The sequence below is a fragment of the Triticum aestivum genome, chromosome 5D (assembly GCF_018294505.1).
Source record: "Triticum aestivum cultivar Chinese Spring chromosome 5D, IWGSC CS RefSeq v2.1, whole genome shotgun sequence".
NCBI classification, from domain to species: Eukaryota; Viridiplantae; Streptophyta; class Magnoliopsida; order Poales; family Poaceae; genus Triticum; species Triticum aestivum.
Genome location: NC_057808.1, coordinates 564,515,759 through 564,587,847, shown reverse-complemented (window position 1 = coordinate 564,587,847; position 72,089 = coordinate 564,515,759). Strand labels below are relative to the sequence as shown.

Here is a 72,089-nt window from a genome sequence, read left to right as displayed (position 1 = left end):
CCCTCGATACTCCCACGCTCTTTACTTGGACTCGTCGAAGAACATTAACAAAAAGGATTACACCCACATCAAGTCTGTTCTCGACAGTGCTATGTTTTACTACGACGCACGGGGTGGAGAGGTCAAGGACAAGAAGAGAAGGGACGGCAGGCCCGCCTTCAGCCATAAGACCGACTTCTGCTGCATCCAGCAACCGAGTGATTCTCTTAATGATGGATTTTATGTCCTACACCACATGCTGGAGTACAGACGGGATCACCAGAACCTTCGCATTTCACCTACATCCGGCGATGCCCATATTCTGCAATGGGCAAAGAACGTAGGAGATATCGAGGATCATCGACTTTGAGTTGAGTTCTATCACATCCAGCGCGAACTTGCCCAAATCATCATGAAGGAGGTCGTTCGAAAAACAGGGATGTTCTACGAAGAAGGACAAATCTCGCGGGAAGATGTCCAAACACGAGTAGCCGCTCAGCGTCTCGACCTGAAGCCTTTCACTAGGCTCGGGGACTCCCTGACTTGGATGGATGGCACTACATGTTGGAGTGATTGTCGATATATGACAATGTGTCCGTTTAGTTCATACTTTCTGTATGATGAAACTTTGAGTTATGCACAACGAAAGTTTATTTGTGATGTAATTAAACCGTCCTCCTCGACTAGCGATGATCACTCTAGTTAGGGCATTTTGGGTACGATCAACTTTATTATTTATGCTTATGATATGTTGCTTCTATTTTGGCCAAGTCTGTCTCTTTCTGTGGCGCAACTATATATGTTGCATATCATCGACTCATGTGACGATGCAAGTGCATAGATCATCGATGGCGAAGAAGTGCTACGCCAGGAGTATATATACGACGAGTGACCGGAGTGTCAGGCCCAGGTGTACCGGTTTCCGGTTTCCGAGCGACAGGCAGTAGTTAGTTTAGGTTCACGCTAATGCAAGAGAGGGATACGAACTCATGTACTGCATAGTTCCGCTCTCACTCAAAGTGATAGCTCTTCTCGCGTATATCATTGTTTAGATGGATGACGATGTAGTTGCAAGTAATCGAGACTTGTATCGCTATTTTCGAGATGATGATGAGAGACCACTTTGTGTTGGATGATGATTATGATGATGACATGATTTGATGAGACTATTTGTATGTATATGCTATGATTACATTTATATGTGTATGATATGCTAAAGATTATTGTATAAAGCCTATTCAAATACAAAACATATATGCAGAAAAAAAACAGAAACTAATAAAACTAGCAGTAGCGAGGGAAACAAAGTTAGCAGTAGCGCTCCGTTACCAGTAGCGCTTCCTGCTAAAAAGCGCTGCAGATATTAGCAGCAGCGCTCTGCACTAAAGCGCGCTACTGCTAGCCATGTATAGCAGTAGCGTGGGTCGACAGGCGCTACTGCTACACGTTAGCTGTAGCGCCTTATCAGTAGCACGTCGTCCCGCGCTACTAATAGGCAAAATACCCGTGCTACTGCTAGGGTTTTCCCTAGTAGTGCCAATCCCCCTTTCCTCGGCCGTGTGCCTTCTGGCGAGGCTCTGGCGCTGTTCGAGGCAGGCGGTTGCTGGCTGCTCCGTCGGTTGGGGGCTGCCGGTCAGGCCAAAGCCAAGGCCTTTGGGTGTTCACAGAGGTGCTTGGATGCAGGGCGGTGGCCCTGGCGGCGAGAGACACGATGTTCGTGGGCGGAGCGTGCGTCTTGGGTGTGGTCGGGCAGCCATGGTCACGCGGGTGGCATGGTTGGTGACGTTCGGGGTAGCATGGTGGTTTGGCAGAGGGAGGGTTAACACCGGAGTGAATTACATGCCCGGTTCTTTCCGGCCAACGGTGGTGGCGGCCGCGGTCGTCGTTTCCTTCATGAAGGCTCTGTCATGGTGTTCCCTTCTTCTTGTCACTGCTCCGGGTGAAAACTTGATCTTCGGGATCGGGCGGTGACGGCAATTCAGTTGTGCCCTTCTTGAAGGCACCGCCTTAGAGTCCATGCTCCGTCATTGTCCCTCTTTACTTCTTCTCGGTGGCTAGTTCTCGAGAGGTCGTCATCGGCTCCAAGTGGTTCGTTTTGCCTCATCTGCAGTTTGCTTTGGTGGTCGATTGGGTAGTGTTGCGGTGCATCGGCACCCTTGTATCATGGCTTGGGTGTGTGTTGTGTTTGTCGGTGGTGTGTTGTATCCAGATTTGTATCTCTGGTCGTTGCTTTATATCTAAAGTGAGGCGAAAGCCTTTCTTGGTAAATTAAACATCGTGTACTCTTTTTGCTCCCTGGCCATAAACAATCAGATCAGATCAGACCACTCATGCAGGTCAAAGTTGCGACAACCGAAAATACACATATAGGCAACTCTCATGGTCTCTTTCCATAGAAGAGACGTTGACTCCATGCCAAGAGAGGAGGTTCCCACCAAACCTAGAAGAAGCCTTGGGCCCAGCAGCTGCGAAAAGATTAATCCAAATTCAGTAATACAACAACACAAGTGCCAAACACCACCATTTTTCTGGATTCCATAGAAGGCAGCGACCCTGGATAGCGCGAGGAGCTAGTCTTTTACATGTGGGGGTTGAAGTCAACGTTAGTAGCAACTAGACAAGCACAGCAGAAACACAACACACAGCCGTTAGTTTTCACGCCTGCCAAAAACCTTACGTACAAAATTATCAGAATCCAGCACAACGGTCGTTTGCATGCATTTCACAGTTCAGTATGATTGTGTAACGATAAACTATAGGGGTTTTATTACCAGGGACTCGAGCACCTTGAGCGAGAGGATCGCTGTGAGTACCTCACCCTCCATGGTTGGATGACAGCAGGCCCATTTATTCCGCTAGATTGGCCACGTTCTCAGTCCTGATCTTATAGGAACTAAGTTTACAGAGATAGAAATGCCCGGGGGCGAAGCAATCAACCAGACTCTCCTTCATTCCTCTTCAAAGAGCACGCTCATGGCGAAGCTATGAGCATCTTTGTTCAAAAAAAGATATTCATGGACACTAGCACCTAGGACATATTTTTATAGAAGGAGGCCATCCGGGTGAGGCCTCACAAATTCGCTCCCGACGGGAGTCAAATCATGGGCGCAGGGCAGTGACCCTTGCCACTAGGCTCCTGCCTAGTCCTCATGAGCATCTTTGTTCATCACTCGCACTTCATGGCAGGACTCGAACTCTCTTCTGCGAGCCTTGATCTCTTTGATAAAATGTGCATACTCTCCCTAGCTGCCATCATGAATGCTCTTCAGATCTGACATGGAATCACCGATTTTGAGGGATCTACTAGGACCGGAAAAATCGCCCACGTCCTGTAAACCGGCGGTTATTATTCCGAATGACCCGGTTTACGGGATCTGCTAGAGATGCTCTTAACCAGATCGCAAGGGTACCTTTGCAAAAGAAAAAAAAGAAAGAAATCGGGTCAGGTACGTTTTATAGGTCGAGTGTCCTCGATGGTTTCTTGTCAAAGTTGTTTAAGATTCTGTGTTTAGGAAAGTCGGTCATGTACGCAAGAGAAAACCTGAAAAGCTACAATTTGCATGCAACGCAAAATCTCCTCCGATCTAGAGTATTTTTCGTTCGCGAGTCTTATACGTGCGTGCGTGCACAGCTCCTCCTGTGCGTGCGTGAGTTGAAGACCCAACAAAATCCATGGAGCAAACCGCTGTTGTAGTCGCCGGAGAAGCTCCAGCCTCGAGCGCGGACTACGACTGGACCCAGCTTCCTGCAGACCTGCTCATTCGTATCTTCGGCACCCTGCAGATCCCGGATCTCTTCAGCTCCGGCGGCGTCTGCTCTTCATGGCGCCGCAGCCACCTGGAAGCCCGCCGGTTCCGGCTGTGCTCGCCACACGAGAGCCCCTGCCTGGTCTACCCCGCGGCAGACCGTGACGACGTCACGGCCACGCTGCAGTGCTGACAAGCTCTACCACGTCACAGTCCCGGGCCCATGCACAACGTCCACCTCCGTTATGGCGATGAAGACCGCAAACTGGACGGCTATGATCTTATTTACTACGACACGGTGCCGCGTAAATTCCACAAGGAAATAAAGCCATATGGAATTTTACTGGAACAAGCTCGCTTTTTCTTCTACATGATTGTAGCCATGTCGTGCTACCCGTTCAGTAAAAATTGCGTCGTGGTACGTGTACACATGCCTAATCAAATGCTCTCTTATGCTAGGGTTGGGGACGCCAAGTGGACTTGGATTGATACACACAGAGAATGCAAGCACTATGTTGATGTTTGTTACGATAGCCGCAATGGTTTGTTCTAGGCTCTTCAAGGTTGTGGTGATGTGCATACCATTGATCTCCATGGACCATCTGCACTGGTGAATATTGTCTACAAGCACAAGGGGGATTACAATACGGACAGTAAGTATATTGTACATGCACCATGGGGAGATATTTTTCAGATATGGAGGTGGGATCGATATCTTGAGGATGACGAGGAAGTGGTGGAGGACGACGACGATAATGACGTCGATGAGGGTGTGGAAGAGTTACAGATGGTGGAGGCAGAGATAGAGATGGAGGAGGATGAGGAGAAAATAGAATCGGATGTAGAGGAGCATGAAGAGATAGAAGTGGTAAGCGAGGATTTGAAGACGGAGACTGAAACAGAAGAGGACGAGGAGGAAATAGAATCAGATGTGGAGGAGCATGAAGAGGTAGAAGTGGTGAGCGAGGAATTGGAGACGGAGACTGAAACAGAAGAGGACGAGGAGGAGGTGGAGAATGAACATGTGTCGGTGGAAGGGGAGGAGGAGGAGGTGGTGGAGAACGCAGACGTGTTAGTGGAGGAGGAGGTGGACAATGCAGATGTGCTGGTGGAAGAGGAGGTGGATGAGGAGCAGACCATGGAGGAGGAGGAGGAAGAAGAAGAGAAAGAGCGTGTGACTGCTCGCTTTGTTGTCTACAAAATTGATTTTGTTAAACAAAACCTCACCAAAGTACACAATCTCAAAGATCACACGTTGTTCACGGGTTTCAACACTTCATTTTTAGTTCCGGCGAAGGACTTCCCCACATTAATACCCAATAGCATCTACCATACGGATGACTTGAATCATAATACATTCTACAAAAGAATTAAATATGGGCGGGCTTTGATTGACCAAGGCCTTCGGCAGGTTTTGATCTTCAATATGGAAGATAGTAGTATCATGAATATACTGGCCCCTAATTCTTCAAGATTGAATTGGCCCCCACCAGTTTGGATCCAGCCGTAACTTTCTTGAGTTTGGAGAAATTTATGTAACTAAGACAAGGAAGTTGTAAAGTTTGGTGTTTCATCAATTAGGAATATTATAAAGTTATTTAGTCTGACCTTGTTGAAATGAAGATTTCCCCTCCCTGTACATACTTACTTGCATTGGCGGACCTAGAGGGTGTGCCGGATGTGCCGTGGCACACCCAGCATTTTGCTGATTTATTCCACTATATGCCATCTTTTCCTGATTCTGTTGGTTTTACAATACTAGAACTAATTCACTGGAGCTGTACACGTACATGCAAACCTAGCAAACTGATTTTTCTACTTGCAGCACTACGTGTGTGTCCAGCCAAATACTCCTGTACATACATGAGCCTGCTAGAAGCTAAGCTAGATCAATTCCATCGATCAACTCAGACGGAAACTCTAGCGGCGACTCGTGTAGATTGCAAACAGAAAAAACGAAAATTAGGACTCTTCGATCTAACACGTTATTTTTTTAGACAACTTCGATCTATCACGTGATATTTTCAATGTTTGTTTTGCGAAAAGGATCAAATCAATTATAAACACCGGAAGTACAAAACACCTCGAACATAATAAAAATTACATCGAGGTCCATGGACCACCGAGCGACCATTGCTGCCGCCAGAATGAGCCGTTGTCGCCGCTCCCCTACCGGAGCCGGCCTGGCCTTGTCGATGACATCCGAAAAGTCTTCGTGCACGTGCCCCTAAGGACCAGAGCCCCGGAGCCGTAGTGAACGAGCCGTCTTCGTGCACGTGCACGTGCCGCGAGAGGGGAAAAAAATCTAGGTATAACAATATTTGATATTTGCAATGTTGATCCACAAATTTTCTCCTGTATCCACCCACGGACAAATAGGGACCAGTCCACGGACACGAATGCGGGAGCTAGCCATCCAAACCTAATCCCTCGTCTCGACTGCTCGTCTGCATTTCGGACATCGCCGCTCCCTGTGCTTCACTCCCCTTGGTTGCTCACCTTGTCGCCCGGTCCCTTCCCCTCCTTTCGCCACTGGCCGTCCGGCCCGAAACGCTTGCCATTTTTTTGCGAGAAACTTCCAATCTATTCATTTTCAATTATGACAGTACAAAAGAACAACAAAGGTAATAAAAAATTAAAATCATGCCCGTGGACCATCTAGCGACGACTACAAGCACTAGAGCGAGCCGAAGGCGCGCCGCGGTCATCGCCCCTCCCTCATCGGAACCAGGCAAACCTTGTTGTAGTAGACAGTCGCGAAGTCGTCATGCTAAGGCTCTATAGGACCAGCGCACCAGAGTAGCAACCATCGCCGTTGAAGAATGTCGTAGATGAGAAGGATCAAACATGTAAACACCTAAACGAATACCGGATCCAAATAGATCCACCGAAGACCACCACCGACCGAATCCCACAAGATCCGTCCGCCCTGAAACGCTTGCCATTGACCAGCTGGATGAATGGATCACCCGCATCAGCCGCCCGCAAGCCCGTGGACGGATGCAATGTAATTTTCACCGTTTTGTTGCAATTGTAGGACTCTTACTTCTAGTTTTGTTGTACTTGCATAACTCAAGACAAACAGGATTGGTAGTGTTATGTCCATTTTGTTGAGAACATGAGGTCACAATAAAGAAGGTTACAGCTGAAGGGCAAACCAAAGTTATTCTTGTGTATCTTTCATGTAAGACTATTTGTATTGTAATTTCTCAAATTTGAAATTATTTTCTGAAACATAATACTGTGAGACTTGATTGAGCTATTTGTGTTATTCTTTTGCCGTATATGATATGACACTTGGATTAGGCAGATTTTTTAAAAAAATTATGCACATCCTCCATTTTTTCCTGGGTACGCCACTGCTTACTTGTACTTCTTATTACATCCAATATTTGATTCTATGCAGTGTGCAGAATCCCGGATCCCGGATCTGTTAGGTTGGTGTGCAGAATCTATGCAGTGGTGTTGGTGTGCATCAAGCAATGATTTGGTTCTCTGGACTTTCCTTCTGTTCCGAGACTTGTGACAAATTGCTCTACTGATTTAGAACTTCGGTAGTTGTACTGGTGTGCCCTATATTTGGAGAGTGTGTTCTCTCCCTGTGTCATATGCAGGGTTAGTTTGGTGCCAACTAATCTGCGAAGAAGAGCAGCTAAAACGTTATAGGTGTACTACTCTTGCTTTTGTCTGGAATGGAGAATTGCAGACATTGTGCAGCTCCTCGGATTTGACCTTTTTCTTTCCTTTTCTTCTTTTTTTTCCAAGTGCTGGGAGTTGATGTGGGTGGTGTGTTCTCGTAGCGCGATTGATTGTTTTCTGTTGTGCTGGATGTGGGTGAGGAAAGCGGACATGCGAGGAACAGACCAACACCTCCCCTCTCGTGACCGCGTTGCCCCCGCGGGCGACCGGCCGCGCGGCGACCTCCTCCTCCTCCAGCCCCCCCCCCCCTCTCCCCTTCCTTCCCGCCGCCGTCGCTGGCGCCCGCGGCCGGCCTGGCCCCGGGGACGCTGGTGGCGGCGGCCCCCTGACTTTCCCCTCTCGGTGGCTCTTCGGCGCAGGGCGGAGCTGCACCGGGGGGTGCTCCTAGGCGGCGGCGGTCTGGCTGGCGGCGGGGTTCCTCGCCGCGGCGTGGGCGGGCGGTTGGGCGGCGGGGAGGCGCAGCGGCGCGGCCTGGCGGCGGTGCTCGGCCCAGATCTGGGCCCTTAGGGCCCCATCTGGGCCTAGGCGGGCCTGTGGCGGGACGGGTCTGCGGCGTGACTCCCGAGAGGTGGGGGAGCGGCGATGAACGACAGGGTGCTGGCGGCGCCGACGCCAGCCTGCTGTAGCGTGGCCGGCGGGGCTTAGCGGACCCGTTTCGGGCCTGGCTGGGCCAGGGGTGGCCTGGTATGCCTCGCTGCCGTGTCCGGACGGCTTCCGTGACGGTGCCGGAGGCGCGGGCCTCTCGCACGACGGCGATGGAGGTGGTTCCCTCCCGCTCGGCCTTGGTCTGCTGCTTCCGTCGCTTGGATCTTCTCTTCGGTCTTCTTGACCTCGTGGTGTGCTCGCAGCGAGATGGCGTAGGTGGCGGCGCAACCGTGATGGCGCATGGTGTTGGGCGGTGGTTTGGCTGGTCGGCTCCGGTTGGCCGGTGGGGTTTGGAGTGCGGTAGAAATCCTTGCCGGTTCGTCCGGCTCCGATGCGGTGACACCGGCGGGTGCCACTATCCCTTCTTGGAGGGTGTCGGTAGTAGCTATCCCCCACCTCCCTCTGCGTACCGGGGGAAACCCTAGGACTTGTCCGGGCAGCAGCGTCGTCGGCGTCGCATCCCTTCTTGGAGGTGCTACTTAGTTCGCGGTGGATCGGAGCCTCGGCTGTGGTGGTTTGTTTCCAGAGGGCGCAGCGGTCGCGGGTCTTATGTGCTTTGTCGAGCTGCCACTGTTGGCATGTATTTCTTTTTTTTTCTTTGGGCTCGATGTGTTGTTCGCCCCAGCATTGTGATGTGTACAATGGTGGTTTGCTTTGGAATACAAAAGGGGAAACCCTTTTTCGGTAAGCGGACATGCTGGATGACGGTGAAGTATGAGCTTGTTCACTCTGTGTGGTGCATATACATATGCTTGCATGCTGTCAATGCTTAGTGAGCTCTGTTTCATCGGCAGTGTCATGTTTCCCTCTTATGTCTTTCGGTGTTAATGTGTTACACACTGAATTTTCTGAGGCTGAATTTGGTACCGGCTGAAACTGAATCACTTTGTCTGTACTCTCTCTCGTGTCTCTGAACTGAAGTACAAGTCGCAACATCGGTATAGCACATTGTCCGTCAGCTAAGCCTAGGGCTTCTTTTCGATTCTTGAAATATATGCGGTAGAGGGAGAAAGGAAGGCGCGGCATTTTATCTCTGTATCCGAATTTATCCCGTCCTATTTCGTCCATTGTCTTGTCACTGCCTCTGGCTTCTAATGATTTGAACTCACTAGAAAAATTGCCCGTGCGTTGCAACGGGAGAACAAACACCTCGTACTGTATTCTTAGATGGAATGATCAGCTTGACAAAACCACTGCACATGACGTGCATCACCGATGGCGTCCAGGCCCATGCACCATTGCTAGCGGCAGGTTTACATGAGCTCGCCCTATCCACCGGTCCCATGCAATTCAGCGCGTACCGTATGCGGTTTTCCTATGCTTCATCGTCATATGTCTGCAAGGCCACGGGATCACGCGCACCCCTGCTGTTCGTCCACCCCAATCCCCTGCTCCGCGTCACTTATAGGCAGGTCCACTGGATTTGTCTTTTGACGGTGTCTTCCACAACCCTCCTGTCTATCCATCACACCATTCGTCCACGGCGATCCTCCCATTGACCGATGCAGACACCATGGCTCATGGGGATCGAACTCAAGCATGCACTTGACGGACTTGACAGTGTACCTCATGTCCTCATCATACACCCCTTTTGTGCGAGCATTGCTTCATACGACATCTCGATGGGAAGTGGAACACGTTTATCTTGTTGGCTGCCATGGCGGTCGATGGTCCGGAGGATGTCGACTCCGAGAAGCGTGTGGCGGGGCTGCTCACCACCGAGGTGGAGTATGCGCAGGTGAGCCGCTCGACTTCGGCCCCAATATGAGAGTAGCAGACTGTATTTTCGGCGGCTAACGGCAGCTGCTTGAGGTGCACAGGCAGGTGAGCATGCCAGCGCGATCACCAGGCAGCCGACGGTGTGGCACTAGCTTTGCGCTAGTATCTCCGTGCGCATGTGTTTCAAGCCTGCAATCGAGCGTATATTCGCTTGTGTTGTTCAAGCTTGTAGCCAACGAAATCAATCAGCTAGCTAGCCTAATGTGATCAATCCAGGAGCCTGCTTAGCGATTTGTACGTGAAAATCTTAGCAAGTTTGGTGAGCACTGACTTCACGTGGACGCCTTAGGCTCCAGTTCCATGCACGGCGATCACATGCATGTTGGGTGTTCATGCAGCCGAGAGGAGGCTGGCTCCCGCCAGCGGCCGCGTCAACCACCACGGTGGTAAGGAGCTCCGGCACTTCTGATCCTCCGTAGACTCCATCATGCTGATGAGGTACACCTAATCCGATCTATTCCTTTCTATTTCAAGGCGCGTGTGATTTTCTCGTCCAAAGATGTGTTCAGGTACATATGATTCAATCTCTTTCCTTTAGTTGTGAAGGAGTTCAACCTAGGAAAAAAAAGAGAACGTGGTGAAGGAGGACAACTTACAAAAATTTCGAGCTCGTGCCGTCGCGCGACACGAGTATGTGAAGAACATGATGAATCCTAGTACCAATACGTAAAAGAACAGGACAAATCAAAAAAGTGTTAGGGGAGCGAAACATCAGGGGTTTTCTACAAAATAGCATGACGGACCAAAAATACCTATTTTCTTTATTAGTATAATATATAGGTATATGCATAGAAAGCAGCGGGGATTACCAATGGATAGCTGGATTACGGCATGGACTCCATGGCTAACATGGGCTCACCGTGCACCTCACTTATACACAGAGTATATGCCATGCCAAGGAAAGCGCATGACATTAAGCCGTTCATGAAACAAAATTGAATTTAAGAGCAGAAATCCGTTTCGGTGCCCTGGCTTGGCCACACGCATGTCAGGTGGTTGCCCCTCTCGGGCGGTTTTCCGACCGCGCGCCCATCCGGTTGCCCCGGCGCTCTACGGCGTTGACCGGCACCGAGAGGGGGTAGGCCATAGTGAATATCTGCTTCTTCGTGTTACAGCAGGTCATTGTGAGATGCCATACCAAGTTTGAGCCAATTCTGTCACATGATCGCCCACCGCCAGCTTGATCTGGGGGGACGAACACAACCAGTCATGGACCTTACCACCCGTCTATCCGGTGTATGATGCATTTGCCACGTCAAGGATGTGCACTGAGTATTTAAACACCACACCACCCTTTCATACATATATTTGGGCCACACACATGTCGGGATGGTTGCCTCCCGCCCCCCTCGGGCGGTTTTCCGACCGCGCGCCCATCCGGTGGCCTGGGCGGTCTACGGTGTTGAACGGCACCGACAGGGGACAGGGCACGGTGGATAAATCCTTCTCTTTGTTATGGGAGGTCCTTGTTTTCAAAAAAAATACTTTATAATGCTTAGAAGTTGAGATTTAAAAAAAATTCTAACCCAAAGCAAAAGTCATAAAAAGTCATGACATTTTGAAATATTAGTCATAAAAAGATATGAAATATCGTACACAAAAAGAGAGGGCCAAAGAAACACACAAAAAACAAGAAACTAAGATGTGACACATTCTTTTCCGAGCCGTGATAAGAAGCTCTCGGAAATACTTAACCTTTCCGAGAGGGCCGCTCGGTACATGTCCTAACCCTAGATCTAGGGGACTTCTCCGAGATTGGCCATGCTCGGTAATATGTGTTTCTATTTTTTTTCATCTCCTTTGTTTTCTTACATGCTTGTCAAACCACCTTACTTTCTTTTCTCTTTTTCAAATGGCCCGGGAGGTTTTTCGACCGTTCACCCATCCGGCGACCCGGGCGGTCTCCGGCGTTGATCGACACCGAGAGGGGGTACAGCACTATGAATACCTGCTTCTTCGTGTTACACAGGTGATTGTGAGATGCCAGACCAAATTTGAGCATATTCTGTCACAGGATCGCCCACTGTCGACTCGATCTCCGGGGACTAACACAACAAGTCCTGGACGTACCTGTCCGTGTGTCCTATTTGTGAGGCATCTGCCACGTGCAGGATGTGCCTTTGGTATTTAAACACCACACAATCCTTTCATACATATGTTTGGGCCACACACATGTCCGGGTGGTTGCCCCCCCTACCCCCTCTCGGGCGGTTTTCCAACCGCGCGCTCGTCTATGGCCCCGGCGGTCTACGGCGTTGACTGACACCAAGAGGGGGTAGGCCACGGTGAATACCTGCTTCTCCGTGTTACGGCGGGTCATTGCGTCGGCTCGATCTAGGGGACGCACACAACCAGTCATGGACCATCCCGCCCGTCTGTCCAGTTTGTGAGGCATCTGCCACGATAAGGATGTGCATTGGATATTTAAACCCTACGATAAGGATTGTGTGCACTATTGATTTAGGGAAACGTTTTCCACCCGTGCGCCAAACGAGGCGGGCTGCCCCCCCCCCCCCCCCCCCCCCCCCCCCTCAGATTTGCTTCTTTTTTTTTGTTATTTTTCTTTCTCCAAGTGCAAAGAGTTGATAAAGAAAGAAAGATAAAACACGGCATCCATGCCTCTGCTTCCGTGGAGTTGTGTGTATCTCGACAGGGCCAACAGGCTGTGGTTGATAAAAATGGAGTGACTTATCTTGCAGTCGGACATGGTGGCGAAGGATGAGCTTGTTCAATGTGTGTGATGCATATATGTCTGCTTGGGCTGCTCAGCATGATCCATCCATGCCTCTGCTCCTATTGCTTTGCGGTTTATATGGTGCCCAACGTGCATTCCAGTGCTGCCCCGGGGAGAAACGAACAGTGAGCCAGTAGTGTATGTAATCACTTGTTTCCATCTACCGTCTTTCGGTCTCGGTGTCACCACGTTGCGCACTAAATTTTCTGAGGCGGAATTTGGTACTGGCTGAGACTGAATAGCCCTCTTTCTGCACCGTCTCTCTGGTGTCTATGCAGTACAAATTGAAATGCCCTTAACCCTACAAAGTATAGAAAAAGGTATAAACTAGGTGTGTTTTCTTTACTTAACTTGCATTTTTCCCTCTTAGGACGAAAGCTCTGGCTAGGATTTGTTTTTCATAAACTTGGTATTAATACATTAAAGTCGTGGTAGGCTGGCTGCATCATGTTGATGATGCAGTGGGTCAGAAGATCTTGTAAATGCATCGCTTGTTTAAAGCTCATTGCATCCGGCCTACCCAAGGACAAGTCTTATGGCCAAGGGACTCTGAGCTATTTATTGATCTATCAGAGGACCAACAAGTTGATACCACTGTCTACCATCGAAGTATCTTATAAGGAGCGGTGCTTCCCTGAGCGAAAGATGAATACCTTGCTAGACATTTTCGTTTTCCATCTCAAAATTATTCAATTACATTACATTTTCGTTTTCTATCTCAAAATTATTCAACTACATTTCATACATCATTTCTTGTGTCTGGATTGATGCTAGAGATTTGAATTTGATAAGCATAGGCATAGGAGACACCAGGAATTGCCAACGGATGCATCTTAGTTATGCAGAGGCCGGGTGTGTGCTCATGCTGTTTTGTATCTACTTGATGCTTCATTTTGAGTCAATAAAATCCACTCTTTATCGAAAAAGGAATTGCCAACGGATATTCGGAATCACAGCATACACCCCTGACAAAAAGGCACCCATTTCTCTCTATATATTTATTGTTTGTGTCCACGACGAAGGAGCAGGTGCAGATGTTGGACTAATCGATGGAATGACCTTCTGACGCCCGCTGCTTGAAAGCACCACGATACAATGCACCAAGGGCGGCGAAGGGATCGACGAGCTGGTGAGCATTCTAATGGCGAACGGGGTCAGGCTGGACAAGATACATGTCACCGTTCCACAAATCACAAGCATGAACCGTGATGATTTTGACAGCTGTTCACTGAATTATTCTCATTCCTTTTGTTCTGGCGCCCAACTTGCTTTGTTCCGAGACTCCTTTGACAGACTGTCTATGTATATGGTCTACTGATTTAGATCTTCTGTAGTTGTGCTGGTGTAGCATATCTTTGGATTGTTCTGCATCATGTGGACAGTGTTCTCTCTCTGTCTCTCATATGCAGGGTTAGCTTAGGGCCAACTAATCTGCGAAGAAGGGGAAGGGTAACTAAACTTGATAATCCTGAATAACAGGCATAGAAGTACTGCTTTCATCTAAAATGCAGAATTTCAGATGTTGTGCTGCTTCGTATCGCAGAACTAGACGAACACAGGCACAAAAACTTTTATAGCCAAGGGCCCTTGTCGTGCCCTTCTTTATCTCTCTTTTTATTTTCTGCTTTCTCCCAATTGTTACAAAACTCACGCAGGGCTGTATATTTATATACATGCCCAACCGACCTAACCTGACCTAAATCCATACGGATACAAAGTCCTAGCAGACTTATATTCCTAATCTAATTTCACGGCAACGCTGATCACCCTATTAGACTTAGCTACTAAACCTAACAGCACACCATAAGAATCCTAACCGGACTAGACTCCAACGTGTTTACAAAACTCAAGATTATTCCTGAAAGCTGAATAAAACTGTTGCTTATTAATGATTTGGTGCGGCATACAAGAGTATATAAGAGGGTACAAACCGACTTGGGGTAGGGGTACAAAACTGACTTGGACTAGAAGTCGTATACCATAATGACTACTCTAACATCCCCCCGCAGTATCAACGGCAGGCTCGACGACATTGAGACTGAAACAGATATCTTGAAACGGCTTAGTAGGCAGTGCCTTGGTGAAAATGTCAGCAAACTGAGCCGTAGAGGGAACATGAAGCACCCGAACCTGACCAAGAGCAACCTTTTCACGAACAACATGAATATCAATCTCAATATGCTTTGTGCGTCCGTGTTGAACTGGATTGCTGGTCATGTAGACTGCTGATATGTTATCACAGCAGACAATAGTGGCCTGCTCAATAGGCCTGTGTAGCTCGGAGAGTAACTGCCGAATCCAGATTGTATCTGCAACGGCATGTGCCACAGCGCGATACTCAGCCTCGGCAGACGAACGTGAGACTGTAACCTGTCTTTTCGAAGACCAAGAAATCAAATTGTTACCAAGAAAAACACAAAAACCGGAAGTGGACCTTCGAGTGTCAGGACAACCAGCCCAGTCTGCATCAGAGTATGCGGTAAGCGAGTTTGGAGAAGAATTATTGAGGTGGAGACCATGATTGAGAGTTCCTTTTAAATACCAAAGAATGCGTTTAACATGATTATAGTGAGGAACCCGGGGATCAGGCATATAGAGACATGCTTGTTGAACAGCAAAAGAGATTTCAGGACGAGTAATGGTGAGATATTGAAGAGCACCTGTTAGGCTACGATAGAGAGTAGGATCGGAAAATGGTTCACCGGTAGCCGAAAGTTTAAAACTAGTATCGACAGGAGTGCGAGATGATTGACAGTCAAGCATACCAGCACGATTAAGAAGATCAAGAATATACTGGCGTTGGAAAAGAAAAAGGCTGGAGGAATCTCGAACAACAGCAATGCCTAAGAAATGATGAAGGAGTCCTAGGTCAGTCATAGAAAATTCAGATCTAAGAAGAGAGACAATATGATCTAAGAACTTTTGAGAGGAGGCGGTAAGAATGATATCATCTACATAGAGAAGTAAATAGGCAGTGTCATAAGTTTGATGATACACAAAAAGAGAGGTGTCGGAGAGAGATGGAGTGAAGCCTATTGTTTGAATGAAGGAGGAGAAGCGTTGAAACCAAGCTCGTGGGGCCTGTTTAAGACCGTAGAGAGATTTCTGAAGAAGACATACATGAGTTGGAAAAGATGGATTTTCAAAACCCAGAGGTTGTTGGCAGTAGACAGTTTCTTGACGGGAACCATGGAGGAAAGCATTTTTAACATCAAGTTGGTGAATGGGCCATGAAGAGGAGACAACAACACTAAGAACGGTGCGAATGGTGCTAGGTTTAACAACAGGAGAGAAGGTTTCTTCGTAATCAATTCCTTGTTGCTGAGAAAAGCCACGACAAACCCACCTGGCTTTATATCGTGAGAGGCTCCCATCGGAGTGGAACTTTTGGCGAAAAATCCATTTGCCAGAAACAATATTTGTATTGGGAGGACGAGGAACAAGTTGCCAGGTATTGTTTTGAAGTAAAGCATTATATTCTTCTTGCATGGCAGCGGCCCAATTGGGATCAAGTAGAGCAGTTTTGTAATTCTTTGGAAGAGAAGTGAGAGATACGGAGGTATGAAGGTTTAGGCGGTCTTGGGGTTGATGAAATCCTGATTTGGCCCTAGTACGCATGCGATGATCATTAATCGGGGCTGCTGTAGGAATAGCACGAGGGGGTAAGGTGGGTACTGGTGAGTCCGGCGCAGCGGAAGAGTCGGACGAAGGAGTAGGGCTGGGTGGTGGAGTGGGAGTAGGGGCCGGCGGTGTTGGGGAGGGAGCAGGGGTCGGGGGTGTTGGGGACGTCTCGGGTGGGGTGAGTGTATGGTTGGGATTGGCTATGGTGGGTGTTAATGGTGGTGGTGATAAGTTGTGTTCGGCAGGTAGGGGAGTATATAGTTGGAAAAGACGGGGAGAGGGGGTGTTTGCAGAGCTAGGGGTGTTGGATGGTGTAGTAGTGCGTTGTGAGAAAGGGAAAATGTGCTCAGCAAACGTGACATGACGAGAGACATGAACGTGTCCGGTGTGAAGGTCGAGACAGCGATAGCCTTTGTGCTCGTCAGAGAAGCCGAGAAAAGCACATGGGATAGAGCGTGGTGAAAATTTATTTGCAGAAGTGGCGTAGGCATTGGGAAAACAGAGACAGCCGAAAACACGAACCGCGGAGTAGTCGGGGTGGGAAAGAAAGAGGGAATAATAGGGAGTAGTGTTGGGTTTAGTTTTAGAAGGTCGAATATTTAGAAGGAAGGTGGCCATGTGTAGGGCTTCAGCCCAAAACTTGGGAGGCATAGATGACTGAATGAGGAGAGTGCCAACTATATCATTGAGGGCGCGAAGAGAGCGTTCTGCTTTACCATTTTGAGGGGAGGTGTAGGGACATGAGAACCTAAGCAGGATGCCATGTTGTAAGAAGAAAGTACGATTTTTAATGTTATCAAACTCGCGACCATTGTCACATTGGATAAAGCGAATTGGGAGGAAGAAGTGAACAGACACATAGCGTTGAAAATTAAGGAAAAGAGAATGGACCTCGGATTTGTTGCGTAGAGGAAAAGTCCAGACAAAGTGGGTGAAATCATCTAGGATAACAAGGTAGTATTTAAAACCCGAAACACTTGCAATGGGAGAGGTCCATAAATCACAATGTATTAATTCAAAGGGATAAGTGCTACAAGAACTAGAGGAACTAAAGGGAAGACGCACATGTTTGCCTAATTGACAAGACTCGCAAAACACAGAATTATGAGAGTCCCTATTACATGGTATGGTAAATTCACTAAGCATAGAAGCTAAGACGGCGGGGTTGGGATGGCCCAAGCGACGATGCCAGAGATCGACGGAGGCCAGCATGGATGTTGGAGGGGTGGCGGCAGGAACTCCATTAAGAAACGTCGCAGGTGAGGGTGGCGTCGGAAGCAGTGCCGGCGGATACGATGGTGAAGGCAGTAGGGCCGGCTGGGGAGTGTAGTAGGCATTGGCCGGCTGTGGTGGGGGTGGCGTCGGGAGCAGGGCCGGCTGAGGTGTGTAGTAGGCGCCGCCGTCGGTGCTGTAATGACCATAAGGAGCATACGTCGGGGCGGCGTGATAGGCATTGGCCGGCAGTCGGGGGTTGAGAACCCCGGGAGCACCAGTAGGCCGCCGAAGGCCGGGTTGCCAGGCACCTGAGTATGCCGGCGGAGCACCGAGGGTGGACGGAGCGGACCAGGGCATGGGCCATGCTTGAACAAGCCCCGTCCAAGGATCATGAGGAGGCCGCCATGCAACCGCAGATGGAGCACTGGTGGGTGGTGCAGGACTCGGTGCTGGTGATGTCGTAGGCGGAACCGAACGAGTCGACGGCGGCCTGTAGATAGGGTTTTTGCCGCGGTAGTTCGGACTAGGACGCCAGCCTGGGGGCGGTTGAATAGATGACGATGCAGACGGCCTGGCGGCAGGAGCCGGCCTGAAAGGCGGCGCTGGTGTAGACGACAGAGGAGGACGAGCCGCAACATGAAAGACCTTGGGGCGAGAGTCCTTGCGAGCTTGTGTTTCCGCCGCGAGTTGTAGCAAGGAACGAACTTCAGCGAAGGTAGGAGGGGGCCGTATCATCGGTATGAACGAGGCTTGCTTGTCAAAGTCTTCGCTGAGGCCGACGACGATGATATTGATTAGCTGTGAGTCGCTAACTGTATCGCCGAGTTCGCGGAGCTCATCACCAATGGTCTTAACGCGCTGGCAGAACAGGTTCACCAGGGTGTCTCCTTGCACTATATTGCGAAGCTCGGTGTGGAGAGCGTTTTTCCGAGCGTCGGTGTTGCTTTGGAAGAGCTGACGGAGGGAGTGCCAGATGTTGGCAGTGGTGGCGCCGTCGTGATCGAGCATGTTGAAGATCTCGGTGGTGATGCGGGTGTAGAACCACTGGACGATCGCGAGATCGTCTTTTAACCATTGCGGATCGTCGGGGCGGGGAAGACAGTTGGCGGCGACATGCGAGCGCAGGTTGCAGCGGCCGAGGTGGAGATCGAAGAGATGTCTCCAATGGTAGTAGTTGTGGGCGGCAAGATCAAGAACTATGGGGATGTAGGGGCTGACGTCGGAGATTGTGTCAGCAAGAGATATTGGTGCGGCGAGGATGGGGCAGGGTAGTTTTGTGGAGCTATGGTGAGGGCCGAGAGAGAAGCGGCCGCGGCGTTGGCAGCCTTGGCGATGAGTGCGGCCCGTCGCTCGAAGTAGCTGGGCGGCGGCGGCGGCGGTGGCGTTGGCGGAGCCATACCCTAAACCCTGGGACCGGTATCTGATACCATGAAAGCTGAATAAAACTGTTGCTTATTGATGATTTGGTGCGGCATACAAGAGTATATAAGAGGGTACAAACCGACTTGGGGTAGGGGTACAAAATTGACTTGGACTAGAAGTCGTATACCATAATGACTACTCAAACAATTTCTAACATTCTCTCCCTAATCTTAACATTTTGTCTTTAGTGCTCCTCCGATCCTGGCTTGTCGATGATTCACCTCTTGTCGACTCATCCTCTCGCATCACGACAAGTTAAATTGTTAGGCTTCATTGATCGCAACAGTCATTGCTAATTATAAGCATATTCGTGTGCATCTTCCAGTGTTGTTCCGGAGAAATGAACAGTGAGCACTGTTTCCTCGCTTAGACACTAGTATCATGTGTGCTGTTTTTCAACGTCACTGGTTTTTTTTTTTCAGGGAAGCTGAGACTTGTTTTTCTGCAGTACAAATTGCCCTATCAATATAGCAGATTGTATGTGTTATCTATATGTCTGTCTGTCCTAGCTAGGGATTATTTTTGGTCTTGAATAGATGCGGTCGAGGGAGATACTTCTATGTCGGAATTTATCCAGTCTCATTTATTGCATTATCTTGTTGATGTCCCTAGATTCTGTTGGAAATATGAGCAATTTATCGAATAATTTTATTAACAGAAATACTAGATAAAGCACGACTAGTATAGCAGTGATAAAACAAGTCATGTGATTTGACAGAGAGAAGGTAAATAGCATCTGCATATATGAACTAGAACTGAACACATCTAGAACAGACACTAGAGTAAGAAGTTGTGACAGAACCTCTAACAGGAAGAGTATGAGAACGTACGGAACGGGAGCAGATGCACCGGTCTTGAGGTCGTGTCCTCGCCAGCCATGTCGTCGAGGAGGTTGTCGACGTCGGGGAAGAAGTCATCGTCAGGGAAGTAGTCGTCGGAGTCCGGGGCGTCCGTGACGAAGAAGTCAGTAGTCGCGCTGAGCGCTCCCCAAAAACCTTATCACCCTTCTCCCGTATAGGACTCAAAGAGGTGGGTTTCGGAGGCCTACTGTCCCGACCTGCGGTGCACGCCGCAAGCCGGGATGGGGAAGAACGTAGCAGCAGCGCAATGCTCAGGAACTTGTGGCGAGAGGAAGAAGAGGTTCTGGTGCGTCTCTCTGAGAGGAGCGACCTCCCTTTTATAGGCGCAAGAGAAGGAGGCGAGAGGCTGCGATGGGAGCTGAAGAGAACGAGGGAACGAACAGGCAGCAGGCAAAAAGGTGCGTCGTTCGTATTCAATCTCCACTACAGCAAAAATGTTTCAGCTTTCGCGTGACCTTTCATATACCCGTCGTGCGTGGCAAAAATTTAGACATCGGCTCGGCTCATTCCCGCAACCCGCGGCGCGGCGCGGCGTGACGAGGCGGGCGGCGGAGGAGGAGCGCGCATGGATGGCCCTCTTGTTCTCATCCTCATACATGTGGAGAAATAGCCTCCCCTATAAAGAGGTCCAACTCCCTCTAAACTAGCATTGTGGGACTAAAATTTAGTTCCACCTCTTGCCTTGCACGAATGGGCTGCGTGGGCATCTAGGATTTATTAGGAATTTCTGAAACTGTTATTGGGCTAGGCCCAAAATAGACAAAAATTTCAGCAATCCCCCACCAGATCCCAGAGGCACACAAAATTTGCCTTTGGTTCCAAAACACTGTTTTATATACCGGTACTATAATGGAGACTGTTAAGTTGAACTTTCACCTAGAACTCTATGCTACACTAGTAAGCAACTTGGACAGTGGACAGGGCCTTGAACTGCAAGTTTTCTGCGAATCTAGCTTCACATAAAGCCTTGACCGATACGTGGCTACCATGGGTCTTCCCCGCGGGTGAAGCTTATGCGTCATACTCCGAGACCTTTCATGAGTTTACTAGAGAGAACCCTACTCTCATAGATTGCGACGTTTAACAATCAGACTCATATAGGTGCGTTTTTCAAAAGATGTTCTGCAGGACGACATCTCTGCTTCAATGAGCTACTTAAAACACATTAAGATATACATCAACCTGCCATGCAGATTAGGAGAGAATTGCATCTTCATGGAGTGGTATTAATAGTAAGGATACTCTCCTCTCAGTTGACCAACAGCTTGTCTTCCACATCTAATTCACGGGATCTCCGATCACATAGACTAGGTTACCACTGTGAACAACTCATATTGTGGGTCTCATACCCATCTCCCTCGATGCATTATCTATCACATTACGTGATAGACCCTTAGTAAAAGGATCTGCCAGAATTTAGACGTTTGGATATAATCCAATGCAATAACTCCGGAATTTCTCATTTTCCTGACAGACTTTAACCTTCTCTGAACGTGTCTTGATGACTTCATGTTATCCTTTGAGCTGCTCACTTTCGTGATCACAGTTTGATTGTCGCAGTTCATAAGGATACCCGATACAGGTTTCTCAACAACCGGCAAGTCATTCAAGAGCCGGCGAAGCCAATCTGCCTCGACCATAGCTGTATCTAGTGCTGTGAGTTCTGCTTCCATTGTTGACCTCGTTAAGATGGTCTGCTTACAAGACTTCCAAGAAACAGCGCCACCTCCATGAGTGAATACATATCCGCTCGTGGCCTTTATCTCATCAGCATCTGAGATCCAGTTTGAGTCACTATACCCTTCAAGCACCTTTGGGTGCGCGGTGTAGTGAATTCCATTATTCGCAGTGCCTTTAAAATAACACAAAACTCTCTCTACAGCTTTCCAATGCACATCTCCTGGTTTTGAGACAAACCGACTCAGTTTGCTAACAGCAAAAGAGATGTCAGGTCTTGTAGCACTGGCTAAGTACATAAGCGAGCCAATAATCTGAGAATATTTGAATTGATCTCTAGCAATTCTTCGATTCTTTCGAAGTAACACACTCGCATCATATGGTGTTGGAGAGGGCTTGCAGCCACTATAGCCAAAGCGACTCAAGATCTTTTCCACATAGTGAGATTGAAGCAATGTAATGCCACCATCATCGTCTCTCAACAACTTGATGTTCAGAATGACAACGGCCACTCCTAAATCCTTCATCTCAAAACAACGAGATAGAAAATCCTTGACCTCCTTAATAACATTCAGATTTGTTTCGAAAATCAGTATGTCGTCAACATACAAGAAAAGGATAACTCCCTCGCCCCCACCATGGCGATAGTACACACATTTGTCAGCTTCGTTTACAACAAAGCCTGCAGATGTTAAAGTTCTTTCAAACTTCTCATGCCACAGTTTGGGTGCTTGCTTGAGTCCATACAAAGACTTCAGCAACTTGCACACTTTTTCTTCCTGACCATCTAGTACAAATCCATCTGGTTGTTCCATATAAATTTCCTCGTCCAACTCTTCATTTAGGAAAGCAGTCTTAATATCCATTTGATGAACGAGAAGACCATGTGAGGCAGCTAGTGAAAGTATAACTCGAATAGTGGTCAGTCGAGCCACAGGTGAGTAAGTATCAAAGAAGTCTTCACCTTCCTTTTGGGTATAACCCTTAGCCACGAGCCGAGCCTTGTACTTTTCAATGGTATCATCAGGCCTAAGCTTCTTCTTGAATACCCATTTGCATCCTATAGGTTTGCACCCATAAGGACGATCAGTTATCTCCCAAGTTTCATTCGCCAAGATAGAATCCATCTCGCTACGAACCGCTTCCTTCCAGTAGTCAGCATCTTCAGATGCATAGGCCTCTGAAATAGAACTGGGAGTGTCATCTATGAGATACACAAGAAAATCATCACCAAAGGACTTTGCAGTCCTCTGTCTCTTGCTCCTAGCAGGAACTTCATTGTTCTTCTCCACAGGACTTTCAAAGTGTTCCATCGAAACAGCAGGTTCGGTAATTGTAACTGGTTCCTGATTCGATGAACTAGGCATCTCCTGATTAGATGAGGTAGTCATATCCTTCATGGAAAAGATATCTTCAAAGAAAGTCGCATCATTCGACTCCATGATTGTACCGACATGCATGTCGGATACCTCAGATTTTACAACCAAGAATCTATAACCAATGCTATGAAAAGCATATTCCGGGAAAACACAATCCACGGTCTTTGGTCCAAGTTTGCGCTTCTTTGGAATTGGCACATTGACTTTCTCCAAACAACCCCATGTTCGTAGATAAGAGAGCTTTAATCTTTTCTTCTCCCATTCCTCGAATGGAGTTATCTCTTTATTCTTTGTGGGAACTCGGTTTAGGACATGACATGCAATCAATATTGCCTCCCCCCACCATGCCTTGGAGAGACCCGATGTGTCTAACATGGCGTTAACCAAATCAGTTAGAGTACGGTTCTTTCTTTTGGCTACCCCATTTGACTGAGGTGAATAGGGAGGCGTCCTCTCATGGATTATACCATGTTCCACACAAAAAGCATCAAATTCATTGGAAAAATACTCTCCACCACGGTCGGACCTAAGCCTCTTGATTTTCCGATCAAGTTGGTTTTCCACTTCAACTTTATAGATCTTGAAAAAGTTCAAAGCCTCATCCTTAGACTTCAGAAGATACACACAGCAGTATCTAGTGGAGTCGTCAATTAACGTCATGAAATATTTTTTTCCACCTTTTGTCAAAACACCATTCATTTCACATAGATCTGAATGTATGAGCTCTAGTGGTGCAAGATTTCTCGTTTCCGCAGTCACATGAGACTTACAAGGTTGCTTAGCTTGCACACACACACTTGACACTTGGATCCCTTGACAGTGGTGAAACTAGGGATTAAGTTCAACTTCGCTAGTCGGGACATGCAACCAAACTTTGTTCTCACCAAGAACACTCAAGAGAGCAGCCTTAAACAGAGTATCCATTTTCTGAAAAGCTTGTGCCTGTTGAGCATCAAGCTCTCCTTCCGGTTTGCCAAGAGTGGCGTCATAGCAACTCACGGTTTGAAACCATAAGACTGCTCTCACGTGCCACCTCTTATAGTGGATACCCTCAAACATAGGAGGTTTCATGGAAGCAGAAAAACCACTCGGGGTAAATTGCCTATAATAAGGTTTTTGGATTGTTGGAAATATGAGCAATTTACTGAATGATTTTATTAACAGAAATACTAGATAAAGCACGACTAGTATAGCAGTGATAAAACAAGTCATGTGATTTGACAGAGAAGGTAAATAGCATCTGCATATATGAACTAGAACTGAACACATCTAGAACAGACACTAGAGTAAGAAGTTGTGACAGAACCTCTAACAGGAAGAGTATGAGAACGTACGGAACGGGAGCAGATGCACCGGTCTTGGGGTCGGTGTCCTCGCCAGCCATGTCGTCGAGGAGGTTGTCGACGTCGGGGAAGAAGTCGTTGTCAGGGAAGTAGTCGTCGGAGTCCGGGGCGTCCGTGACGAAGAAGTCAGTAATCGCGTCGAGCGCTCCCCAAAAACCTTATCACCCTTCTCCCGTACAGGACTCAAAGAGGTGCGGTTTCGGAGGCCTACTGTCCCGACCTGCGGTGCACGCCGCAAGCCGGGATGGGGAAGAACATAGCAGCAGCGCAATGCTCAGGAACTTGTGGCGAGAGGAAGAAGAGGTTCTGGTGCGTCTCTCTAAGAGGAGCGACCTCCCTTTTATATGCGCAAGAGAAGGAGGCGAGAGGCTGCGCTGGGAGCTGAAGAGAACGAGGGAACGAACAGGCAGCAGGCGAAGAGGTGCGCCGTTCGTATTCAATCTCCACTACAGCAAAAATGTTTCAGCTTCCGCGTGACCTTTCGTATACCCGTCGTGCGTGGCAAAAATTTAGACATCGGCTCGGCTCATTCCCGCAACCCGCGGCGCGCCGAGGCGGGCGGCGGAGGAGGAGCGCACGTGGATGTCCCTCTTGTTCTTATCCTCATACATGTGAAGAAAGAGCCTTCCTTATAAAGAGGTCCAACTCCCTCTAAACTAGCAGTGTGGGACTAAACTTTAGTTCCACCTCTTGCCTTGTATGAATGGGCTGCGTGGGGCTCTAGGATTTATTAGGAATTTCTGAAACTGCTATTGAGCTAGGCCTAAAATAGACAAAAATTCCTGTAGATTCTAGGGATTTGAACTTGATAGGTATAGGTGTAGAAGGCACCAGAAATTACGGATGGATAGCTGGAGTTACGACATGTACTCCCTAACTAACAGGCCATCAGCGACACTGAGTTGCATTTAGCTGTACTCTGAAATTAGGGTAGCTAATTAAGGGCCGATGAAACAAAGCTGAATTTCATAGCTCAGTTTTGCAGCTTTGGAACTCAAAAACAGTCAAGTTCATGGGATTCAAGTAGAATTCATTGTACACAGTATTATTTTTTCAAAAAGGGAAAGACCCTAGCCTCTGCATCATCATGATGCACACAGCCACATTACACACAGTATTAAATTGGCCATTGTGCGCGCACTGCATACATATATAGGAGTAGTGTATGTATTTCAGCGCCATTTAAAAATTGGACACACATTTTCCCATATACTTTTCTTGTTCGTGAAGGTCGTCAACATTTTAAGTCGGAGCTACTCAACAAACTAACAATGCATTTGGCTCGTGACATTTTCATTGTCTTACGATTACACAAGCTCATGAATGCATTATCCCGTGCGCTTGATTGGGTTCCACCTGTTTTGTCGATTACCCTGTAATCGCACAAGGTGCTTCACAGAACCGCAAAACAGCCCGTATCGACTGGAATGGAATGACGTTGCTCGTCTTGATCCCCTCTAGTTCTGCGCTTGTCCTGATCATTTTCTCCGCGACCAGCCCTGACTCCCGACGAGCAGCACCAACAATCTCCCATCTCCCCCTCAAGTTGATACTCTGTGTTGCTTTTTTCCCCTTTCAACTTTACCCAAAAAGACTTTCATCCCGCTTAACATATAAAGCAATAACCAACTTACAACGCGCACACAAGGCAAGATACAAAGATGCTAAGAGCAACTCCAACGGACCGACCCAAACGGACGGCGATTTCGTCCGCTTTTTGTCCGTTTGGGTCGGCCGCCCGCCCTGTGTCCGCCCTTTTTTAGATTTGGGTGGCAGCGCGCACAATGTGCCGACCCATATGTGCCGGCGTGGCCGGCTGGCCGCCCAATATTTACATTGATTTGCATTCAAACATATTGTCAAATAACATAGTTTTACCGAATAAAAATATTATAGTTTTACAAGCCGGATACAAATAAGAATATTTCACATAGTTTTGCAAATGAATAAAAGAAGATACATCTATTGGTTGCCAACATGAACCCACATATGCTCAACCAAATCATTTTGCAGCTGCGCGTGAGTTTTCCAATCACGCATGTCTTCATGAAATTGGGTGAACTGTTCAAATGTTGTCGCTACTCCATGCTCAGGCATAACATTCTCATCCTGAAACTGAAACCCTTGATCGTACAAACGTTCCGGGCGCTCGTCTTCTACGATCATATTGTGCATGATCACACAAGCAGTCATCACCTCCCACAGTTTCTGCGTGCTCCAGGTATTAGCAGGATACCGAACGATGCCCTGTCGAGATTGCAAAACACCAAAGGCACGCTCGACATCCTTTTGGGAAAATCTTTTCCTCATCTATCCGACAGGGTTGGGTATTGTCTTGACAATAGTGGTCCACTAAGGATAGATACCGTCACCCAGGTAGTATCCTTTGTCGTAGTTGTGTCCGTTGACAGTAAAGTTCACCGGTGGTCTGTTGCCTTCGACAAGCTTAGCAAACACCGGCGAGCGCTGAAGCACGTTGATATCATTGTGTGATCCAGTCATGCCAAAGAAAGAGTGCCAGATCCAGAGATCTTGAGACGCCACAGCCTCTAATATGACAGTGCAAGCCCTGACATATCCCTTATGCTGCCCTTGCCAAGCAGAAGGACAGTTCTTCCACTCCCAGTGCATGCAGTCTATGCTGCCAAGCATCCCTGGGAAGCCCCTTCTGGCATTCATCGCCAACAAACGGGCTGTATCTTCAGCTGTCGGCTCTCTCAAGTACTCAGGGCCAAACACAGCAATAACACCCTTGCAGAACTTAGGCTGCTTGTAATGGGTAGTATCATACCTTAGTATCATGTGCATGATACTAAGGTATGATACTACCTCCGTAATGCACAGTATCATATACTAGTATTATAGGTAACCTTATTTATTGCCATGCATGACACATAGTAGCATAGCATTTAATATATTATGGTACCAGGTTGGTGCCCCGCGTGCCCCGCTCCTAGGCCCCCCCCCCCGCTCCGCCGCCGCCGCCGGCCCCCTCCCCTCCCCTCCCGCGCCTCCGGCCGCCGGCCGCGCGCGTCGCCGCGCGCCCTGCCTCCCTTCCCCTCCCGGCCCGCCCCCGCGTCGTTTCCCCGAGCGAGGCTACCGGGGGCCCATCTCCCCACCCCCAGCGCCTCCCCCTCCCTTTACCCTCCTCCCGCCGCCGCTGCCCTGCGCCACCGGGCCCTGCCCGCGTGGTGTTGGCGGCGGCGGCGGCCGTCCCTTCCCCGCGCGTGGCGCCACGGCTCGGATGGTGGCATCCCGCGGCGGTGCTCCTCGGTCGATGGTGATTCCGGCAGCGGCGGCTGCTCCTGGCGGCGCAGCTCCGGGTGGCCTAGAAGCGGTGGCGCAGCCACTTGCCGGCGGCGCCCTCCCGGCCCAGATCTGGGCCCTTTTGGGCCCCATCTGGGTCTGGGCGGGCCTACCTCGGTCTCGCCTGCGGCGGCTCCGGCGGGGGCAGTGGTGGTGCGGCTCGTGCGGGGGTGGTGGAGACGGCGACACGTCTACTGCAGCTTGGCGACGGGTGCTTCATGAGCCCCTTTTGGGCTCGGCCGGGCCTCGAGGGCCTGGTATGCTCCCCTTGCCGCGTCCGGTCGGTGACCGCTGATGGCGGTGGAGGTTATCTCCTCTGGCGTGGTTGCTCTCGCTGTCGTTCCTCGTTCCCGGCTGCTCCCTCTCGTCCTCGTCGGTCTTGCTTCGATGACCATGGTGAGGCGGCGGTGATGATGGAAAGACCTGTTGGGGATCGTAGCAGAAATTAAAAAAATTCTACGCATCACCAAGTTCAATCTATGAAGTCATCTAGCAATGAGAGAGAGGAGTGCATCTACATACCCTTGTAGATCGCGAGCGGAAGCGTTCAAGTGAACGGGGTTGATGGAGTCGTACTCGTCGTGATCCAAATCACCGATGACCGAGCGCCGAACGGAGGGCACCTCCGCGTTCAACACACGTACGGTTGGGAAGACGTCTCCTCCTTCTTGATCCAGCAAGGGGGAAGGAGAGGTTGATGGAGATCCAGCAGCACGACGGCGTGGTGGTGGAAGTAGCGGGGATCTCGGCAGGGCTTCGCCAAGCTCAGCGAGAGGGAGAGGTGTCACGGGAGGGAGAGGGAGGCGCCAGGGGCTTGGGTGCGGCTTCCCTCCCTCCCCCCTCTTTATATAGGGGTCCAGGGGGGCGCCGGCCCCCAGAGATCCCATCTCAAGGGGGGCGGCGGCCAAGGGGGGGGGAACTTGCCCCCCAAGTCAAGTGGGCGCCCCCCACCCCTAGGGTTTCCAACCCTAGGCGCAGGGGAGGCCCAAGGGGGGCGCACCAGCCCACCAGGGGCTGGTTCCCTTCCCCACTTCAGCCCATGGGGCCCTCCGGGATAGGTGGCCCCACCCGGTGGACTCCCGGGACCCTTCCGGTGGTCCCGGTACAATACCGGCGACCCCCGGAACTTTCCCGGTGGCCGAAACTGGACTTCCTATATATAATTCTTCACCTCCGGACCATTCCGGAACTCCTCGTGACGTCTGGGATCTCATCCGGGACTCCGAACAACTTTCGGGTTACCGCATACTAGTATCTCTACAACCCTAGCGTCACCGAACCTTAAGTGTGTAGACCCTACGGGTTCGGGAGACATGCAGACATGACCGAGACGACTCTCCGGTCAATAACCAACAGCGGGATCTGGATACCCATGTTGGCTCCCACATGTTCCACGATGATCTCATCGGATGAACCACGATGTCGAGGATTCAATCAATCCCGTATACAATTCCCTTTGTCAATCGGTACGTTACTTGCCCGAGATTCGATCGTCGGTATCCCAATACCTTGTTCAATCTCGTTACCGGCAAGTCACTTTACTCGTACCGTAATGCATGATCCCGTGACCAAACACTTGGTCACATTGAGCTCATTATGATGATGCATTACCGAGTGGGCCCAGAGATACCTCTCCGTCATACGGAGTGACAAATCCCAGTCTCGATTCGTGCCAACCCAACAGACACTTTCGGAGATACCCGTAGTGCACCTTTATAGCCACCCAGTTACGTTGTGACGTTTGGCACACCCAAAGCACTCCTATGGTATCCGGGAGTTGCACAATCTCATGGTCTAAGGAAATGATACTTGACATTTGGAAAAGCTCTAGCAAACGAACTACACGATCTTGTGCTATGCTTAGGATTGGGTCTTGTCCATCACATCATTCTCCTAATGATGTGATCCCGTTATCAATGACATCCAATGTCCATAGTCAGGAAACCATGACTATCTGTTGATCAACGAGCTAGTCAACTAGAGGCTCACTAGGGACATGTTGTGGTCTATGTATTCACACATGTATTACGATTTCCGGATAACACAATTATAGCATGAACAATAGACAATTATCATGAACAAGGAAATATAATAATAACCATTTTATTATTGCCTCTAGGGCATATTTCCAACAGTCTCCCACTTGCACTAGAGTCAATAATCTAGTTACATTGTGATGAATCGAACACTCATAGAGTTCTGGTGTTGATCATGTTTTGCTCTAGGGAGAGGTTTAGTCAACGGATCTGCTACATTCAGGTCCGTATGTACTTTACAAATATCTATGTCTCCATTTTGAACACTTTCACGAATGGAGTTGAAGCGACGCTTGATATGCCTGGTCTTCCTGTGAAACCTGGGCTCCTTGGCAAGGGCAATAGCTCCAGTGTTGTCACAGAAGAGAGTCATCGGGCCCGACGCATTGGGAATAACTCCTAGGTCGGTAATGAAATCCTTCACCCAGATTGCTTCTTGTGCTGCCTCTCAGGCCGCCATGTATTCCGCTTCACATGTAGATCCCGCCACAACGCTTTGCTTGCAACTGCACCAGCTTACTGCCCCACCATTCAAAATATACACGTATCCGGTTTGTGACTTAGAGTCATCCAGATCTGTGTCGAAGCTAGCAACGATGTAACCCTTTACGAAGAGCTCTTCGTCACCTCCATAAACGAGAAACATATCCTTAGTCCTCTTCAGGTACTTCAGGATATTCTTGACCGCTGTCCAGTGTTCCATGCCGGGATTACTTTGGTACCTTCCTACCAAACTTACGGCAAGGTTTACATCAGGTCTGGTACACAGCATGGCATACATAATAGACCCTATGGCCGAGGCATAGGGGACGACACTCATCTTTTCTCTATCTTCTGCCGTGGTCGGGCATTGAGCCATGCTCAATTGCACACCTAGCAATACAGGCAAGAACCCCTTCTTGGACTGATCCATATTGAACTTCTTCAATATCTTGTCAAGGTACGTACTTTGTGAAAGACCAATGAGGCGTCTTGATCTATCTCTATAGATCTTGATGCCTAATATATAAGCAGCTTCTCCAAGGTCCTTCATTGAAAAACACTTGTTCAAGTAGGCCTTTATGCTTCCCAAGAATTCTATATCATTTCCCATCAACAGTATGTCATCCACATATAATATGAGAAATGCTACAGAGTCCCACTCACTTCTTGTAAACACAGGCTTCTCCATAAGTCTGTGTAAACCCAAACGCTTTGATCATCTCATCAAATCGAATGTTCCAACTCCGAGATGCTTGCACCAGCCCATAGATGGAGCGCTGGAGCTTGCATACCTTGTTAGCATTCTTAGGATCGACAAAACCTTCCGGCTGCATCATATACAATTCTTCCTTAAGAAAGCCGTTAAGGAATGCCGTTTTGACGTCCATTTGCCATATCTCATAATCATAGAATGCGGCAATTGCTAACATGATTTGGACGGACTTCAGCTTCGCTACGGGTGAGAAAGTCTCATCGTAGTCAACCCCTTGAACTTGTCGATAACCCTTAGCGACAAGTCGAGCTTTATAGATGGTAACATTACCATCCGCGTCCGTCTTCTTCTTAAAGATCCATTTGTTTTCTATCGCTCGCCGATCATCGGGCAAGTCTGTCAAAGTCCACACTTTGTTTTCATACATGGATCCTATCTCGGATTGCATGGCTTCAAGCCATTTGTTGGAATCTGGGCCCGCCATTGCTTCTTCATAGTTCGAAGGTTCACCGTTGTCTAACAACATGATTTCCAGGACAGGGTTGCCATACCACTCTGGTGTGGAACGTGTCCTCGTGGACCTACGAAGTTCAGTAGTAACTTGATCCGAAGTACCTTGATCATCATCATTAGCTTCCTCTCTAGTCAGTGCAGGCACCACAGGAACATCTTCCTGAGCTGCGCTACTTTCCGGTTCAAGAGGTAGTACTTCATCAAGTTCCACTTTCCTCCCACTTACTTCTTTCGAGAGAAACTCTTTCTCCAGAAAGGACCCGTTCTTGGCAACAAAGATCTTGCCTTCGGATCTGAGGTAGAAGGTATACCCAATGGTTTCCTTAGGGTATCCTATGAAGACGCATTTTTCCGACTTGGGTTCGAGCTTTTCAGGTTGAAGTTTCTTGACATAAGCATCGCATCCCCAAACTTTTAGAAACGACAGCTTAGGTTTCTTCCCAAACCATAATTCATACGGTGTCGTCTCAACGGATTTCGACGGAGCCCTATTTAAAGTGAATGCGGCAGTCTCTAAAGCATAGCCCCAAAATGAGAGCGGTAGATTGGTAAGAGACATCATAGATCGCACCATATCCAATAGAGTGCGATTACGATGTTCGGACACACCATTTCGCTGAGGTGTTCCAGGCGGCGTGAGTTGTGAAACTATTCCACATTTCCTTAAGTGCGTGCCAAATTCGTGACTCAAATATTCCCCTCCACGATTTGATCATAAGTACTTTATTTTCTTGTCACGTTGATTCTCAACCTCACTCTGAAATTCCTTGAACTTTTCAAAGGTCTCAGACTTGTGTTTCATTAGGTAGACATACCCATATCTACTCAAGTCATCAGTGAGAGTGAAAACATAGCGATAGCCACCGCGAGCCTCAACACTCATTGGACCGCACACATCAGTATGTATGATTTCCAATAAGTTGGTTGCTCGCTCCATTGTTCTGGAGAACGGAGTCTTGGTCATCTTACCCATGAGGCATGGTTCGCACGTGTCAAATGATTCGTAATCAAGAGACTCCAAAAGTCCATCTGCATGGAGCTTCTTCATGCGTTTGACACCAATGTGACCAAGACGGCAGTGCCACAAGTATGTGGGACTATCATTATCAACCTTACATCTTTTGGTATTCACACTATGAATATGTGTAACACTACGTTCGAGATTCATTAAGAATAAACCATTAACCAGCGGGGCATGACCATAAAACATATCTCTCATATAAATAGAACAACCATTATTCTCGGATTGAAATGAGTAGCCATCTCGAATTAAACGAGATCCTGATACAATGTTCATGCTCAAAGCTGGCACTAAATAACAATTATTGAGGTTTAAAACTAATCTCGTAGGTAAATGTAGAGGTAGCGTGCCGACGGCGATCACATCGACCTTGGAACCATTCCCGACGCGCATCGTCACTTCGTCCTTTGCCAGTCTCCGTTTATTCCGCAGCTCCTGCTTTGAGTTACAAATATGAGCAACCGCACCGGTATCAAATACCCAGGAGCTACTACGAGTGCTGGTAAGGTACACATCAATAACATGTATATCACATATACCTTTGGTGTTGCCGGCCTTCTTGTCCGCTAAGTACTTGGGGCAATTCCGCTTCCAGTGACCACTTCCCTTGCAATAAAAGCACTCAGTCTCAGGCTTGGGTCCATTCTTTGGCTTCTTCCCGGCAACTGGCTTACCGGGCGCAGCAACTTCCTTGCCGTCCTTCTTGAAGTTCTTCTTACCCTTGCCTTTCTTGAACTTAGTGGTTTTATTCACCATCAACACTTGATGTTCCATTTTGATCTCCACCTCCGCTGATTTCAGCATTGAATATACCTCAGGAATGGTCTTCTCCATCCCCTGCATATTGAAGTTCATCACAAAGCTCTTGTAGCTCGGTGGAAGCGACTGAAGGATTCTGTCAATGACCGCGTCATCCGGGAGATTAACTCCCAGCTGAGACAAGCGGTTGTGTAACCTAGACATTTTGAGTATGTGCTCACTGACAGAACTATTTTCCTCCATCTTACAACTGAAGAACTTGTCGGAGACTTCATATCTCTCGACCCGGGCATGAGCTTGGAAAACCATTTTCAGCTCTTCGAACATCTCATATGCTCCGTGTTGCTCAAAACGCTTTTGGAGCCCCGGTTCTAAGCTGTAAAGCATGCCGCACTGAACGAGGGAGTAATAATCAGCACGCTGCTGCCAAGCGTTCATAACGTCTTGGTTCTCTGGGATGGGTGCCTCACCTAGCGGTGCTTCTAGGACATAATCTTTCTTGGCAGCTATGAGGATGATCCTCAGGTTCCGGACCCAGTCCGTATAGTTGCTGCCATCATCTTTCAGCTTGGTTTTCTCTAGGAACGCGTTGAAGTTGAGGGCAACATTAGCATGGGCCATTTGATCTACAAGACATATCGTAAAGATTTTAGACTAAGTTCATGATAATTAAGTTCATCTAATCAAATTATTCAATGAACTCCCACTCAGATAGACATCCCTCTAGTCATCTAAGTGAAACATGATCCGAGTCAACTAGGCCGTGTCCGATCATCACGTGAGACGGACTAGTCAACATCGGTGAACATCTTCATGTTGATCGTATCTTCTATACGACTCATGCTCGACCTTTCGGTCTTTCATGTTCCGAGGCCATGTCTGTACATGCTAGGCTCGTCAAGTCAACCTAAGTGTATTGCGTGTGTAAATCTGGCTTACACCCGTTGTATTCGAACGTTAGAATCTATCACACCCGATCATCACGTGGTGCTTCGAAACAACGAACCTTCGCAACGGTGCACAGTTAGGGGGAACACTTTCTTGAAATTATTGCGAGGGATCATCTTATTTAAGCTATCGTCGTTCTAAGCAAATAAGATGTAAAACATGATAAACATCACATGCAATCAAATAGTGACATGATATGGCCAATATCATTTTGCTCCTTTTGATCTCCATCTTCGGGGTGCTGTGATCATCTTCGTCACCGGCATGACACCATGATCTCCATCATCGTGTCTTCATGAAGTTGTCACGCCAACGATTACTTCTACTTCTATGGCTAACGTGTTTAGCAATAAAGTAAAGTAATTTACATGGCGTTGTTCAATGACACGCAGTTCATACAAAAATAAAGACAACTCCTATGGCTCCTGCCGGTTGTCATACTCATCGACATGCAAGTCGTGATTCCTATTACAAGAACATGATCAATCTCATACATCACATATATTTCATTCATCACATCCTTTTGGCCATATCACATCACAAGGCATATGCTGCAAAAACAAGTTAGACGTCCTCTAATTGTTGTTGCAAGTTTTTTACGTGGCTGCTATAGGTTTCTTAGCAAGAACGTTTCTTACCTATGCCAAAACCACAACGTGATATGCCAATTTCTATTTACCCTTCATAAGGACCCTTTTCATCGAATCCGTTCCGACTAAAGTGGGAGAGACAGACACCTCCGCGTTCAACACACGTACGGTACAGCGACGTCTCCTCCTTCTTGATCCAGCAAGGGGGAAGGAGAGGTTGATGGAGATCCAGTAGCATGACGGCGTGGTGGTGGAAGTAGCGGGGATCTCGGCAGGGCTTCGCCAAGCTCAGCGAGAGGGAGAGGTGTCACGGGAGGGAGAGGGAGGCGCCAGGGGCTTGGGTGCGGCTGCCCTCCCTCCTCCCCTCTTTATATAGGGGTCAAGGGGGGCGCCGGCCCCTAGAGATCCCATCTCAAGGGGGGCGGCGGCCAAGGGGGGGGGGACTTGCCCCCCAAGTCAAGTGGGGCGCCCCCCCCCCCCCACCCTAGGGTTTCCAACCCTAGGCGCAGGGAAGGCCCAGGGGGGGCGCACCAGCCCACCAGGGGCTGGTTCCCTTCCCCACTTCAGCCCATGGGGCCCTCCGGGATAGGTGGCCCCACCCGGTGGACCCTCGGGACCCTTCCGGTGGTCCCGGTACAATACCGGTGACCCCCGAAACTTTCCCAGTGGCCGAAACTGGACTTCCTATATATAATTCTTCACCTCCGGACCATTCCGGAACTCCTCGTGACGTCCGGGATCTCATCCGGGACTCCGAACAACTTTCGGGTTACCGCATACTAGTATCTCTACAACCCTAGCGTCACCGAACCTTAAGTGTGTAGACCCTACGGGTTCGGGAGACATGCAGACATGACCGAGACGACTCTCCGGTCAATAACCAATAGCGGGATCTGGATACCCATGTTGGCTCCCACATGTTCCACGATGATCTCATCGGATGAACCACGATGTCGAGGATTCAATCAATCCCGTATACAATTCCCTTTGTCAATCGGTACGTTACTTGCCCGAGATTCGATCGTCGGTATCCCAATACCTTGTTCAATCTCGTTACCGGCAAGTCACTTTACTCGTACCGTAATGCATGATCCCGTGACCAAACACTTGGTCACATTGAGCTCATTATGATGATGCATTACCGAGTGGGCCCAGAGATACCTCTCCGTCATACGGAGTGACAAATCCCAGTCTCGATTCGTGCCAACCCAACAGACACTTTTGGAGATACCCGTAGTGCACCTTTATAGCCACCCAGTTACGTTGTGACGTTTGGCACACCCAAAGCACTCCTATGGTATCCGGGAGTTGCACAATCTCATGGTCTAAGGAAATGATACTTGACATTTGGAAAAGCTCTAGCAAACGAACTACACGATCTTGTGCTATGCTTAGGATTGGGTCTTGTCCATCACATCATTCTCCTAATGATGTGATCCCGTTATCAATGACATCCAATGTCCATAGTCAGGAAACCATGACTATCTGTTGATCAACGAGCTAGTCAACTAGAGGCTCACTAGGGACATGTTGTGGTCTATGTATTCACACATGTATTACGATTTCCGGATAACACAATTATAGCATGAACAATAGACAATTATCATGAACAAGGAAATATAATAATAACCATTTTATTATTGCCTCTAGGGCATATTTCCAACAAGACCGTGGTGGCGCACGTTCGTGGGTGGCTTGTCTGGTGGAGCGCGTCGGACCGTTCGGGGTTGTGGGTGTTTGGGGATGCGAGAAATCCGGGCCGGCTTGCCGGCACCGACACGGTGACGCCCGTGGCACCATCATTCCTTCCTGAAGGGCGTCGGGTCTTTCCCTTTCCCACGCCCCTCCGCGTACCGGGGGAAACCCTAGGACCTGTCCGGGCAGCAGCATCGTCGTCGTCGTGTTCCTTCCTGAAGGTGCTGCTTGGTATGCGGATGTTTGAGGTGCCTGGAGCGAGGTGGTACATCTCCGGTGGGCGCAACGGTTTCGGGTTATCATTGTTTTCGTCGATCTGACGCTGTTGACTTTATTTTCTCTCTTCTTTCTCTTTTATTTCTTTTGGGCATGCTTGTGTTGTTTGCCCCAGCATTGAACTCTTTGTTGTATCAGGCGGTTGCTATATAAATATAGCGGGGCGAAAGCCTTTTTCTTAATATATTACGGTATCATGATATGATACTCAACACTCTCTTTCTTCATTTAACTCTATGCCACCTTAGCAAAATAGTCTAGTTGGCATGCATGATACTAGCTATGATACTACCATTACGACCAGCCTTATACAGGGACTCTAGGCATGTAGACTCATTCATACGGACGTACTCGTCAATGAGATCACCGGGCACTCCGTATGCAAGCATTCGGATGGCGGCAGTGCATTTCTGATAAGAGGAGAAACCTCTTGCCGACGGCATCCTCTTTGCACTTGAAATAGTCATCATAGCCGACCACCCCATCTCTAATACGATTGAAAAGATGCCTACTCATACGGAAACGGCGGCGGAATTTTTGATGTTTGAACAACGGATTTGTTGTATCAAAGCAGTCCTTCCAAAGAAGGAAATGCCCGCTCTCTCGGTTGCGATTCAACGCCGGAAGGTGGCCCGGAATGGAGCCACGAAACAACGGCCGCTGGCTGTTGAGGTGGTGATGGACCAACACGGCAGCCAATATCTCCTCCTCCTCGTCGGACGACGAATCGTCAGAGTCGCAAAGGAAATTGTGGAAAAGAACTCATCGGCGGAGTCCATTTTTGTACCTTGGCAAATTGTCGAACAGCTTGCGGGCGTCGAAGAAGGAGACGGCCGGCGAGGGGAGTCGCGGCGCGCACGGACCAGCTAGCTGCCCTGCCGACGTCCGACGAGTGGGCCGGTGAGCATCTGGTCGGGGCGGCGAGGCGGCCTCTTGGTCACGGGCCGCTGTGCGGTTGGGGGAGTGGCGGTGGGAAACAGTTTGCTCCCTGGCGGCAAGACGGCGGTGGCGGGGCGACGGGGGGAGTGAGTGGCGTTGCTGGGCGGATGTGGAGGCGGCGGCGGCTGGCAGAGTCGCCGGCAAAAAAAGGGCGGCAGCGTCGATGATGAAGGAGGCGGGCGAGGGTTGCTGTTGGCTGGGGGGGTGGGGGGAGGCCAGTGAGCCACCGACCAGCGGGCCCGGGGAGAGGAAAGGAGAGCATGCGCGCGTCCGTCGCATGTCCGCGCCGACGCAAATCCGGCTCAAAAATGGGCCGGGAATGGGTCGCCCGCGGACGAAAAGCGGACGCGCATCCGTTTGGGTCGGCGCGTTGGGCCGACTTTTCTGTCCGCGCCAACCCAAAAGGACGGCGGCGGACGAAATGGGTCGCCCCATTGGAGTTGCTCTAAGAAGCAGCTAACACTCCCACAACAAGACCAAGTAAATAACAGATAAACACTAAGCCTCACTAGGAAGTCGAGGGAGCACTCAACCGGGAACAAGCCACTGAGAAGAGACCAAGCTACATGTTGTCGATCTTTGAGCCCCAAGGCGATGCCTTCAAGAAGGATACGCCACCGGAGTGCCGCCACCACGCGATCCAGAGGATCACAATTTTCATCCGGGGCACCTTGGAGGATGTGGAGTAACCACGACAGAGCCTTCAAGAAGATGACGACGTCCACGGACGACGCCTCCGTCGTCCTGGGAATGCCAGGTAGAGTATTCACGCAGGTAAACACACTCCGACTCCGAACAGGTTGCGGCCATTCCCAGGGATAGACGCCGCATCACAGCCACCAATTGACAAGCACCAGCCGCCATGCCGCCCACACGGCCATGGAGACTAAGCCGACACCTAAGCCACGAGCTCCGCCCACGAGCACGCCGTTCCCGCCACCAAGGCCGCCGCCCTGCATCCCCACGCTCCAGACACCAACAAAGGGACGGACTTGGAACCGACCGGCAAAACCCTAGCATAGCAGAGACGCCGGTGACGGGACTACCCCGAACAAGGATCTGGAGCTCAGAAGTGCTAGGTAGGGGAAATGGGGAGAATAGGAGTGGAGCATGTCCAAACCGGTGCCCCATGCGTCGGTGACATGTAGAGAGACCACACATCCCTCCTGCAACCTCCCCACACGTCACCCCTGAGGCCCCACCATGGCCTCCCGCAGCTCCACGCGGGGCAATAGCAGCCACCTGTCCACCGGCAAGGGTTACCGGCCTGTCCGCACCCAGCCGCCAAAGAGGGCCTCCAGAGCACCCATCCACCAAGGGACCACCGCACCACCGGCAGCCGTCGCACCCGTGTAGCGGCTCGCCATGCGCTTCCGCGGTCCACTCCCAGCACCACGACCATGCCGTGTCGTGGCCAGCCCCGTGCCGCCTGTCGAGGGAGAGCCGCTAGATCGAGATCCGATTTGGGCCACCGCCGCCGCCACCACCACGGGCACATCCCCGCCGGTTACACCACGTAGCCCTCCACGCCAGGGCAGCAGCCACCAGCGCCGCCCCGCCCCACGAAGCGCTACGTCCCCGAACGTCGAGGCCGTCCCGCGCCACCGACCACCACTTGAGGGGGATAGGAGACCCCGCCGCCCCGCTGTAGGCCGGGCTTTGTGCGCCAGCGAGCACGGCGGTGCCGAGGGGAGTGGAGAAGGGGAGGGAACGGAGCGGCGACGGCTAGGGTTTCAGTCACTGAATTCACTAATCTCATGTAGCCCCATTCAACTTTCAAGTAGATGATTTGTGTTGCTTAGCCACAAGCCATCCCTAGGAGTTGAAGTTAGACGGTTAGTTACCCCCAGATGGAAGAAACTAAATAACATAAACATAACACAGTGTTGTTAGTTTTTACGCCTGCCAGAACCTTAGAAATTGAGCCAAGCCGGTGATAATGATGTAGTGTCAACTCTCATGCATCCATCTTCACTGGTAGAAAAAAGCCCTTTAGTCCCGGTTCGCAACAGCCTTTAGTCCCGGCTGTGCAACCGGGACTAAATATGCGCGACTAAAGACCCCCCCCTTTAGTCGCGCCTCTTACGGACCGCAACTAAAGGCTTTAGTCCCGGTTCTTGTGGCTGACCAGGACTAAAGGCCCGTCCACGTGGACGCCCGTGGTCCGTCGGGGCGGAGGACCTTTAGTCCCGGTTCTCGTGGCCACCCGGGACTAAAGGGCTCCTCCGCAGGTTTAGGGTTTTAGCCCCCCTAAACCTGGTTTCTTTTTAGTTTGGAGTGTTTTATTTCTTTTATATTATATTTTGTGTTTTATTTTAATTTTGATAAAGTTTCAGTACACATATTCTACGCTACTATATACATGCATATGAAATTTCAAACAAGAAGAATTCAAGAGGAATATATAATATATATTCAATCTCGGGTGACCATATACAACTTCGAACAAGTTTCCATACACAATTAGGATGGATGACCATATACAACTTCGTACAAGTTTCAATCTCGGGTATGCATATAAATTTCTTCGTCCTCGGTATAGTGTTCTCCTTTAAGATTGATGACTTCCCTCATGAAAAATCTTGCTAATTCTTCTTGAATTGGTCGGAAGCGAGCTTCTGGACTAAGCCTCCTCCGCAAGTTATCCGTCGCGTTCCGCACGCTATCCGATGCCTTCCGCTCAGAGGTGTGTCTCCGGATGTTCTCACAAACATAGTATCCACATAGATTGGTCCCCGGTGGCTGCTTATCCACATTAACTAACCTTCTGAAATCTAGCTCATGTTTGAATTCACCGACAATTTCTTCTGAGAACCGTCTTCAAACCCTACAGGGCAAAGAAAATTAAATGAACAAGGGAGTTATTAGTTACTTGATATTAGGAAATGAACGAAAGAGACCGATCGATATAGAGCTCAAATGATTGAAAATAATTACTTTTGCAGCATTTTTCTCATGTCGGCCCAACGCTTTGGATCCGAATCCATAGAGTCCATGATTAGAACTCTGGAGGTGTGAAGTTCAATATTTAGCAGAATCCAGTGGAACCTGCGGACACGTTACATGCACAGTCATGCATAACTCATCGATTAGACATACCATGCATGGAGTAAACAAAAGAGAATGGGCACAAGAGAGAAACACTCACCCAAAATGGTAAGGAAATAGAATATGACTTTTGAGTTGATGCTTTCTAAGAAACTTGTACAAGTCTTTCTCCACGTCTTCGGGGTGATGTTGTAACACATGTCCATTAACGATATGTGGGTCAATGAACCCAACATCATGGATGTTTCTTATTTTGCATTCCCAAATCTTCAATCTGCATAATAGCGTACGCAACAATATAGTTAGGACAATATATATATAGTGCAGGCAATGAAGAACGAGATGAGGTAGAAATAAATCACTTACAGAACGTAGCAACTCAGCATAGATTTGTCGAGGTCGCGCAGATTGAACAGCTGGAACAATTCACTCATATGAACTTCTACAGAGTACCGTTTGGTGTGATGCTCATCTATAACATCCGCATAAATATATTCTTTGTCGGCCCATGTTATGAATTGCTTGTACCAACGTAGCAGATTTCGCATTTGTGGTGGTAGACTCTTTTCCCGCGCAGGCTCGACGAGAGGCCCATTCCGCACATATTGTAATGCTATCTCACATACTGGCGCATCCTCAAGGCCTAAGAAGGCACGAAGAGTCAAACCCATCTCGGACGCTTGTTTCATGGAACTCGCTACAGTCAATCCAAGTGCTGCCGCAGCTGCTATGATCTCGGGGTCCTCTTCCGGACCGGCTTTCACTATGAGCGGGGGGATCGATTGTTTCTTCTGCATCCCGAGCTGGTCAACTTGTTTCCCGCTTTTTTTACTTTCTTCTTTCTCCTCCTTCAATATTTTTGCTTGCCTACGAAGTTCATGTCCATAGTCGTCAGGCATATTCAGCTCGGCTTGGGACGGTGTCGTCAAAAAAATCCTTAGCCCACTTCTTTTGCTTCTCAGTGAATACTTGCTTGGGCTCAGGCTCTTTTTTCGCCTTCATATCCGCCTTCCATTTCTCATAATCAGCAGATGCGGCCAATTTGGTTTCAGCTTCACTAAGTTCCCCAGGCCTTGGGAGGAGAGGCTTCAGTGATGGCTCCGGTACCCTTGTGGTCTTAGGTACATAAGGGTCCGGGTTAATAGTCCAGGAGCGGGTTTCCTTGCTGTCCGCCTGCTTCTGCTTCTTCGCCGGAGGTGGATTGGGGGGCGTCGTACCCGCCGGAGGAGGATTGGGGGGCGTCGTACCCGCCGGAGGTTGTGGATCGGGGGACGGCGTCGAATGGCGTGAAGGAGGTGTAGGTGAACCACCACGACCACCACCACCGCCACCACCGCCACCACCACCACCACCATCGGAGGGGGGTGGACTTGCTAGCCTTGGCGCCTCGCCTGGAAACACTATGTACTTCTTTTTCCATAGAATGAACTGGCGCTTGACATCTCCAAGTCTTCTCTCCCCTTCGGGTGTAGGTTTGTCAATCTCCAGGTCCTCAAACCCTTGGACTATGTCTTCCACCGTGACACGAGCATAGCCATATGCAATGGGGTTGTTGTGGTGGAGTGCTCCAGGTGTACAGGGTAAAGCACTGCCGCTAGCTACCTTCGTGGAAATGTTCCCCACGGGATAATGCAGATCACATTCTTTCATCTCCTTTACATCATCCACGGGGTAGTGAGGCTCCGGTGCACGAATCTCGATCATCGGTGCACTAGCAGCAGGCGGGGCATCCGTGGAAGCCACGATGCTTCTCCGCTGCTGGCTTCTGCGATCCGCTTCATGATCTTCATGCGGCCCTACAGCCGATTTTTGTTTCACTAGTTCATGCACGGTCTGCTTCAACTCATGGAGTTCCGATGCAAACTTCGTCATAAGATCTACATCCCGGTCCGTCTTTCTCTTACGGCTTCTGTAACAGTACGGGTCATTGTCCTGGGAAAACCCTACTTTCCACGGAACTTTGCCTTTGCCTCGTACACGTCCTCCGTGTTCATCATTCCCGAGGGCTGTTGTCGGTGCGTCTTTCTCTCTGTTGAACTTGATCAAGCCCTCTTGAGCTTGGGTCATTGCGTCAATAAGGGCTTGGGTGGGAGCAAACTGTCTCTGCCGGTGAACACACACCCCTGTCTCCGGGTCTAGCGATCCCCCATGCCCGTACCACCAGCTTTTGGCCCTTGGGTCCCATCCCTCTGTACCTAGAGGGATTCCTCGCACCCTCAGGTCCTCCTCCATCTTCTGCCACCTAGGCTCCGAAAGGCGGTATCCTCCTGGCCCCATAATATGATGGAACTTTTTCTTACTCGCATTATCCTTATTTTTTTCGATATTTCCTTGAAATGCTCCGATTGCTTTTGCCTCACAAATTCTGGCCAATCATCTTTCAGTTTCTCATGTTGTCCATTGAAATCCGGAGTCTTGCCCTTGTTGACATAGTCACGGGTTAAATTTTTCTTGAAGTTCCGGAATGCTTCGCCCATCTTCTGAAGAGCGAACTCTTTAACTAGCCTCCTCCTCTGACGTCCACCCGGAACCTCGTTACCGAATTCATCGACTTTGTTGTATTCCGGAGGTAGAATGAAATGTTCCATAAGCTTTCTCCAGCAATCCTTTTTCATTCTCTTGTCGACAAAACTCAAACCAAGACGTGCCTTCTTTGGCTCCTTCCATTCCTGGACGGTGATCGGGACGTTGTCTCTAACAACGACTCCGCATTGGTTGATAAACTTTGAGGTGTGCTGTAGGGGCTTGCCGGTTTCACTGACAAACTCAATGGCATATGTTTCTCCTGTTTTCATCGCCTTGCCGTGCTTCCTTTGTATCATTTGTCTTCCCATACACGCCCAAGAAGCTTAGCAGGTTCACGCAAATATTCTTCGTAACATGCATCACGTCGATTGCAGAGCGGACATCTAGGACTTTCCAATATTCTAGCTCCCAAAATATAGATTTCTTCTTCCACATGGGTGCGTGCCCGTCAACTCCCCGCGGAACTGATTGTCCGCCAGGACCCTTTCCAAAGATGACTTTCAAATCCTTGACCATATCAAATATCTCAGCACCAGTACGTTCCGCAGGCTTCGGCCGGTGATCTGCCTTGCCGTTGAAATGCTTGCCTTTCTTTGTTACGTTATGATTTCGGGGAAGAAATCGACGATGACCCAGGTACACGTTCTTCTTACAATTAACCAAACGTACACTTTCAGTCTGATGTAAGCAGTGCGTGCATGCATTGTATCCCTTATTTGTCTGTCCCGAAAGGTTACTGAGAGCAGGCCAATCGTTGATGGTTACAAAAAGCAACGCTCGTAGGTCAAATTCCTCTCCTTTGTGCTCATCCCAGACACGTACACCAGCTCTGGCCCACAACTGTAAAAGTTCTTCAACTAATGGCCTTAGGTACACATCGATGTCGTTGCCGGGTTGCTTAGGGCCTTGGATGAGAATTGGCATCATAATGAACTTCCGCTTCATGCACAACCAAGGAGGAAGGTTGTAGATGCATAGAGTCACGGGCCAGGTGCTATGGCTGGAGCTCTGCTCGCCAAAAGGATTCATGCCATCAGTACTTAGACCAAATCTTATGTTCCTTGCGTCAGCTGCAAAATCTTTGAACACTCTGTCGATCTTTCTCCATTGTGTTCCATCAGCGGGGTGTCTCAACTCCCCGTCGGACTTACGGTCCTCTTTGTGCCATCGCAACGACTTGGCATGCTTTTTGTTCATGAACAGACGTTTCAACCGTGGTATTATAGGAGCATACCACATCACCTTGGCGGGAACCCTCTTCCTGGGTTTCTCGCCCTCAACATCGTCACCAGGGTCATCGCCTCTGATCTTATAACGCAATGCAGTGCATACAGGGCATTCATTCAAATTCTCGTATTCGCCGCGGTAGAGGATGCAGTCGTTAATGCATGCATCTATCTTCAGAACCTCTAAACCTAGAGGGCAGACAACCTTCTTTGCTTCGTACGTACTGGCGGGCAACTCGTTATTCTTCGGAAACATATTCTTCAACATTTTCAGCAAATTTTCAAATGATGAGTCACCTACACCTTCCTGTGCCTTCCATTTTAGCAAATCCAGTGTGCAGCCCAGCTTTTTCAGACTATTATCGCATCCTGGATACAACGACTTTTTGTGATCCTCTAACATGCGATCCAAATTCTCCCTCTCCTTGTCAGTTTCGCAGCGTCTCCGTGCATCAGCAATGGTCTGACCAAGATCATCAGCGGGCTCATCATGTGCCTCTTCTTCACCTTCACCTAACCCTTCCCCACCTTCAGCATCATCCTCCATGAAAGTATCACCGAAATGATCATGATAGTTGTCATCGATATCATCCCCTTCTTCATCTTCTTCCATTCTAACCCCTCTTTCTCCATGCTTGGTCCAACAATTATAGCTTGGCATGAAACCGTGCCGAAGCAGGTGCATGTGAACGTCTCTTGAGGAGGAGTAACCCTTCTGATTCTTACAGACAGCACATGGACAAATAATAAAACCTTGCTGCTTGTTCGCATTTGCCACTACGAGGAAATCTTTCAAACCCGTAGTGAACTCGCCGGAGACTCGGGGACCGTACATCCATTGCCGATTCATCTGCATTATTATTATATAAAGTATATAATTAACCATCATGCATTTGTTAAACTAACTAGCTAGAAATAATACAAATTAAACAATGAACTACACACATGCATATTTTATCAATGACACATGAAAGGTTCAAGTTGCTAACCGCGATCGCGGAGGAAAAATAAATGAGAAAGCTCAAGTGTGGCTCGGACACTTCATATCATGTTTGTTTCAGGCTCTCGGGCATTTCATCAAACACCTTGTGTGCATAGGAGGAACCAAAAGCAAACCCACCACCCCTTCTGAAAATTGTGAAGTGAGCTGAGTGAAGTGAAGTGAGCTGAGTCCTATATATAGGGATGGGCCTTTAGTCCCGGTTGGCCTGGCCAACCGCAACTAAAGGCCTTCGGGGACCTTTAGTCGCGGTTGGCCAGGCCAACCGGGACTAAAGCCCCTCCCGTCCGCCAGCTGTCGACCGAGCGCGCTGGGCCCAGATAGTTGGTCGCGGGTCTCCTCCCGAACCACGACTAAAGACCCCTTTGGTCGCGGTTTGATTGTTTTGGGGACTAATGGGGGCGTATGGAAGCCTCTTTTTCTACCCGTGCTTGGTTGTGCTATGCAAGGTGCACATGAGACGGAGGGCTCCTTCAGTCCTTCCCCTTCCTACCCAAAAATGCCGAGTTGGTGCATCACTGCCTTAAAGAATCTCTTTGTTACATTGTGATCAAGAGTTTATTTTGTGAGATGTTTTTTCCCTGCTAAGACCCTGTTCGGTTGCATTTGGTTTGAAGGGGACTGTGAGGGGTTGAATCCCATGTAAGTCAAATTCCTCCCCAATCCTCTTGGAGAAGGCATTACCCGAACAAACCCTAAGAATATTGAAAACCTTGTTCCTGCATTATATTTCGCGAAAGTATCGTCTGGTTGCGGAACCAGGTTTGGTATTTGGCACCTTCCACACCTGTCTATTTTTGCGACATTAGCATCAATTATTTTGTTGCTTAATTTTATATTACTTTATGTTTATTGTCTATTTGTTTTCTCATTTATTTTATGATATTTTATATGGTACCTTGTATTCTTATCTACGTTTCATGTCTCTGACACCTTGTCAACATACATGCCAATTGTACTACACGAGGAGTGCCAAACTGGCATGAGTACACCCGCACAGCCAACTAGCGCCCCCATTGATCCAATATCATTTGTTTTAGTTTTGGGGTAAGTCCAATATCATCCACCCACACAGCCAACTAGCGCCCCCATTGATCTCCATTTATAGTCTTTTACTCTACAGATGATCCATCAAAAGAAAGGTAAAAACTGGACAGCCGAGGAATTAGAATATTGCTAAAAAAGTACACAATATTGGGCTTTATTTTCCATGATCTTCATACTAATACATTAAATACAAGAGTTGGCTAGGTGCATTGTCTTGATGATGCACGGGTTGAAAGACCAGGAAACTTTCGCCTTTTCAAAAAGAAAAGTTAAGTAATTACATCGCTTGTCCAAATCTCTACAACCTCCTATCTATCCAAGGACAAAACTCGTAATCATGGAATCATGAACTATTGATCTATCAGGGGGACCAGTGAATTGATGCCATCGAATTCTCTTATAAGAGGGAAGGCTTGCCTGGGCAAAAGATGAATAGCCATGTTATTTATTTCTTAGAATTGTTCAATCCCACTTCATGCACTGTTTGTTGTATATCTGGATTTTTCTTTTTTGCGGAATTTGTATATCTGGATATTAGGGGTATATGTATAGGTATAGGCATAGAAGACACTAGGAATTACCAATCGATAGCTGAAATTTCTGCAAAAAAAAAAGATAGCTGGAATTACAACATGCGCACTCGGATTAACGCGGCCATGTGCAATGTGTTGGAGTGGGAGCTAATAGCAGCGCGGTACGCGGTGAAGATGGCGCAACAGCTGATGGCAATTCAGGAATTGCATCGTACGGAGATGATGCACAATGTATGTAGAAGATCCAGCAGCGCTACAGTAAGTGCAAGTGTGAATGCGGCAAAGTGGGTGGGCGAGACCAATTCCATTCGCTCCAAGGTTAATCGGGCGAACCACCGGGGCCATGCTACTTTCTAGTTGGTTAACTAATAAGAGCGTCTCCAACAGCCGCGCTATATAAGCGCCGCGCCGTAAATTAGTGGTTTTTAGTGCGCGTGCAATCGGTAAACTAGCTCCAGCGCAGGCGCAATAACCACGCGCGCGGCATAAAGTGTTCAGCGCGCAGTCCGAATCGCCATCACGCGCTGTTTATTTGGTGCACCCGCTTCCGTGCGCCGCACTCTCTCCGCCGCTCCACTTTCGCCCCGCCCGCGCCGCCGGCAGCGAGTTGACCCGATGGACGGCCGCACCGGCACCCTCCTCACCCCTTCCTACACCCGCGACCCCTCCGCCGCAGCCGCCGCAAACCCTAGCGCGGGGAGCTTTGGCTTCGCCTCCGCCGGTGCTCCTCCAAGCACCGGTATCACGCACGGCCTTTTCATGCCGCCACGGACGACATCGGCCGCGGGTGGCATCGCGCCGGCGCCCACCGTGAAGCCACGTGCCCCCCTCTTGAAGCTCCCAAATGAGGCGCGGATGAAGAATGGCAAGGTGTCCACGAAGAAGAACAAGGCGGCGGACGGCTCCTCTAGGCCGTCGAGGAAGAAGCTTGCGGGGCGTGCGATGGACGCGGCGGCGACTGCAGCGCCGGCGAGCTCACTTGTTGAGCCGGCGGCCGACACGCACAAGGTGTTCAATGAAATGCCCCCAAGGTATAAAATTTCGCCAACTTTTTTTTTGTTTTTTGAATGCATACATATAGATAGCTTATTATTTGCTTCGTTGTATATACTTGTAGTTTCAACGATGAGGCATATATGTCGACTATGGGTGTTGGCTCCAACAATTCTCATTGGTCTCAAACCAATGACATGCATTTCGATGACCATGAGTTCGAGGTGGACGAGGATGGTGAGGGCACCGTCGACGCATCGAAAGGAAGAGGAGGCAACTACACCAATGATGAAGACATCTTGCTATGCAATACTTGGTTGCAAGTGTCGAGGGATCCCTCCGTTGGAGGTGATCAAAGTAGAGATGCATATTGGAACCGGATGAAGGAGCACTTTGATCTACACAACAAAAGTGCAATTGACTGCTCAGACCGATCTCTTCGCTCCCGGTGGTCGACAATCAACCAAGATTGTCAAAGGTGGGCGGCCGCACTTAAGGCGGTTGACAAGTTGAACCCAAGTGGCACTAATGATATAGATAGGGTATGTGCCATTTCTTCCTTGTTCATCATGCTTCTTCTTGGTGTTTGTAGTGCTAACTTGTGTTTTTTTATGTAGCTCAATATTGCACAAAACTTGTCGAAAAGGAGAGGAGAAGAAGAGCAAGAAAGGGAAGATCAGGAAAGGGAGACCATTTACCTTGCCTCATTGCTATGAAGCATTAAAGGATGATGAGAAATGGAAGAAGCGTGATGATATTGATGATATTGATGAGAGCAACAAACGCAAGCGAACTATTAATTTGGATGATGATGAGGAGGAGGCATCAAGTGATGACGGCAAGAGAAGCCCTACACCAAACTCGGTTTCATACTCGAAGTCAAAAAGACCGGATGGATGCAAGAAAGACGCAAAAAAAAGTAGAAGAGAAAAGGAGATGACGAGCTCAAAAATGCTATAGAAGCTATTGTGAAGGCAAGAAAGAAAGCCAACGACGTGAGGAAGATGGCAAGGAACCAAGATGTCGCGGCCGAGGAGAGGAGGTTGGCGGCCGAGGATAGGAAGGTGGCATTGGAGGAGAGGAAGATGGCCATATGGAGGAGCGAGCTAGGTTGTTGGAGTGGGAGAAGTACTTGTTCTTCATGGACACATCTACCCTCAATGAGGCGCAAAAGGAGTACGTCAATCTTGCCCGTGAAGAAATCTTGATCCAAAAAAGAGCCATGATTCACGCTGGCATGGGCGGCATGGGTGGCAGTGGCATGGGCGGCTTGGGAGGCGGTGGCATTGGCGGCACGGGAGGCGGTGGCATTGGTGGCTTCGGAGCTACCATGGGCGGCATGAGTGGCATGGGTGGCTTCGGAGCTACTGTGGAGGCCATGGGAGGCATGGGTGGCTTCAGAGCTACCATGGGAGGCATGGGAGCACCTCCGGGCGGAATGTCTTCCGGTGTGCCTCATCACACACCTTCCGTTGACGATCTTGCCAACACCTTCCGAGCTCCCGATGACGATGTGGCGCTTCAAAATGAAGAGGAGGAGGAAGAATCGTCTTCGAATGAGGAAGAAGAATCGGAGGAAGAGGAGGACGAAGACGAGGATGAGGCATGATTGTTGAGATGTGCCATTTGTTTGTGTGAACTTTGTCATGAACTTCGAATTGGTTTAGATGATGTTGTGGGCATGAATTTGAACTTTTATCTCATGAACTTGTTTGGGTTTATGTCTTTGTTTTCATGTTTCAAACATCATCATATCCAAAACTCATCAACATACGGCAAGCGCCGGCTGCTCACGCGCGCTGCAGTTTAGCACACCTGCTGGAGCGGCTCGCGCCCGCTAAAATATGCAGTGGTTGCTGGAGCAAGCGCACCGCGCCGCGCTAAAACAGGCAATCTGTGCGCTGCAAAACGGTTTTTTGCGCGCGGCGCGTCTGTTGGAGATGCTCTAATGGCAGAATGGAAAAATGATACCCCCTCTGGTGGGAATATGAGTGAGGCTCGGGTTTTAGGTATTTGATTTGATTAGTGAAAACTGTTTTGCTAAGTCTTAGTCGACCGAGACTTCGTTATGTCTCAGTCGATGCTATATTCCTTCGATTTTGTATGAAGATTCGTACAAAAAAAATCTTTCAATTTTTTCTTTTTCTTTTAATATACTATATCACCTGATTGAGACTTTGTTAAGTCTTAGCACCTTATTCGACCCTATTTCATGCATTATTTGTTGTGTCCCTTGATACTAGGGGATTGGATTCGATAGGTACAAGCATTGGAGGAGCGAAATTCTCAACGATAACGCAGAGTACATTTCCGCTCCTGGACTAACACGACCATCCCTGGACTAACACGACCATCTACGTAAGCACACGATGATATGGTGGTGGAGGCAAATATTATACAGGGGGCTGGCCACACCCTAAAAAAATGTCCCAATATCCTCGAAAGTAAAAAATAAAAATAACTTTGGGTCGCCAGCCAAGATCCACTAACTACGGGATGGCTCGCACACGGAAAGTTGTGGGCTCATGCGAATTTACGTTACTTGCATGGAACCTAAAATTTGGAACATGAAACATCCAAAAGGCTTTTGGCTCAGTTCGATGGGAGTATGTCTTGGATCTCATGCAACGCATGGGGTTCCCTGGTAAATTCAGAAATTGGATTGCGGCATTGCTTTCCTCCTCGTCCTCGCGCTTCCTCCTCAACGGCCTGCCTGGCCCCCCCATCAGGCATGGACGTGGTTTTCGCCAAGGAGACCCCATCTCGCCTCTGCTCTACGTGCTCGCAATTGACCCGTTGCACAAGATCCTCGACTTGGCTACGCGCAAGGGAATCATTCATAAGATTCATGGCCGAGGTGCAATGGTCAGAACCTCCCTCTATGTGGATGACACTGCCGTGTTCATGGCGCCAATTAAGAGTGATATTGACAACCTTGCAACCATCTTAAAAGGCTTTGGAGACGTCACAGGCCTTTGCACCAACTTCCACAAAAGCTCTGTCGTTCCCATTCGATGCGCCAACCTTGATCTTGTGAGCATTCTCAGCAGCATCCCGGCGACCAGGGCGTTTTTCCCTATCAAATACTTGGGCCTCCGGCTCTCGGTTTGGAGACTGAAGAAAGTTGACTTCCAATACCTCCAGGACAAGGCAGCTGGAAAATTGGTCACCTGGGATGGGCAGAACATCACCACCATTGGGCGCACGGCCCTTGTTCGCTCTGTCATCACCTCTCAGGCTGTGTACTCCATCACATCACTCATTGTCCCTCAGGGTTCCCTTGACAACCTCAACAAGATTGAGCGAGCTTTTCTTTGGTCCGGCTCTGACAAGACCACCGGTGCCAAATGTAAAGTCAACTGGGACATGGTCTGCCGCCCCACCAGCTATGGGGGTTTGGGTGTTCTTAACACCGACAAACTTGCTCGTGCTTTGAGGCTCAGATGGCTTTGGTTTGAATGGAAAGAGCTGTCCAACCTCTGGGTCGGCCTGGGCAACCCTTGCACCGAGGAGGACCGTGATTTTTTCTACGCCTCCACTTCCATCATCGTGGGCAATGGGGCCAAAACGCCTTTTTGGGACTCCCCCTGGCTGCTTGGCCGCAAGCCAAAGGACATTGCACCTCTCGTCTTTGAGGCCTCGAGGAGAAAGAACTGGAAGGTGCGAGAGGCTATTACAGAGAATGCTTGGATGCTTACGATCAGACGAGACATCACCATCACTGGCCAGCATGTGCGGGAATTTTTCACCCTCTGGATGCTCATCCACGACATACACCTCGACATCCACTCGGAGGATGACATCATTTGGAAGCACTCTTCGGATGGCTCATATTCGGCGTCCACTGCATACAAGGCAGAATTTCTGGGTTTGATTCTTTCCTCCATGGACTCCATGGTCTGGAAAATGGGGGCGCCCCCAAAGGTCAAATTCTTCTCTTGGCTGGCCTTACAAGATCAGATTTGGACCGCCGACAGGCTAGAGCGACGTGGCTGGGACAACTCTGTAAGCAGGTGCAGGAGTCGGGCATCCACCTATTCACTAAATGCCGCTTCACCTTGAGGCTTTGGCGGATGCTCATTGACAAGTATGGGCTTGCGCATCTGGACCCTTCTGACTGGCACCTTGAGGATTCCCTCCTCTCTTGGTGGGACAAGCGCACCAATTCGAGCATCCCGGATCGTCGAGCCATGGCCTCCCTTACCATGCTCGTATGCTGGACAATTTGGAACGAGAGGAACGCTAGAGCCTTCCGCCACAAAGAGACGCTGCCGCCAATCCTTCTCAAGCTTATTATAGATGAGGCCAACCTATGGGTTACTGCAGGGGCTAAACAATTAGGAAAAATTGTATCGCGCGAGTAATTGTCATGCCGTACTTTGGCCTTGTGTAACTCTACAAAACTATATTCTCCTCTACTTTAATAGATGAGGCAAATCTTTTGCCTCCGTTTCGGAAAAAAATGTAAGTGGAACATAAAATCTATGAGGAACGTAAAATCAATCCATAGTGGTGCACAGGTTTACACTAACAAAAGTTTGTCCACACATAATAGACGGTACATATTACTGAAGTGGCCCTAACTTAATTAGTTCATTCGACATCCCTTGAGAACAGATCCAACATGAAATGCTTCATGACTCATGCGTACTGTACGTCAAACCTAACATACAATACGTGACTCTAAGGTACGTTAAAGTGATAAAACGAGAAAAGCAATAAACAGATCACAAGGCATGATACATGCCTCTTGCTAATTTCGAATTGCTGCATTCGTAAGCGTGTGTTCTGGTCTCGGCGCCTGTGATAGCGTCGGCGAGATATCGAGTGCTAGTACAAGTTTGTATACATTGAGGCGAGTTGTCGTGTGATCATGTGTATGATAACTGAAAAAAGCCAACACCTAGGGCCGGGCAAGATTGAAGTGCGTACTGGTGACAGCCAGCACTAGCAATTGACCGAGCGGCTCGAGACAACTCCGGGTCCACCACGTAGGAAACCCTAAGGCGACAAGAGGCGATTGCATGGCGATCGCGCTCGAGTGCTGGGGTTAGGGTTTCGCTGCGGGGGTGAGAGAGATTGCGGTGGGGGCTGGGGTAGCGACGGCGTTGCCCTAGAACCTGACCGGCGCTGGTTTCTCTTCCGTCAGGGGCGGAGCTAATGGCGGAGAAAGCATCTGAGAGATCGACGAAGGTTTTGCAGCCGAGAGCATCAGAGATGACGGCGGCGGCTACTCTGCAGCGGCAGAACTCCTCGCCCGCCAGGGCGGGGGAGACGGCGCGCGAGAAGAAGACGCCTTCGCCGCTGAACCCGGCATCTGTGGCGGCGGGATCCACAAGCCAGATAAAAACCACGCCCTCGACGACAGCGTTGGGTGCGGCGGACAAAAAAGGAAAGACTGCTACAGATGTTGGGGGGGCGGCGATGGCAACACCGCTGCGCAAGGGGGGCGATACGGAAAGCAGGGGATCCTCAAAATCCCCGACGGAAAGTAAAACCCCGGATCCAACGTCGAGTCTCTCAGCGAGGATGGGAGGTATGGTTCTGTTGGATAAAGAAGCGGAGGGATTGGTTTTTGACGATCCAGAGGAGGTGACTCCGAAGAACTCGAGGTGGTCGGCAGTGGGGAAAGTGTGTTCGACTAGGCCGATGATCAGGAGTGCTCTGGAGAGGACAATGACGAGGGCGTGGGGTCTGCATAGGGAAGCACGGTTCAGAGACCTGGGATCCAACGTGTTTGAGGTGCACTTTGGGAGTGAGGGTGACTGGAAGCACGCTATGAACAATGGCCCGTGGCAGTATGATTTTAGTGTGCTCATCCTCAAGGAGTATGAGGGAAACAAGAGGCCATCGGAGATGGTTTTTGATTCGGTGGACGTATGGGTTCGTGTGGACGACCTGCCGCCTGACAAGAGGACTGAGAAATTTGGGAAAGCACTAGGCAATTGGCTGGGGTCGATAGTGAAGGTGGACTGTGATAAAGATGGGGTGGCTCGAGGGAATAATTTGAGAGTCCGAGCAAGAGTTTCTGTGTTTGAGCCATTGGTCAGAGGTTTTTATCTTAAGAACTCGAGGGATGACAAGACCGGAACGTGGTTCGATTTTCATTATGAGAAGATTCCTCATTTTTGTTTTGACTGTGGGCGTCTAGTGCATGCAGGGGGAGTATGCGATCCGCCGTTGGAGTCGGCGGCTCAGTGGGGAGGATGGCTCAGGGCATCCCCGGGGAGAAAGGGCAATGAAAAGGAGGGATCTCTTGGGCCCTCACACAGCAGCAATAACAGTAGGGGAACGGGTCGAACCGGCGACAGCGACCGGTTTAGACCAAGCAAGGGAAGAGATGTTCCAGCAAAACGTAATTTGCAGGATGAGTTTTCCATGTCAGCTGACCAGCGCACTGGTGGTGGTTTAAAGCTGGACAAAGGAGCAGTGGATAGCCCGTTAAAAGGTGGATCACGTTTTGCTGCAGAGGGAGAATTTGATCTTAGGCAAGGCTTAGAAAAGAAGAAAGAGAAGGATTTAAGAAACAAGCTCCAGGAGACCCAACGACAGGCACATGCAAGCAGATTAAAAAATGAGGAAAGGAACTACAGGCAGGGGGGTTTGCAGCATCAAGGTGATGGAGGCCTAGGGGAGCCATCAAGGTATAGCCCAAATGGCGACAATAGCAGGACAAGGACAAAGGGTCATTTTGTACGCAAGCCGAGGCAAGAATATAGAGAAGTTTATTATGAGCGGAGCTCGCAGCGGTATGAACAGATGGGACGCAAGAGGGGGCCGAGGCAATACTGGGTGGCAAAGAATGATCCGGATAAGCTAACTTCACATGATGCGTTCATTCGCGACACGAGACGGAAAACGTCTACTGTGTTTGACCGTATCTCAGAGACCAACAATACATCAGCGGACCCCGAGGTAGGGGGCCGCCGGACGCCATGAATATCTTGGCCTGGAACTGTCGAGGACTGGGGTTGGACTCGACGGTTGGCGAACTGAGAGACCTGATACGGTCCTACAACCCAGCGGTGGTATTCTTATGCGAGACAAAAAAGAAAGGCAGGGCGATGGAGAAGCTTAAGTGGAGTTTGGGGTTCCGAAACGGAGTGGCAGTGGATAGTTTTGGGCAGAGTGGTGGATTAGCTATGTGGTGGAGAGATCATGTTCAAGTCACAGTGCGTCCGTGGTGCCAATATTTTCTGGACACGGAGGTGGCCTTCGAGGGGAAAACCTTTAGGATCACTGGATTCTATGGGGAACCCAAAACAGAGCTACGCAAGAAATCTTGGGACGCTCTACGATATCTACGGGCTCAAGATAATCTTCCATGGATTTGCGTGGGGGACTACAATGAAGCGCTTTTCCAAACTGATCAAAGTGGTGGTAATCCAAGGAGTTTTTTACAGATGGAGGTATTCCGAGATAGTTTGGCAGAGTGTGGGCTAGCGGACTTGGGTTTCTCGGGGTATCCCTACACGTGGGACAACAAGCGGGATGGCGACGCAAACATACAGGTGCGGCTGGACCGTGCAACATGCAATGATGGCTTCTTGGAGTTATTTCCGGAAACAAGTGTTGAACATGTACTTACAGAGGAATCTGACCATCAAGCTCTAGTTGTTAGGGCGCTGGAGACGGCTCCTCGCACTAATAAACGGGGCACAAGACAGTTCCACTTTGAGGAAGCTTGGACAAGACATGAAAAATATGAGGAAATGCTCGCCGAAGCGTGGGAGGCGGCTGGTACAGGCGAACAGGGGCTGTCCGCGACCTGGCAGCGGCTGGGACAGGTGACGGGCTCGATGCAGCGATGGGCAATGGAAGTTTTTGGATCTGTTCGGAGGAAAATTGCCAAGCTGAAAGCGCAGCTCCTTGATGCGAAGAAGAGGGCGCTGGGTACTGCTTGTTACATGGAGGTTCGTGAGCTAGAAGAGGAGCTGCGAGAGGTCTATGCAAGGGAGGAAATCATGTATAGGCAGCGCTCAAGAGTGGATTGGCTGCGTGCGGGAGACCAAAACACTAGGTATTTTCAAAACAGAGCCTCCCACCGCAAGCGTAAGAATACAATCAAGGCACTAAGGCGGGAGGATGGTACGAGATGCTTGGTAAACGATGAGATGAGACAGATGGCTGCAGCTTTTTATGAAAATCTTTTTACTTCCGAAGGATCAACTAGAGCCAACACTTTATTACAAAATATTGAGAGCGTGGTCACTGATGACATGAATGCAGCTCTTGTATCTATGATAAGTGATGAGGAAATAGAGGTGGCGCTGTTTCAAATGGGTCCGACGAAGGCTCCGGGACCCGATGGTCTTCCCGCTTTGTTCTATCAACGACACTGGTCGTTGGTAAGGGGAGATGTTTGTAGAGCGGTGAGAGATTTTTTGAGTGGGGTAGCAGCCCCTGATGCTTTTAATGCCACGGTAATTGTTATGATCCCGAAGGTCAGTGCGCCAGAGTTACTCACCCAATTTCGGCCTATAAGCCTCTGTAATGTCTTACACAAGATTGCTACAAAAGTCTTGGCTAATCGTTTGAAGCGCATCCTACCCATTCTTATTTCTGAGGAGCAGAGTGCTTTTGTACCGGGGCGACTGATAACGGACAATGTATTGGTGGCATATGAGTGTGTTCATGCGATAAGAACAAGGAAAAGGAGAAAGGTGTTGTGTGCTGTAAAGTTAGATATGATGAAAGCATACGATAGAGTTGAGTGGGTTTTTTTGGAGCAGATGTTAAGAAGATTTGGTTTCGCACCGGGCTGGATTGCAATGATCATGAGGTGTGTAACGACCGCGAGCTTTCGGGTGAAGCTCAATGGGGACTGCTTAAGGTGTTTTCTCCCTTCAAGAGGATTAAGGCAAGGCGATCCTCTATCGCCCTATCTGTTTCTCTTCTGCGTGGAGGGTTTCTCTGCTCTACTGAAGAAGGCACAAAGCGAAAATATGATTACAGGAGTGAAATTTGGGAGCACTGGCCCCCATATTACACATCTTCTATTCGCCGATGACAGCATCGTATTCCTTGAGGGCACAACACAGAACATGCAAACGCTCAAAGATATCCTAACACATTATGAGGTTGCATCGGGACAGCGGGTTAATATGCAGAAGTCATCTATTTTCTTCGGAAGGGGGTGTCAACAAGACACAAAAGTGGAGTTAAAATCTGTTTTGGGTGTCCAATCTGAAGCTCTAAGCGAGAGATATTTGGGTCTTCCAACACTGGTTGGGCGATCCAAGGACGGTACTTTCAAGTACCTGACCGAGAGTTCGAAAGGAAAAGTTGGTGGTTGGAAGGGACAGGGCTTATCCAAGGCTGCCAGGGATGTGCTAGTCAAATCGGGCCTGCAATCAGTACCGACTTTCACCATGAGCTGCTTCCGTCTCACAAAGAAGACGTGCGGGAAACTGACTTCTATTTCTTCTAAATTCTGGTGGGGCGCAGCGAACGGCGAGAGGAAAGTACATTGGATTTCATGGCAAAAAATGTGTGCAGCGAAACGAGACGGTGGGATGGGGTTTAGGGATCAGGAAGCATTCAATCAAGCTTTGTTGGCAAAACAGGCCTGGAGGGTGCTGCAATGCCCTTCCTCTCTATGCGCCAGGGTCCTCAAGGCTCGTTATTTCAGTGAGGACACTATCTTGACAGCAACCTGTCCTGCCAAGGCTTCATACACATTTCGAAGTATACTGCACGGGCGTGATTTGCTGCGAGAGGGGCTGGTTTGGAGAATTGGGGACGGGTCTCAGGTGCCTATCCACCATGACAACTGGATTCCGCGGAGTAACAGTATGAAACCGCTGGGACAAGTTTATATGCCGGGAGTCACGCGAGTAACTCATCTCCTTAACCCCGGTGGCACTAGCTGGAATGAAGGACGACTAAGAACTATGTTCGCGCCGGATGATGTCCATGACATCCAGCAAATTGCAGTGGGTGGTCCGGGTCGGGATGACTACCTAGCATGGAATTTTACAAAGGATGGGAGCTTCACAGTCAAATCCGCATATCACCTGAAGATGGCCATGCTGCGTGCATAATCCGGACAGCCGGAGGCATCAAGCTCGGTCACCAAGCATCGTGGCTTCATGGCGCTTTGGGCTTCACAAGCGCCAGCCAAGGCTAAAATACATATGTGGCGTCTCATTAAGAATGGTTTAGCAGTGGGATCAGAACTTCACCGTCGACGGATTAAACTAGGAGTTTTTTGTGTAGCATGCGGAAGAGAGGAAACAACATATCACAGATTTTGGGCGTGCCAACATTCAGTTCAGTTTTGGCGGCTTCTACACTCGGAGATGGGAGCTACGGTGGCGATCCCACCGTGCCAAGTAGGCTCCCAGAGTGCCCTAGCAAGCTGGCTACTGGATTGGTTCTCAGGTGCAAACGGAGATGACAGGGAAGTGATGATCCAGGCTATATACGGATTGTGGTTGGCTCGTAATGAGGCAAGAGATGGGAAGCGCATCGCTTCTCCACATGAAATATTAGCTGCTGTTGCAGATCACGTGAAGGAGTGGAGGGCGGTGCATGCGGTGTCGCAGCAGCCAGCAGTGCCAAAAACAGAACAGAAGTGGCGGCCACCTAGGAGGGATGGCTCAAACTGAATTCGGATGGTGCAACATCGAGGCATGGTGATAAAGGTGGAGGGGGCGCTGTTTTGAGAGATCACAACGGTGCCTTTAGGGCCGGGTTATGCCATCATTTCCCCAATATAGTTGACCCGGAAGCTGTGGAAATTTTGGCGTGCAAAAGGGCATTGGAGGTGGCTCAGGAGATCAATGCGGAACGTGTTCATGTCGAGCTCGATTGCCAGAGTGTGGTCAAGATGCTTAATCAACCGGTGAGAAGCCTGGGTGTTGCTGGGCCTTGGGTGGAGGACATTAAAAGGATGTTGCACTCATTTGCGAGTTTCAAAGTCTCTTGGGTCCGGCGTTCTGCCAATATCGTTGCGCATAAATTTGCTAGAGTAGGAGTTGGAGATGAACTCTGTAAGGTTTGGTTGAGGGCTCCCCCGGACTTCGTTCTTGATGTAATATCGGATGACATTCCAAACTTTGTGTTTTAAATAAAGCGACGATAGTTTCCTTCAAAAAAAAGACCGAGCGGCTCGAGACGGAAGGGGGCTGCCGATGGCGCGAGGGAGGCGGCTAATTGCTACATCTCCCATAGACAAGGTCAGTCTCGCGCCTTAGCTCTCTAATTTCATCTCGGAATGGAGGGCGGGGTGATTTTGCTGATGCGGCGTTGCCGTCTACGCCGACGAAGGGGTTGGGGTAGAGGCGAGGCTGCTAGAATCGGGAAAGGGAATCCTCATTTAGGGGCCGCCGGAATCGACGCGCGTGACTCTGGCGCTCAAAATACACACCCGTGCACCCAATTTTCACTCGAGGATCTCATGTGTGCGTCATATCTATTCGTGCTTAAGAAACCCCATCGAGAGGTTGTTTTGGTTCGTCAGAGGTAATGTAAACGTAAACGTAATGAAATGACGCTAGCACTTTTTCTTTTTCTTTTTTGACAGGGTTTTCTTTGTTTATTATTTGGTTTTATTATTATTCTCCATTTTTTCTTTTTTCTTCTCCATTTTTTGGTTTGATTTCCCTTTTTCTTCTCCATTTTTTGTTTTTTCTTATGTTTGTTTTCATTTTCACTCTACATTTCGTATATGTCAAAACATTTTGTTAATAAGTGATCAACATTTCTTGTATACACGTTCAGCTTTGTTCGAACACTTATTCAACAATTTTCACATACTTTTTCAATGTTTTAATAATTATAATTTTTAAAATACTTGTTCAACATTTTTTAAATACTCGTTCAATATTTTTAAATAGTTATTCATATACTTGTTCAACATTTCTTTTTCAACATTTTTTAAATACTTATTCAATATTTTTCAAATACTCGTTCAATTTTTTTTCAAATACTTGTTCAATTTCTTTTTAAATACTCGTTCAACATTTTTTATTACTCATTCAACATTTTTCCAAATACTTGTTCAATATTTTTAATACTTATTCACATTTTTAAATACTTGTTCAACTTTTTTCCCAATACTTGTTCAACACATTGTGAAATGTGTTTTGAAAAGTGTTTTTTGTCATATATATATATATATATATATATAACGAATATTTCAAATTATAAAGAAATAGTACAAAAATAAAGCAAAAAACAACAACAAAAAAACAGGGAAAAAAGAACAGGCCGCGGGCTCCCGCGCGGCTGGGCCGGCCCATCTGAGACGCGAGGGTTCGCCCTCGTCTCGCGTAACGCGAGGAATAGGCGTGCCCCACGGTTTAGGGCTATCTTCGTTCCAGAAAACAAACATGAAAGGCTAAAACAAGCCCAGTTATAAATATAGGGAAAAAAACATTTCAAGGCCCAACAGAGCTCGCCGGCACGCGCGGGAGCGGTAAGAGAAAGCGCGCGAAAAATTGTGCCCACGCGCGCCAAAGCCAAAGGGGCCGCACATACAGAGTCGCTCGCCCTCTCCAGTGTCCCCCTTCCTTCCCATACAGAGTCGCCAGTCGCCATAGCCAACCTCTCTCTCTCTCTCTCCTCCCCTCAACGAACCCTAGAAGAAACCTTAACAAAATCCACAGCCGCCTTCCCCTTCCCACATCAGCAGGTGAGATGCACTTTCTTCTACGCATAGCTGGGTAGGGTAGAATCTCACACATTCTTTTACTTACTACAAAGAATGCCAGATCTGTTTTTTTTTATTTTATGAACAATGCCCGATCCGTTAGGTTTGGTAGATTTCTGAATCATGTAGTAGTAGATTTCTCCTTCTATGAGTAGAATCTCATTCTCACGCACCTGGTTCTCTCTCACAAGGCAGATTTCATTTCCCCACTTGCACTCCGTGAGTCTACATGTTCTAGCTTCTCCAATCTTTTTTATTAACCAAGTTATTACTGCTGCTTAATCAGCCACGCACTAACCCATTCTAAGGCAAGATAAGTTGGTGGCTCCTCTGCTCTCGAATCCCTTCCAAATTATGAAGTAATCAATCTCCTAATTGTAATATCACATAAGTTTACTGTAGGAAATGTCTTGGAATCCTGGATCTGTATGTGTTTGATTAATTGGCTGCCAGAAATCTTGTGCAAAGCAGTCACTTAGGTCGGTGGTCAAAAATTGCTCTGTTTCATGACCCACACAATTTAGGGACTGGTCGTTATAATTATGAAAAGAACTAATCACTTCTGTTGCCTAGCAAGCACAAGCGAAGTGGAGTCCCTATATTTTCATTAGTTCTTCTTTGAAGGAAGCAGATCCATAAAACAAACACATTCAAACCGTTAGGGAGACAGTAACTTCAGTAACTAGCTAGTAGGCGCTGTCTGTAGGATATGATTTAGTTGTCCCATATCGTCAATTCAATAGCGGCAGGCAGATAATATCTAAATCTGTCATAAGACTTAATGCAAGGAAAATTCAATAAGCTTCTGAATATGCTTTGATTCACTCACAAGCCCTGGCTTTTCGTAAGCTCATAGGCATATGCATTCACTCACCGGGTTTTGATAAGTTTGTTTGCACTGTCTGTGCTGTACCACTTTTTATCCATAGCCTTCAACTAGTAAAGTCGGGCTGATAGGTGGTCATAGGACTTAAAGCAAGGTAAATTCAGTAAGCTTCTGAATAGGCTTTGATTCCACTCATAAGCCCTGGATTTTCGTACAAGCTCATAGGCACATGCATTCACTCACCGGGTTTTGATAAGTTTGCTTGCACTGTCTGTGCTGACCACTTTTTATCCATAGCCTTCTCCGCTTGCCTCTTTCCTTTCAAAAATAGAACTCATCTGAACTGACTAACTAAGAAAGCAAAACCTGCTTTATATTGATGATGCAACATGGTTAATCTACATGTTAACGAGTCGCTGGGGCCTTAATCAACCATGGGCTAACCCTTTCCAAAGACGCGTTGAAATCCAGGATCTGTTAGCTTGGTGTGCAGCATTGTTGCATCAAACAATAATTACGTGTTGTTGTTGGAACTAATCCTTTCTGTTGCCTCATGTGAACGAACCAGCTAAACAAGTACTATATTGATTCATGCGACATGGGTACTGTCGATATCGTTGAGTTCGCTGGGGCCTTAATTAAGGACAGTATAACCGCACCTAAAGCGAGCCCTCACAGTGATTTGGGTTTTCAGCCGTCCGTCTTCATGATCAGGATGTTTCTGGTCGTTGGATCTTCGTGTCAAGCGATCTGACCTGCATGTGGTAAATACTGGGCCTACTGTCCTATGGGCAGCTACTCCACAGGCCGAAACGGCGCCCTGTGGTTAACTGGGCCGTAGGCCAGCCCATTCCCGGTGATCGTTCGTTTCCTCCCGTTCCACCATCACCTCTCGTCCCACTCGTTCGATTCGCAGCCCCATCTATCCTCCTTCTTTCACCCACGACACAGGCGGCGCCGCCACCATACTCATGGCGCAGTCAGCGGAGGAACTAATCCAGCCAAGGCGCCACGAGGGGATCTAGTGGACGCGCTCCAACTGTGGCTCCACGAGGGGATCGGCGAGGGGATCCGGCGCGGGGGGATAGGCGGGCGGACCCATCCCTCCCGAGTAGTCCTACTGACCTCAACCTTGGGCGGATTCTAGGTCCGTCGCCGCCACCGGATCGTAGGTCCTCCACCCCGAGGTTTCTCCCTACCCCGCCCCTTTTCTCCACACCGATGGAAATCCTAGCCCAATCGCTGCCTGCTGTTCGAATCGCCAACGGGGAAGAAAGGCAGTCTTTACTCGCACATGCTGGTCGACTGTTAGATTAGGGGAGAAGACCAACTACAGGCAGTCATGTGGGTGTTCTCCAGTTCATAGAAATATATCCATTATTTTCCTGTTGCACTGCACATTCTCCAACTCCTTGTTATTTGTGCACATCGAGTTCCTATTCATGACTTGGAACAACCAGTAGACTCTGCTCAGTTCTTTTCTACAATAATGCGAGGTTGATGATGAGTTCTGCATGAAACAAAGCTAATTGGTGTTCAGCAAGGTTCTGGTCAAATGATTCAGGCCAATATTGTGGCTGGTTCTCGTATTTTGGTTCAAGGAATTTTTCAATCTACAACGGCTGCTAGCCAGGTAATTAGTTTCCGTGACCTGCCATACCTCATATCTTCATGTTTTCATATTGTGCTAACTGGTCAAGAACCTAATTACGAGGTTTTGCAATTGTTATCCCCCTGGATTATTTCTCCATTTCCATCAGTTCACCCGGTATACAAGGTAAAATTTGGGATCCGTGTACAAGGTTGATGCTTTTTTAAGTACTGGTACAAGATGCAAGACACATCCGCTTTATCTATCTTCTCGCAAAAGCACTGCGATGAAACCCTAGCCATGGTCTGGCGCTACCACCCTTGCAATGCGCGTCTGCACCATTGCAGTAGTCGTATCCCGCGAGCCCAAGATTGACAAGTACTAGCATGCCTTTAGCATTCCTGCAATGATAACAAGTACTAGTGACAAGCTCTCTTTCTTATCTTCATTCATTGGTTGAAAGATTGTCTACTAAATATGTGTACTGAATGATTATCTTCATTCAGTCGTTGAAAGATTTGTCTTACCAATGATTAGAAACTGTAAGGTAGATCTCGGCCTTCGAGTGAGGTTTTGACCGAGCGATGACAGCCGTTTGATCCCACGAAGCATTGGTTAGAAACTGTAAGGTAGATCTCGGCCTTCGGGTGAGGTTTTGACCGAGCGATGACAGCCGTTTGATCCCACGAAGCATTCGTTAGAAACTGTAAGGTAGATCTCGGCCTTCGGGTGAGGTTTTGACCGAGCGATGACAGCCGTTTGATCCCACGAAGCATTGGCAGATGCACGCCAATTAACTGAAAATCGACACTTCTTCAGGTTCAGGTAGCTGGAGCCTGACACTCTTCGCCCTCAAGAACCACTTCGGTGCCGCCGCGGCCGGCAGCGACAACTTCAGCAGCCTCTTCTCTGCCGGCACCGCCGACCAGCTCGCCCTCGAGTTCCCCCCTTCAACAACGTGTGTGAGCCTCCCCCTCCCTCGACCCCCTTTCCTCGTGCTGCGATGCACCGGCACCGGCCTCTGATCCATTTGCGCACCCTGTTGTTGTTTCGTGGCGGCAGTTTGATGGGTTCTAGAAGGCGACCGAGGAGATGGTGAACAACAAGAAGAGGACGACCACACTCTCCTTCATCTTCGACAAAGGCGTCATCGTCGCCGCTGATTCTCGGGCCAGCAATGGGAATACTGCTTCTCTTTTACCATGGCATCATGCAAGTCTCTTGTATTATAGTATTTGCACTATGCACATCCTGTATAAACTGTGTTAGTGAGAATGCTTCACACATAGATAGAATGCTTATTATTAGGTGGCGGTTCAGTTAGTTTAAAGGTGAATGGTGTATAAGAGGCTCACTTGCTGGTTGGTACTTCCTCCGTTCGAAAATAGATGACTCAACTTTGTACTAACTTTAGTACAAAGTTAGTATAAAGTTGGGTCATCTATTTTGGAACGGAGGGAGTACATCGTAATTTTATTTCTTCCAGTAAGAGATCTTTGACAATTGTCAAATTCTGTTCCGTACTTACATATGTAAGAGGCAGCAATGTTTCTTGTATTATAGTATTTGAACTATACACATCCTGTATAAACTGTTTTAATGGGAATTCTTTCTTCAAATTATCTACAAGCTCCTTCACACATAGACAACTTGCTACTTACTCCCTCCATTCCATAATATAAGAACTTATTACATTGAATATCTCAGTATATTGGATGGCATGGTATCATAATTTTACCCACATAGCATGTGCTAAAAAGTTGAGAGGGTTACGGTAAAAACTGGATGCACTTCGTGTACAAAATGGACAATCTCTTTCGAAGTATCAGGGTTTCGGACGAAAACTCATCTGTTACAAATGGATTTCATTTTTTTGAACTTATTTGAACTCTAGAATTTTTGTGTTTTCAAAATGCACCATTCAAAGCCACATCATCAATTTTCAACCCTTTCTGACTTCATTTGTTATTTTCCATGCATTTACTGATTTTTTTTGAGCTATATGACCCTGAAATTGAAAAGCACTACAAATGAACTTTGAAAAGGTTGAAAGTTGGCATGATATCATCATTTCACCCACATAGCATGTGCTAAAAAGTTGAGAGGGTTACGGCAAAAAATAGATGCACTTCGTGTACAAAACGGACAATCTCTTCCGAAGTATCAGAGTTTCATATGGAAACTCATCAGTTACAAAAGGCATTTCATTTCTTCACATGTAACTGCAATGATATTCTAGATCAAAGGCATCATTATAATAGTTGTGGAGAGAAAGTCTTCACTTTTTCTTCGCTTGTGTCCTTTGCTTATTGCGCCGTAATCATGGATAATCTTCATCGTTTAATAGGGTGCTTGGGTCAGCCTTGACTTTGAAGGGAGGAATTTCATGAAGCTTTTCATAATCTTTGGACATGTCTGTCGTGCCCTCTAATCCCGCGATGTCTCTTTTTCCTGAAAGAACTATGTGGCGCTTTGGCTCATCGTATGATGTATTCGTTTTCTTTTCATTTCTTTTTCTCGGTTTGGTAGACATGTCCTTCACATAGAAAACCTGTGCCACATCACTGGCTAGGACGAATGGTTCATTTGTGTACCCAAGATTTTTCAGATCCACTATTGTCATTTCATACTTTGGGTCTACCTGTACCTCGCCTCCTGACAGATTGACCCATTTGCACTGAAACAAAGGGACCTTCAAATCATGTCCGTAGTCAAGTTCCCATATGTCCACTATGTAACCATATTATGTGTCATTTCCCCTCTTGGTTGCTGCATCAAAGCGGACACCACTCTTTTGGTTGGTGCTCTTTTGATCTTGGGCGATCGTGTAAAATGTATTCTCATTTATCTTGTACCCTTTGTAAGTCAATACAGTCGAAGATGGTCCCCTGGCCAACGACTACAGCTCATCAGAAACAGTGTTGTCACCCCTGAGACGTGTTTGCAACCAACTGCCGAAAGTCCTGATGTGTTTACATGTAATCCAGTCGTCACACTGCTCTGGGTGTTTGGAGCGCAGAATGTTCTTGTGTTCATCGACATACGGGGTCACCAAGGTAGAGTTCTGTAGAACTGTGTAGTGTGCTTGAGACCAAGAATGCCCGTCCCTACATATTAATGAGTCCCCTCCTAGCGTGCCTTTTCCAGTCAGTCTCCCCTCATCCCACGATTGAGGGAGACCAATCTTCTTAAGGACAGGAATGAAGTCAACACAAAACCCAATGACATCCTCTGTTTTATGGCCCATGGAGATGCTTCCTTCTGGCCTAGCGCGGTTACGAACATATTTCTTTAGGACTCCCATGAACTTCTCAAAGGGGAACATATTGTGTAGAAATATAAGGCCCAGAACGACAATCTCGTCGACTAGATGAACTAGGACGTGCGTCATGATATTGAAGAAGGATGGTGGGAACACCAGCTCGAAACTGACAAGACATTGCGCCACATCACTCCTTAACCTTGGTAGGATTTCTAGATCGATCACCTTCTAAGAGATTGCATTGAGGAATGAACATAGCTTCACAATGGCTAATTGAACGTTTTCCGGTAGAAGGCCTCTCAATGCAACCGTAAGTAGTTGCGTCATAATCATGTTGCATCATGAGACTTTAGGTTCTGAAACTTTTTCTCTGGCATATTTAATATTCCCTTTATATTCGACGTGAAGCCAGACGGGACCTTCATACTGAGCATGCATTCAAAGAAGATTTCCTTCTCTTCTTTGGTAAGAGCGTAGCTGGCAGGACCTTCATACTGCTTTGGAGGCATACCGTCTTTTTCGTGCACATGTTGCTGGTCCTCCCGTGCCTCCGGTGTATCTTTTGTATTCCCATACACGCCCAAGAAGCCTAGCAGGTTCACACAAAGATTCTTCGTCACGTGCATCACGTCGATTGAAGACTGGACCTCTAGGTCTTTCCAGTAGGGTAGGTCCCAAAATATAGATTTCTTCTTCCACATGGGTGCGCGTCCCTCAGCGTCATTCGGAACAGATAGTCCGCCGGGACCCTTTCCAAAGATTACTTGTAAATCACTGACCATAGCAAGTTTGTGATCACTGGTATGGATGGCGGGCTTCTTCCGGTGATCTGCCTCGCCTTTGAAATGCTTGCCTTTCTTTCGACATTGATGGTTGGTCGGAAGAAATCGACAATGCCCCAGGTACACATTCTTCCTGCATTTGTCCAAGTGTATACTTTTGGTGTTATCTAAACAGTGCGTGCATGCGTGGTATCCCTTGTTTGTCTGTCTTGAAAGGTTACTGGGAGCAGGACAATCATTGATGTTTACAAACAGCAACGCATGCAGGTCAAATTCCCGTTGTTTGTGCTCATCCCACACACGTACACCATTTCCATTCCACAGCTGTAAAACTTCTTCAACTAATGGCCTTAGGTACACATCAATGTCGTTGCCGGGTTGCTTAGGGCCTTGGATGAGAACTGGCATCATAATGAACTTCCGCTTCATGCACAACCAAGTAGGAAGGTTATAGATACATAGAGTCATGGGCCAGGTGTTGTGATTGCTGCTCTTCTACCCAAAAGGATTAATGCCATCCGTGCTTAAACCAAACCATACGTTCCTTGCGTCACCTGCAAAGTCCTCCCATTACTTTCTCTCGATTTTTCTCCACTGCGACCCGTCAGCGGGTGCTCTCAACCTCCCGTCTTTCTTACGATCCTCTCTGTGCCATCGCATCAACTTGGCATGCTCTTTGTTTCTGAACAGACGTTTCAACCGTGGTATTATAGGAGCATACCACATCACCTTGGCAGGAACCCTCTTCCTGGGGCGCTCGCCGTCAACATCAGCAGGGTCATCTCGTCTGATCTTATACTGCAATGCACCGCATGCCGGGCATGCGTTCAAATCCTCGTACGCAACGCGGTAGAGGATGTAGTCATTAGGGCATGCATGTATCTTCTGCATCTCCAATCCTAGTGGGCATACAACCTTCTTTGCTCGTACGTACTGTTGGGCAATTCGTTATCCTTTGGAAGCTTCTTCTTCAATATTTTCAGTAGCTTCTAAAATCCTTTGTCAGGTACACCATTCTCTGCCTTCCACTGTAGCAATTCCAGTACGGTACCGATCTTTGTGTTGCCATCTTCGCAATTGGGGTACAACCCTTTTTTGTGATCCTCTAACATGCGATCGAACTTCAGCTTCTCCTTTTCACTTCCGCACTGTCTCTTTGCATCAACAATGACCCAGCGAAGATCATCATCGGGCACATCGTCTGGTTCCTCTTAATCTTCAGCTTCCCCCGTTGCAGCATCACCGTATTCAGGGGGCACATAGTTGTCATCATCCTCTTCTTCTTCGCTGTCTTCCATCATAACCCCTCTTTCTCCGTGCTTGGTCCAAACATTATAGTGTGGCATGAAACCCTTATAAAGCAGGTGGGTGTTAAAGGTTTCCGAGTCAGAGTAAGACCTCTTATTCCCACAGCTATGGCATGGACAACACATAAAACCATACTGCTTGTTTGCCTCAGCCACTGTGATAAAATTATGCACGCCCTCAATGTACTCAGAGGTGCGTTTGTTACCGTACATCCATTGTCGGTTCATCTGCGTGCATTATATATAATTAAGTGTGTCAAAAACCATTACAGAACATCATGAATAGATAAGTGACCAAATTAATAGAAGTTCATCATCACATTAAAACCAAAGTACATACATAGTTCTCATTGAACAACATATAGCTCTCCAGAGCATCTAATTAAACCATGCATTGAAACTATGTAAAACATTTCAATGCAACAATAAATGCGATCATAATCGCAACTAAGGTAACAATCGATCCAACGGCATAATGATACCAAGCCTCGGTATGAATGGCATATTTTCTAATCTTTCTAATCTTCAAGTGCATTGCATCCATATTGATCTTGTGATCATCGACGACATCTGCAACATGCAACTCCAATATCATCTTCACCTCCTCAATTTTTTTCAATTTTTCCTTCAAGTAATTGTTTTCTTCTTCAACTAAATTTAACCTCTCGACAATAGTTGGAATTTCCGATTACATATGAAATGATCGATATAGTTGACTAGAGGGGGGGGTGAATAGGCAACTAACAATTTTTAGCTTTTCTTTACCAAATTAAACTTTTGCATCAAAATAGGTTGTCTAGATATGCAACTAAGTGAGCAACCTATATGATGCAATGACAACAAGCATGCAAGCAAATAAGAGATATAACACGAGTAAACTTGCGAAAGTAAAGGGACGAGATAACCAATCGTGGAGCCGGTGAAGACGAGGATGTGTTACCGAAGTTCCTTCCTTTTGAGGGGAAGTACGTCTCCGTTGGAGCGGTGTGGAGGCACAATGCTCCCCAAGAAGCCACTAGGGCCACCGTATTCTCCTCACGCCCTCACACAATGCGAGATGCCGTGATTCCACTATTGGTGCCCTTGAAGGCGGCGATCGGACCTTTACAAACAAGGTTGGGGCAATCTCCACAACTTAATTGGAGGCTCCCAACGACACCACAAAGCTTCACCACAATGGACTATGGCTCCGCGGTGACCTCAACCGTCTAGGGTGCTCAAGCACCCAAGAGTAACAAGATCCGCTAGGGATAAGTGGGGGGGATCAAATTTCTCTTGGTGGAAGTGTAGATCGGGGCCTTCTCAACCAATCCCGAGCAAATCAACAAGTTTGATTGGCTAGGGAGAGAGATCGGGCGAAAATGGAGCTTGGAGCAACAATGGAGCTTTTGGGGGAAGAGGTAGGTCAACTTTGGGGAAGAAGACCTCCTTATATAGTGGGGGGAACAATCCAACCGTTACCCCCCCCCCCCACACAGACACTAGCCCCGCAGAGAGCGGTACTACCGCAGGAGGCAGCGGTACTACCGCTGATCACAGCGGTACTACCGCTCCCCCGGGCGGTACTACCGCGGTGGTCTGGGCGGTACTACCGCATACGAGCGGTACTACGGCCCCCACTGCCGCGGCAAGTACCGTAAAACCCGACACGAAAAAAGACCCCTCGAATCGAGGCGGTACTAGCACGAGACCGCAGCGGTACTATGGCTGGGGGCTACCAGCGGTACCACCGTTCTAGAGCGGTACTACCGCTTGTAGCCATAAGCGGTACTACCGCTCCGGCCCGCGGTACTACCGCTGGGACCAAAGAGGGCACACTGAGAAGGGGAACGAGCCCATCATAGAAGCGGAAAGGCTCGGAGGGGGGGCAAAGGAAGTGTACGTGATGATTCCGCCCTAGCCTTTCCAAAGCGGACCCCCTCTTGATAGTACGGTGATCCCTATGAAACTAGTCCACCAAACTAATTCGAAAGGACTACACCATCTTCGCTTCAAGCTCCGAGGGGAGGGAATCGTCTCGTGCCAAAAGGATGAATCTCTTAAAACACTCAATGCACACGATTAGTCCGCAAAAGCATTGTCATCAATCACCAAAACATCTTAGGGATAAATATGCCCTTACAATCTTCCCCTTTTTGGTGGATTGATGACAATACGGGATTTGCACAAACGGGAAAAGACAAAGGACATAAGCAAGCCCCAAATCTCTAAAATATAGACGGGCTCCCCCTAGATGTGTGCCAACAAGATAAGTGCTTTGGACTGCACGACACACATACTAGGATCAACACTCCCCCTGTATTTTAGAGACCAACAACCTAAGCGAGATACAAGAGAGCAGGATATATAACATAATAAGCATGCAACTCATGAGATACCAAATGACTAGAGACATAGATAAAGATATGATAAGGATAAGGTAGCATATGTCTCATACCATATGACTGGAACTAAGGTCTCACTGAACACAAAACCAAACAAAGCACAAGGTAGCAAACACAACGAAAGCACAAAGACAAAGACACGCTCGCAACAGAACGACGCAAATCCCTAAACTCTCTCCCCCTTTGGCATCGAGACACCAAAAGGGGCAAAGAGCTAACCTACGGCTCTAGGTGAGAGCATGATGAGGATCTCGAACATCAGGACTCTGCGTGATCATCTGCATCGCCGTCCTCGGCCGGAACCTGCTCGGCATCTGAATCGGTCCACGGACAGTGCTGCTGGATCCACGCCTCCTCCTCGGTGATCTGACCCTCAGAGCCGCTGGTGACTGTCGCACCCAACTGACGCATAAGCTCCTTGTGACGCCCCCTTGCCTTCTTCTCAGCCACATGAGTCATGTACTGACCGTGAGACTCCATGCAGAACAGCTTCTTCATCTTGTGTTTGAGCTTCTTTGCCCAAGAGGGCTCTGCCGCAGAAGGCTCTGTCCCAGAAGGCACATAATCCTCATCGTCATCATCGGCATCGGTCTCGCCCTCGGTCTCCATGGCAGCAGCAGAAGATGGAACTCCAGATCTAGGAATGCCCCAATTATCCTTCTTCCTCACACGCTTGATCTCATGAGAAACCAACTCTCCAGTTTCCAGGTGCTCCTCAGGATAGGTACGTCTCCAGGCCTTCTCAATGAGCAACATAATGAACGGACCATAAATCGGGCACTTGCGCTCAGAAATAGCAGCAAGAAGTTCAGACCACATAACATGAGAGATGTCCAGGGACTCGCCAGTGTTTGCGTCCTTCTCACGCTGGCAGAAGAGAAGCATGTCCACGAGATAAGAGTGTACCATGTCCAGATTCCCGATACGAGGGAAGAGAGTCTCGCGGAAGATACGGTGAAGGATGTCCAGATAGGTAGAGAACTCATAGGTTTCCTTCCTGGTCTCAGGGTTGACCTTCCGAGTACAGTAGGGCCAGAGGGCTTGCTTGTGAGTGAAGGTAACATTGTGGTGAGGACGAAATCCGACTGGAGTCTCGAGCCCTTGATCTTCCACCTCTAGCAACCCCATGAAGGCCTTCCACTTGACAGCTAGCACCTTCCCATTAGTCATCCAAGTCAGAGTCCAGTCTTCATCAGTTCCTAGGTGGACAGTGGCAAAGAACTGAGCCAGCAAATCTGCATCAAAGTCCTTGTTGAACTGCATGATCCTGAGAATGTTCAACTGAGAGCACATCTGAAGGGCATCACCAAAGTACTCAGGGTCCTTCTCCATAGCATCCGTGTTGATGGAATGAACGTTGACAAAGAGGTTCTTCTTAGCCTTGATCACGTCAAAGTAGATGGCATACTGAAACCGGTTCCAGAACGGGCGATTGACAAGGTTGGGTTCTTGGTCTTCCTCATATGGGTTGCGGCGACGTCTGTCCCAGAATTCCTTGCTAGTCATCTCAGTCACCTTCTTGCCACTTGGCT

General features: G+C 48.5%; 1 long non-coding RNA gene across 2 annotated transcripts; it reads left to right on the top strand.

Annotated features, from left to right (window-relative positions):
• Positions 1-60,253: 60,253 nt before the first annotated feature.
• Positions 60,254-64,456, top strand: LOC123123946 (uncharacterized). 2 transcript variants are annotated; one of them, XR_006460899.1, is made up of 4 exons: positions 60,254-60,387; positions 62,728-62,864; positions 63,642-63,780; positions 63,885-64,456. It is a non-coding gene; the product is annotated as an uncharacterized lncRNA (long non-coding RNA). The 2 variants fall into 2 exon arrangements; XR_006460898.1 differs by having other exon boundaries at positions 60,254-62,864.
• Positions 64,457-72,089: the final 7,633 nt, after the last annotated feature.